Source organism: Bidens hawaiensis, unplaced genomic scaffold, assembly GCF_021521415.1.
Source record: "Bidens hawaiensis isolate Kalapana, Puna unplaced genomic scaffold, B.hawaiensis_p1.1 tig00020517_1, whole genome shotgun sequence".
NCBI lineage: Eukaryota > Viridiplantae > Streptophyta > Magnoliopsida > Asterales > Asteraceae > Bidens > Bidens hawaiensis.
The window spans coordinates 144,728-216,816 of record NW_027493135.1 but is presented as its reverse complement, the minus strand read 5'-3'; the positions used below and the strand labels follow the sequence as shown (position 1 = coordinate 216,816).

The following is a 72,089-nucleotide window of genomic DNA, read 5'->3' as shown; positions in this document are numbered from 1 at the left end:
GCCATGGTTCATCTCTTTGACCCGCATACGAACACATATGCGCTACATATTGGAATCTGCTTTGGTGTGGGAAAGAATGAGTCTTCTTTTGCCTTATCCTGAGTTTGAGCCTTACTATAGCAAGGCGATGAATGTGAGTATATTATATCTTTATTTGCTATAGTTTTTGTGACTCCTTTTAACTTTTGTATTCAATATTCAGCTGAGGGACTATTTTATACACCCTTGTTGACACTATACCAGGTAGCATGAAGCGCCACCCGCGTGATTCCAAGGTACTTCCAATCCTTGATCAGATAAGGGATAACTTCTTTTTCCCGCAAGCTCTTCGCATGGAACCCGTGGTGGCTAAGACTGTGTTTCCTACAGGTGAGTTTATATGGAATCCTCGTCCTTAACTGCCATTACCTCTGACAAGACGATGTAGGCGCCTATCAATACTTCTGAGTTCGCTGGTGTTCTGCACGAAATTGCATATTTAAGCCGTAAGAGGAAACACCGTTCTGGATCCAGTAGTGATGCGGGTGGTGTTTAGGCCAACGTTGGTGATTCTAAATGTAACATTCGTTAATTTTTCAAATCCGAAAACCCGAACCATTTTAAAATTTTTGGTTTTGTTTAAAAGGTGTATGTGTGTGTGTGTGTATATATATATATCTAGTTTCGTTTAATGTAATTTATATTCGTCGATTTTTATTAAATCGACCCGATTTATCGTTACGTATATTCTTATTCATTATTCATCGTTAATATTATATTCACCATAATTTACGTTTATCATTTGTTCGTTTTTCTTTTCATTCTATTCAATAAACATAACTCCGGGATTTAAAGTTTAAAGTTTTAAAGATTTAAACGAATTGCAACCATTTAGGTATAAATAATATCCAAGCTTTATAACTTATTATTACATCTCAAAGTTCGGAATCCAAATTCGTAATTACATTTTAACTTTCTAGTGATAAAATATTTGAAAACTTCTAGGTGCAAAGGGTAAAATTCTAATTTGATTCTGATTTAATAACTTTGATAAATGAGGGACTAAAATTGCAAATACCATTAAAATAATATGTTCACAAGCCCGTACCCCCTTCCCCCTTGTGATTTTCCGATGGCCTTTCCGGCGTCGGTGAGTCACCATCCCCTCCTTAAAACATGCCTTAATCAATTAAACACTTTTAACGGCCTTAGATCTTGACGAATAACGTTTAAACATCATTACTAATACGTTAAAACCTCAATACTCGGGTAATCAATTCCACAATTATCTTTGAAACGGCCGGAGTCTTTTAAAACGCAAAATCGACCATTTAATCGCAACACGCTCCAATTGAGCCTATAAATAACATCTAATACTTCATCTAAACTCCTACCAATCCTCAAATCAATCAAACATATGATCTTTTATCACGAAATAATCCGACGAAGTCCGATTTCCAGCCAACCCGAGTTCACTATCATCACGACACCTTACCAGGTAATTAATACGTGCTTTTGATTCATTTTAAGCTGAAAAGCAAAACCCTAACGTAAATTAACAAACAAGGAACCAACTAACAGATTAAGAATTCTAGGGTTTACTTTGGGAAGAAGATGAAGTCATATTATAATTAATATGTTTTCTCTTTCTGTTCCAAGACAAATAAACACTCCTAGTCAAGTGGTTAGCATATCTATGTGTGAACGGAAGGACCAGGGCCCGAAACTCGGGCTAGGCTTGTTCTTGTACTAATTTTTAAAATAGATTTTATTAAATATAATTAATCAAATAAATTATCTAAAATCATAATAAATCAATAAAATCATGTTTCTAACTAAACAAAATTTTTATAAATAAAGTATAAGTTTTATCTTATCAATTCCCATGTAAAACCAACTTTCATGAACATTAAACCATTAAAATAAATCCATTCTAACTTTGTGTCATCAAACCTTATTTCATTTGCTATAATTCGTTAAACTTTATTTAATTTTTAATTTGTTAAAACCATTAGGAATTAATTTAATTCGTAAACTTTAACCCGTGATTTGCAAATATCATATTTCTTTTATTAATGTTAATTTTTTAGGCACATGCTTTCATTTTCTTAAATAATTAATATGTTTCGTTAAATCATTAAAATTAGATTATATTACGATCCGTTAGCCTTAACTTGTCAACTTTAATTTGTTAATTCTAATCCCTGCTTCGTATTCTCCCATATTAATATTCAATTATTAATTTAATAATATTAAGATAATATAAATCGTTAAAACCCCGTTAAAGCTTAAAAATATTATTATAATCTAAAAATTCCATAAAATAATAAAAGCTACATTAAATAATGCTTAACTCCGTTAACCAAATTTTACAACCTTTGCAATCCCGTTAGTTAGATTTTTGTTTTGTTATCAATTGTAGTTCGTGAAGTTTGGTTGCTTTGATTTTGTTAGCGCACTTTCGCTTTTTATTTCAAGTTGATCTTCAATTTCAAGGTGAGTTTTTCATAACCCCTTTTTCATCTTTTAACGTTTTGGGGTGTAGCACGTTACAAACTTTTATTTGTTATTTCACATTTCATATTTTAAACTAAAATTCACACGCGTGTCTTGTATGTATTTGTTTCGTATCATATTGCTTGTAAATTATGTGATTATGTGCTAGTCATTTATTGTTTTTGTTGGTGGAAGAGACTTATACACATACTCAAACGCACAGTGGGAGGGTCCGACGAGACGTATCTGCGCCGTCTATTTTTTTAACTTGTGTTAATAAATGGCAGTATCATTATCATTATCTATACTCCAAGTAGCTCGGCGAACGGGGGTTCCTTAGTAGATTTGACTTATGTCAAGCGAACGGGAATATCATGTATTTACTTTTCCTTTACTTTATGATTGAGACATTACATATTGACTTGTGAATTTTACACTTTTCGTATTATATATATATATATATATATATATATATATATATGCAAAACTTTATGAATTCTTACCAACATTATTGTTGACAAAATATATTATTTTAAACGTGCTACAGGTTGAAGTTTAATTTAAGGATTGAAGACTAGATAGTTGGACCATTAAGTTATTAGGAACATGTCATAATGAAATTCAAAGTTACTGTATTGTTATTTGATTAATGCCAGATTGTGTATTTGTGATTTAATGAAATGAGACAAATATAAAATTGTCGCTTTTATAGCGTTACGAGCTTATGGGTGATCTGTACGTTACACCCGGGCGTATTTCGCTTAAAGTCGGGGTGTTACACTAACACTGGCGGAGAAGGAATTAGCTTGAAACCATAGACCTTGATGACGAGGTGCGAGTAGGACCCGAAACTGGACCGCAAGCGGATCAGCCAATCGTCACCGATATATTTAAGGGGAAGCTAAAGAAGGTCCATCTCGGTGATCGGATTCATAAAGTGCAATTAGCTTCAGCAAGTATAATTATGATTCATGGTGCATAAACAGTCTCCTTTCCTAGAACTTGTGTATCATGTTTTATGTTTACCATAGGTCCTACTAAGAAAGCTAAAGAAGGCGTGTCCAAGATCGTCATTCGAGAGCCTTCTCCTCCGCCTAAGGTGCTTCCACAAGCTAATCCTTTGCATGGAAAGGGAAAATCTACTGTACAAGAACATTCGGGGGCGGAGGAAGAGCAAGTTTCTCAATTTGGCCTGCAAGTCCAAGTTAATCAATCACCTTGTTCCTCCCCATCACTTCAAGAGGGTGAAGGAGGATCTTTGAGGGCGACGGGTACTGATTTCTATGGCCGCCCAAACCCTCAAGAAGATTTGTTGATTCACCGTCCTCGCTGGAATTTTGTTCAAGGTTCACGCTTTATAAGTGTGGACGCTTGTCATGAGTTTTTAACATCCGACATTTTACCCGTTGAGCGGGCATTTCAACGCGGTCGTTCTCATTTTGACATGGCTGATGGTTTCACCCATAATCTAGCCAACGACGTCTCTTCCAACCAAGAGATTTATCTAGAATGGATGTCAATGGGGGAGGAATGGGGATCAGTGGAGAATGGTATGAAAACCCTTCAAGAAGAAACTGACAAACATCAACAAGAAGCCAACAATGCCAATGGAAGCTTGCCAAAGCTGAGTAGGCTCTTGATGCTGCTCAAGAGAGACAAGTAGCAGTTTCCAAGGCTTGGAAGGTAGCTTCCGGACAACAAAATACCACTCTTGAAGCTGCCTGAGAGCTGACCCGCTAGAAAGAAGCTAACTTGGCCAAAGCCATGGAGGCCAACACTGCTTTGGAACAGCAGGTTGCGGCGCAAGGGGGAATTGATTGCCGGCCATGAATCGGAGGTGGAGAGTCTGAAGGCTGAAGCTTCAGAAAAGAAACAACTCATTGCTGAACTCACCGCTGACAATGTTAGATTGGTTGTCGAACATGGTACATTAAAAAGAAAGCTAAACGGGCTACTTGTGAGAGACCTTGGCTTATGTCTCAAGGCATCCATATGGTAAACTGCCTTTCCCTCGCATATTTTGTGATGAAAGTATCCACTTGAAATTCACAGTTGTTCATTATTCATTTTTCTTTTAGATTATTGAACATATCAGAGATGGTCCGAGTTGGGGATTGCATTGCGGAACCTCATCATGCTTCATCCCAAGTTAGACGTAGGGCAGGTTTTGATGAAGCTGTGAGATTTATGGAGGAAAAGTGCTTGCTGGAAGACTTTGAGCTTCATGATCTAGATATGGAGGCAGAGTACCGGGTCAAGTGGCAGGCGCTTGATGAGGTAGGTTTTGAAGTGAGAGAGGTCGTCCGTCAGTTTTCTCCGCAAGTGATGTGCTAAAAGTAGTTATATAATTTATTAACTAAAACTAATCTAGACACTAAGTAATAATTCTAGACTCTTAAACTTAAGTAAAACTACTAACCAGAAAATGTACCGATCGACTCTAGTAAAGCCAAGTAAGTCCAGATATCGAACACACGTGACTCTTTAAATTACGCTAACTAGATAATTAGACTCGACTAACTGACACGACTATTTATTTATATTATTTTACGGGGGTTTTATTAAAAAAATAAAATTAAACTATTAATAACTAATTAAGAAAAGACAAGTAATTTAAACGAAAGACAATTAAGTTGATTTTAATCAGATGATGATGAAAAACTACCTAGGCTAGAATCTCCAAAGTTGTAGTTGTAATTAACCGGGAAATATTTGTTACAGAATTGGGATCGTATAATAGACGCTTAAAAGAAAACCCGAACATGACCCCTAACTCTTTTCAAGAAGACACCTATGGGTTTCAAATAAGTTTTAACGCAAACCAGTTTTAAATATTAAATTTCCTTACGGTCACCTAATTAATTATGAACAAGTTCCTTATGTGAAATCCTACCTTACAGCACATAAATCAAAGGCAATTTAATATATTCAATTGACTCGATAGACAAAGTTGACCAATCAAACCTTGACGGACTCCTTAGGAAGAACTAAATCTTGCAATCTTAATCAACAAAGATCTATCAATAATCTATCACTTTACAGCTATTTAGATTAGCAGCACACTTAGGTTTTTATTATTATTCTTATGATCTTACTACAATTCAATCATAAACTAGTAAAAAATACACAGTAGATGACCTAATAGCAACCTATTATATGACAGACAATCACCAAGGCAGCTATGGAATAATAAAACCCATCAAACAATCGTAAGTACACACATGCATCAATTAAATATAATCAAACTTTTTACTAATTCATAAAACCATAACGCAAACAAATCCCAATCAAAATCAAACGTTTCAACGAAGGTCCATTATAAGACTAGGCAGTCTATAACGTTTAGCCTAACATCATAAAATCAAACAAAATAAACTCAAGAGAAATCATGGCGAAAAATAATGGAAACGAAAGATAATAGGAGATAAAACCAGTAGTCTTCGTCCTTGATCGAATAGCACTTCATCACCTGATTCCTTGCCTTCAGACCCGCCAAAAGTTGCAATCCTAAGCTCCGGGAAACTCCAAATTCGGCTGTGGTTCGTTAGGTATATTCAGGGTTAAGGTTAAGGGTTTTTCTATAGTGTTATAGGCCTCAAAAACATGAAAGTTCGTGGAAAGTTATCCACGCGCCGCGCGACCAGCCCTAGCCTCCATGGTCGTGCGGCGCGACGTGCTTCGTGAGGGGTGGGGGGAGGTTAGGCCGGTCCGGTCTGGTTCATTCCTGGTTCGTTTCTGGTGCATTTCTGATCCTTTAGGTTCTTCATTTTAGCTCATTTTAACTCGTTTTTCGGCCTTCTCAACCATGATCAACTTTCGGAATCTAAATTACACAAATATGTTAGTAGTATACAAATTCTAAATAAAACCGAACAAAAACTAATAAAATATTATACAAACTATACATGGGAAATATATATTTTTATCGTTATATCAGCAAGCGGATGGTGTGCAACGCCTCCAAGAAAATTTTCATTTTAACAATAAAGAAAATGTTGAAGACTTCGATCACCCTGATGACACTGGTGAAAATCAAGATCCTCCTGCTCTATAAACTAGATTAGTGTTTATGACTTGTATTTTTGTTTTTTTTATTTGTAATGGGTATTGCTACCTCTTTTTGTGTGTGTGTGTGTGCGCGCGCGCGTGTAGATGAACTAGTTCCACCATTTTTTTTGTGTTGTGTGATGAACAATATAAATGTATACAACGGAACGTAAACTATGTAACACTCCAGCTTTAAGCGGAATATGCTCTTGTGCAACGTACAAATCACTCATAAGTTCGTAGCACTATTAAAGCGATAATAATTATATTTATTTCATTTCATAACATAATGAGTACGCAGTTTTTCATAAATCAAATAACAAAAGTTCTTTTATTTAAATAACCTAAGGTATACTAATAATTTTCATCCTTAGCACACCGTCGATTCAACCTGTAACACGTTGAAAATAATATATTTGTCAGCAATTAAGTTGCTGGGTCTTCATAAGTTTTTGCGTATACATACATACATACATACATACATACATACGCAAGCTTAAAGTAAACGAAATCAACTAGTGTTATCCTCTTGTTCATTTAGCAGTAGCCATAGCAATAGTGGAAATGAGAACCGCCTTACGAAACAACCGAAGTTGTAACGTTAGACGACGCAGGTACGTCCCGTCGGACCCTCCCATTATGTGTATGCGCATGCGTAACTTCCACCATAAAAACAGTAAACACGTTGAAAGTAAGTTCACGTATAATTATAAACAATATGCAAGAATAGTATTGACATGTACGATAAATGTGAATCTGTTTGTAAACAAGCACATAACTAACGAAACAAAAACTTGTGATATGCTACACCCCATAAATATTAAAAGCGTTAAAATGGGGTTATGAAAAACTCACTTGAAATGAGGATTACGGTAACAAGAAGACGGTAACGATTTGGGTAAACTAGTTGGTTTTGAATTCCCAACAATTTGTCCTAATTATTAAAGTATAAACAAGATAAATATCTAAAACAAAAAAAACGAACTAAACACGAAAACAAGGAAGTTGGTTTATAATAGATTTGGGATCGCTAAAATGTTCACATAACATTTAAAAAAATGGAAAAAAATAAATTAGTTTAAGAATTCTTAAAAGTCGTTATTATTATTATTATTAACCATTTTAGACGTTAATTTAAGATTTACATGCATATATATATATATATATATTATATATATATATAGATATATATATAGGGTGAGGATCTTAAGAGAACATTTTGAAATTAAGAACTTTGAGAACTATTTTGGGCAACAAAAAAAACCCATTAAAAATATTTTAAAAAAAATTATAAAACAAAAAAAAAAAACAAAAATTTTTAAAAAGTAAAAAAACCAAAATTTTTTTATTTTCATCTCGGTTTCTGTAACATCTTGGATATTTCGTATATGAATTTGTTTATGTTCAACCCGACTCGGGAATAAAATTCGGATCTTAAGAATTATTTAAATTTTGTATTTATTAGTATTTAACTTGGTTTAACATATTTTATATTCTCATAAATTTCAAACTTATCAAACAATGCTTAGAAACTCTTAAAATGGCTAAAAAAATGCAATCTTTGGAAGTACATGGACTAAATATGACATTTTGAAAAAAATCTTGTAAAAATATACCCATCGCCCATTTCGACAGATTTCCCTAAGTTGGACGCGTAGCGCGGGAAACATGCAGATCAACAAAAGTTTGTGTTTTTGTTCGTTTATTCGTTTTTGATGCTCCAAATATTTTCTTAACCAATTTAAAACGACATGTAATATCCAAGTAAATGTACCTAGACATATTTTAACTATCTAACTCATTTTCTTGTTCAATAAGATTAAATCTTTCTGGTCTATTGCTTGATTTACTTCCTAAACGAAACCGTTTACTTGTTATATTATTAACAAGCGATTTAACCTTTACTATTTGTAATAATCTATCATAAAACTCTAAAACCTTCTGCACAGCCACCATCACCCAAAATCCGAATTTCCTTTGATTACATGTGTTCTTCCCCAAGTTCATTATTCTTCGTTTTAACTTTGGTGCTTCAAGACCTTTGACCTTAATTATCTTCTTGTTTCATTCATGTTCCAGGGTAAGTTGTCTTCATGAAAAACGTTTATTTTTTTCTAACTAACAAAAACCCTCAATCAATTTTACTGATTGATGGGGGTTTTTCGGTCAATAGCTCTTCGGCCCGTTTTAGGCATAATAATCAAAATATTTGACTATCCTATTTCTCTATCTTCTTATCGGAATTAGTTTTCAGGCCAGAAATCTTTTATGTTTGTTTTGAAATTTTGAGTGTACTGGTCAGAACCCGACTCCTGACTCGAAACATTATTCAGCATATGAAGTATTGTCGGTGAAGGAGATGGAGATGGGGAATGTCACACCCCGGGTTAGGGCCTAGGCGTGTGACCAAATGTTGGTACCTGTTTTGTAAATATATCAGAGTTTAAGGTTGTAAAGCGGAAGACTTAATAAAATATTATTATATTCGAAAGACGGGATTTTAAAACACCCTTTAATTTGTACAAAAGTGTTTGGTTAATAAAACCATGATTTACATTATTTTAATAATAAAACGTTCATTGAGCCATCAGATTGTCTAACGGCTACCATCATCTCCAAACACCTACTCTCCATTACCTGTAAAACAATTATAAAAATACGTCAGCAACACATGCTGGTGAACACGCTGACACAAAATATTTTAATACTTAGTTATCCCCTCGGGTATCTTATGACCCAGCCCATCGTGGCTTAGGAAACAACCAAGTTAAATTTACTATTATAAACATCCATTTCTACTTGAAACCTCTCAGCGATACCGTAGTATCGAGGTCTTAGCAACTATCAATATACACGAGATAATCCCCTCTCAGACATTACTTAGGTTCGGCCCAACGTGGCGGAGGCATTAGCAAGTGTGGTGCGGTGTGTCCACCGTCTACCCACATATGTAAGGATCCATACAAACATATACAATAGCCTGAGGGCCAGCGATTACTTTTGTTTATAAAGTTTTAGGGATATATAATCCCATGCAAACATTCAAGACTTGTTTTATAAAAAGTTGGACGTATTCACCAAGGTAATGAGCTTGGACGAATAAATCCTTTCTCTAACAATTCATCCAGTTGTTTCTTTAATTCCTTCATTTTCGCTGGAGCCAAACGATAGGGGGATTTGGCTATTGGAGCTGTTCTAGGCATTAAGTCTATTTTGAATTCGACTTCTCGATTGGGTGGGATTCCTGGAAGTTCATCTGGAAAGATGTTGGAAAATTCAGATACTATAGGTACGTCTTTGATTTCCTTCGGTTTTGATTCTTCCGTCACATAAGCCATAAATGCTAAACATCCTTGATTTAAGCATTTGTTAGCTTTCATCATGGAGATTATGCTAACATGACCAGCGTCTTTGTCGCCCGCAATTTGAATTGTTCGCTTGTCAGGGGCTTGGAGTTCTATGGTTTTCTTATTGCAAATGATACGGGCATGGTTGTCGGATAACCAGTCCATACCTAGAACTATATCAAAGCCCGCTAAGGTCATGGGTAATAATTGTATTGGGATGACGTATCCTGCCAACAAGATCTTTCCATTTTCTAAGGTTTCAGAAATTTTAACTACCTCACCACTGGCCGTTTTGACGTTTATAGTTTTATTCAATTTTCTTAAAGGTTCGTATAATAGACTACAAAACTTATAATCTATAAAACTTTAATTTGCACCAGAATAAAATAAAACTCTCGCATAAACGTTATTAAATAAGAACGTACCGATGATGGTTTCCGGTATGTCTGCGGCCTTCTTGGTGTCGAGTACAAAGACTCGAGCGTTCCCCTTCTTTCCATCATTCTTAGTGCCGCTCCCTCCAGCACCTCCAATACCTCCACTACCAGCAATATTCTTTTTAGGACATTCAAAACTAAGATGTCCCATCTCTTTGCAGTTGAAGCATGTCATCTTATTCTTCCAACAATCAGCAGTGGCATGCCCTGGCTTTTTGCATGTATCACAGATGACAGATGTAGACACTGCAAACCGGCATCGACCCAGATGATGCCTCTTACAAATCTTGCACAACGGGTAGTTGGAATTAAAACCACACCTCCTCCTATCCACATCCTTTCCATTGAAACGATTATTTCCCTTTCCCTTCTTGTCAATCGTTGCATATTCCTTCTTGTACTCTTCCTTGTTACGGATTAGACCGTTCATCAAATTACTGGCCAGATCCATGGTGGATTCGGCCGTCAACGGCAAATGAGACCTTACCATGTCTCGTATCTCTCTTGGTAAACCCCATATGTAGCGGGTCACCTTGCTCGATTTGGGTGTTACCAACTGGGGCACAAGTCTACAATACTCTTGGAACTTGGTATTGTAGTTTCTCAGATTAGTCTCGACTACCTTGTGATTGAGAAACTTGGTTTGGATTAAGTCGGTCTCTTACATCGGACAAAACTTCTGCAAAACCAGTTCTTTAAACTCCTCCCATGACAACTGATACATGGTTCTCCTACCTCTCGTAATCAACAGAGTGTTCAACCACTCTAATGCTTCCCCTTTAAATATTTGCGCTGTATACTGAATCTTCTCTTCCTTGTTGCATTTGCTTATTATGACGATTGATTCATTTCTTCCAGCCATCTTATGGCTGCAACGGCTCCTTTGTCGCCATAAAACTACTTTGGCCCACAATTTTTGAAATCTTTGAACAAACAGCCCTCGATCCTTAACTTCTTTTTAAAGGTTTGGTGGAACTCTTCACCATTTGTTGATCCTTGATCACTCTCTTCTTTTTGAGGTGAAGGATTTGGATGGGTTTTGGATTTAACAGACTTACTGGGTTGTCGGTTTTCACTTTGATGGACAGATTTTTCTTTCATGGCGGGTAATAAGCTATTCATAGCATTGATCATATCTTGCATTTTGGTTATCAACTGCTCATGGTTTCCTTGAGCAGGCTTAGTTTTTGATTGGTTACTTTTAGCATTCGAAGCTTCCTTATTTTGGGAGGGATTACTTCGTTTTGACATTCTGAAATTATAAGAAAATTGACTCATTACTAATAGTTTTTATTTATAACACCATGAGAATATCTTACATCAACGCCAATTCTACTACCATTGACTTAAACAAACGATACTAACACAAGTACCATGGACTTATTCTAAAAACAACTGGTACTACTACAACGGAATGGGAAACAAACAGTGTAATTACAACGGAACGGGAAACAGATGGTGCAACTTCAATGGAGTGGGATTCTCAATCCTTCATTTTTTTTATCATCTTCTTCAACTTACTACACTTTTGTAGTAACTTCTTTTCCACCTTCTTCTTCTTGCTACTCTCCGTTGCCAACTTCTTTCACAACTCATCGGTTCATGAAGTGCCCGATCAAGATGCTCTTCTTGGGACTGAGGGATGAAACTTTGATATCCGTATTGGGGCGGTGGATCACGGTATCCCATCATGACTATGTCATAGTGGTTTCTTGGATACGGCGGTGGTGGACTTGATTCAAATGGCATGCTATGAAAAACTTCCGCAGCCTCTTCCTGTTGCCTGATCTCATTTGTTTGCTCTAAGATGGTTGGAACAACACCTATGTAGGGTGGAAAACCATATGTAAATGCTTGGACATATGGATCTTGCCGTTCATAATGAGGAGACAGGTGAAACAACGGTTGTTGACAGCCCATACTCGATAGACAATCACATCCTGGGTGGTTTTGCACCTCTTGGCTCTTTTCATCAATGCTCATTTTTCTTGGAGCTTCTTCTTCTGGGTCTTCTTCCGGATCTTCTTCTGGTTTTTCTTCTGGCTCTTCCTCTGATTCCTCTTCTGGCTCAACCTCTTCTTCGGGATCTTCTTCTAGTTCAACTTCCATATTACCTTCATTCATATCAACCTGAATGGTCACCTTTTCGATAGGTTGCATTACTCTCATCTTGGGTCTCCTTGATGGACTTGAAACAGAATCATGAGGATAATCTGTGGGGTTAAAGACTGTGGTTCTTGGGTCAGAGTAAATCTGCATCCAGCTTGGGGTATCTTCCTTGGGATTAGACTTAGCTGGCTCGTCAATCTGCATTTTATCCGAAGGATGATTCTCCGGGGTTGGCGGGTCACTTGGTATGTTGATAGGCATTTGCTCTGTGCCTGGGAAGTGAATGGGTTGGCTTCCATATGGTAGCACTGGTACGATTGGTCTGTCTTGGTTGAAGAAGTCAGTGTAGTAGTCATCACTTTCACCATCGGGAGGAATGATGGGTTCCGGACAGCCTGCCTGTCTCATTTCTTCATAGAAGGACTATATCATCTTTTTGAATATCGACATCTATAAGGATTAGAATAATAAGGGATAGAGAAGAATACCAACCTATCTTATCTCTATTTATAAACTATTGAAACTTATCTCTGATTGAAGCTTAGGTATACTTACATACCTAATTCGCTAAGATCGATAGCTCTAATACCAACACTTGTCACACCCCAGCTTAGGGCCTAGGCGTGTGACTCAATGTTGGTACCTGTTTTGTAAATATATCAGAGTTTAAGATTGTAAAGCGGAAGACTTAATAAAATATTATTATGTTCGAAAGACGGAATTTTAAAACACCCGTTAATTTGTACAAAAGTGTTAGGTTAACAAAACCATGATTTACATTATTTTAATAATAAAACGTTCATTGAGCCATCAGATCGTCTAACAGCTATCCATCATCTCCAAACACCTACTCTCCATTACCTGTAAAACAGTTATAAAAATACGTCAGCAACACATGCTGGTGAACACACTGACACAAATTATTTTAATACATAGTTATCCCCTCGGGTATCTTATGACCCGGCCCATCGTGGCTTAGGAAATAACCAAGTTAAATTTACTATTATAAACATCTAGTTCTACTTGAAACCTCTCAGCGATACCGTAGTATCGAGGTCTTAGCAACTATCAATATACACGAGATAATCCCTTCTTAAACATTACTTAGGTCCGGCCCAACGTGGCAGAGGCATTAGCAAGTGTGGTGCGGTATGCCCACCGTATACCCACATTTGTAAGAATCCAAACAAACATATACAATAGCCTGAGGGCCAACGATTACTTTTGTTTATAAAGTTTTAGGGATATATAATCCTATGCAAACATTCAAGACATGTTTTATAAAAAGTTGGACGTATTCACCCTCTCTTCTTGTTTGGTGTTTATCACTGATTTGTCTTGTTACCTTGGACCTATAGTACGAGAATAACGTTTTATAAGTACTAGATCAACGATCTAGCTTCAGACCTTTAGTCCGATTGCATAACCTTTACCTTTACATTTATCTCTTTTATAAAATATAAGGACCTCTAGTGCTTTCTTTTGTTAATCATTTATAAACCACGTTACTTTTTCATGAAGATACGTACATTTCAAATTTCTTTTATCATAAGAAATATATATATATATATAATAGGGAAACAATATTTTATTAATAATATTGACTTATAAAAATCTATTTTCTTACTTTATTGTATAATCAAATTATGGGCTATATCCTCGACTAGGGTCTAAGCCATTTATAATATAATAATCGGGGCAGAATCCCTGCCTTGTATGGCTTATGAAATGCTTATGCTCTACTTGGATCGCACTTCTAATTGGTGGAAAGTTGAGAGAGTAACGATGTAGAATTCTAGCACGCACTTTGAGGCCAAAAACATCGGAATTTCGACATATCAGGGTTATGGCACGCTTATCGAGGTTATGTGTGTGTTTTGGAGTATGCGAGGGATGAGTGAAATCCCCATGGCCGATCTATTTATAGAAAAAATTCTGCAACTTCGCATATCGCGAGGATGCACTAGCTATGCTGAGTCTCCGCGTAGGCTTGCCACGTGTCGCCGCGTGGTGACACGTGTCTAGTGACGTGACCTGCATCTTCGCGTATCGCGAAGATGCAACTTGGATTCTTCGCATATCGCGAAGATGCAAAACTTCAAATATGTTCATTTTTAGTCCCTGATCTTTTGGTAACTTGCCATATCTTGATCTCGTCTCATTATCCAAAAATACAAAGGCGTCTTTTAAGCGGCTCTCGGCGATGCGAGCGTGCGCCATCAAAGCACCACATTGCGCTCATCGTCCTTCACCCGAGCTCGTGCCCGTGCGCGTCGGGTGCTTTGCACCCTCCGCTAGGAATAGGGAGAGTGGTTAGCCACTTAAGAACATTATCATGGAAAGTTCTCTCCCTATAAAGTGCTTTATTTTCTTTACCACTTTCCATGTGGGATGGAGTCTTCTTACTTCATTCCCTAGCATGAGTTACTTCCATTTCTTTGTCTTATTTTACCCATTATTATACCATGAATATTTTTAATCCATATGTTTTATTAGTTTGTCAAAATTAGTCCAATTTTTTTTTTGATGTTACAGGTAAAGTGATTCTTCGTACGTCAACGCCCTTGTTGTGTACGTCCATTATTCAGCATAAGCTCGTATTCCTCAGCAATACGTTCTTGTTCTCGTCTAACTACTCCTCGGGGGTTTGTGTCTTCCTTCCAGATCTAGACTAATGACGGCGAACCAACATTTATTCTCCTCCATAGCGGGGAGATTCTCTAGATCTAGCTTCCATATCTGAAAATCGTTGACGCCAATGAGTTTCTACCACCACACGTCCATCATCATCAGGAGTTGGACCTCCGAAAATGGCCATTCGTTTAGCCATCGCTGGCATATCAGCCCGATTCTACTGGATTTGACTCATTTCAACCAAAAAAACCAACATAAAAACAATTCTAGTCAAAAAACGGATGGCGTCAATGGAGAAGCACATATCTAAACCTTACTAGGGTTAGATCTACACTTCAACCAGATAGAGATTTAATAACATAATTAGGTCAAATGGATTGCAAACAGGCCCGGATCCTACAAAACAAATCACCGTGAGCTCGTTACGAGAAAGACACGATTCTTCTCGCAACCACCATCCGACGTGAGAATCAGTAACTGTTTCAAGAGAGAGAAAGTATTGAATAATAAAGTGATTGATGTATTATGGTATTGAGAATGAATACCTCATGATGATTAAGAAGGTATTTATAGCCATGGGTAGATGAGAATGATTGGCCAAGTTGTCAATGTCCGAAATATGTTTCCTTTTACCTGGAAGGGCACATGGCTGATTTTGATATGGAGTAACAACTGGCCATGTGCTTAGGGCGTTAGGGAATATCTAGCTGTCTCTAATTCATTGGTTAAGCCATCACGTGCTCTCTACGAGGGAGGCAAATGTCGCTATCAAGGAATATTCAAGCAAGCTTCTGGAAGAATGTTGTTGCCAACTGTCCTTTCTTTACAAATGTGAAGTCATTCCTTCTCTTTCCCGCGGGTGCCTCCCGCATGCTTCTAGAAGAATGCGCTTTCCTTTATTTGTTCTTCTGACTGCGGATATCTTCCGCTGGTTTCTAGACAAATTGACTAGGATTATGCTTTTTGGCAGATGGCTTCCACAGTTACTATTCTTGGCATAAATTGTCACACCCTCAAAATCCACTAACGGAGTTTTACCGTCAGAGGGTGTGAACTGGCAGGATCGGAATCATTAGTTATAACCAAACCAAAGAAAAAAAAAACGTTTAAATGAAAGTAAATGCGGAAGCGTAAAACCTTAATTCAAAAGTTGCGTCACGCAGGACGACTTAAAAACCAAAAGTAACTGTTAAAGTTTAAATTTGCGGAATAAAAAAATGTTTTCAATAATGCATGCTCCTAAACCGCGCGCCCGCCTCGGCTACCTGAGAATAACATACTAAAAGTGTCAACACAAGGTTGGTGAGTTCACAAGTAAGATAAGATAAATTGTTTAGCGTTTTGCGTAACCTCGTTACGACGTTTAAATGTTGCGTAACCTCGTTACGGCGTTTGAGTGTGTAACTACGTTACAACGTTTAAGTATTGCGTAACCTCGTTACGACGTTTGAGCGTGTAACCATGTTACAACGTTTAAGTGTTGCATTACCAGATAGTGTTATGTTAAATTATATATCGATAGGTAGCTAATCTATACAACAAGTATTGCTAAGTGGTTCGCGACCGAAGCTGACTGTTTATCAAGTGCCCGTCACCAGGTCATCCAGACCATGGTATGTGTTAGCCCAAATTTACACCCACTCAACCTCCAGTTGAGCTATAACGTCGGGTGGGGTTTGTCAAACCCAGTAGTACTACCCAAAAGTGACTCGCTATTCCAAATATTAACCGGTCCGATGTGTGGGACTTCAAGTTGTTACAAATGCCGCTTAGCCTTTACAAGTGATATATAATTTATAACAAAATCTTTCATATGCGTTTATCTCAGAAAATATGTTTATCGGAGTATGTTATCTCCCCCAAGTGAAAACGTTTGAAAGCAGTTTAAGAGTGGGGTAAAGTGAACTCACTGTTTGCGAAGAATATCCGATCTAGATCACCGAGTGATGCGCGTCGTAGAAAACTCTCTAGCGTTCTAAAACAACAAGGAGATTTTCTAAGTATCGGAACGTTTAACGAGTCTCTAGACTCGGTACATAATACCTATGCACGTAACATGTTTCGTGTTTCGTTTGTGTATTGTGTGTGACTCTACAAGTACAATCGTGATACGACATATGAGTGAGCAATTACTTCCGTGTCATGTGTTAATAACCTACTTACTAGCAATAATTCCCGTAAGGGCAATTTGGTCAACAAACAAAGACCAACTAACCAATATTTCCCGCAAGGGTAATTTGGTCAATTCATGGCAATCAACTAGCAACTATTTCCCCGCAAGGGTATTTTGGTCAAAATTACAACAATTATATAGAAACTACCATATTTCATGCATTCCTATACAACTCAGCAGCTAGTTTCGTCATGACAGAATTTCTACTTGAAAGATTGTACTAGTTCACCGATTATAACGTCTCAATTAATTCACCAAAAATTACCACAGAAACATACATGTCTTAGGTTTCCAGAACATATTTTATCTTATTTTTATTCCATATAGATTGCTCACAATGATCAAAACATTACAGCTAACTTATATCAGCCAGATTCATGCACATCAGAATGTTATTTGCAATTCCCGTTAAACGAAAAATCCAATAAATGCAAGACCACTTGGGTTTGGTTCCTAACTCAGTGAGTCAACTTCCAGAAGTGGAACCAACCCAATTGGTCTCGTAGTTCATGAGATATAACATTTACAACATAGCCTAACAGCAGGTCTAACAGCTCAGCTTTGCATCACGTTTTTGTAAAATCATAAAAGTATACTTCCACTTATCCAAAAATTACGAATTTATACTTCATAGAAACTAGACTCAACCTAGTTTACTGCAGTACTCACAATCTTAATCAATTTTCACGTTTACACTTCGTTACAGTCAGTTAAACATCGTATATACATTCTGTCCAGAATCTGTTCACGTCAAAACTCAACATAATCACAACCTATGAGCTATCATGCATCCATACAACCCTCTAGATACTATAATTACTATCCATGCATATCAATCCCACATACATACAAGCTTAGGGTTTTACTTACACTCCCAATCAAGGACACAACAATTAACATGCAATACTATCAAACTAGTTATCAATCTATCATCCAATTAACAAGAATCATCACAATCATATACATGCAAGAAATCGGCCAACCTAGGGTTTTCATACAACCCATCAAACATAAAAATTACACAACAAGGAGGTAAGAGGTGATCAAGTATACCTTCCTAGCACCTAGTTCTTGGATCAAGGGCTTGAATTGATGGTGGTTGTGAGCTTGAAGGTGGACGGCAGCCGTGGGATAGAAGGGGAGCTAGGGCCGATCGGGTTTTGATAATAATAATAATTAGGGTTTAGAGTTTAAGTTATATTTATAAGCAAACAAGTTACATTCTAGTCCCTAAACTTCCAATTGTTGTTTTTCTCTAGAATATTCCATCATACTTGAACAATTAAGATAACATGACCATACTATTATCACATAGCACATAATCCTAACACATAATAATCATATAATTAATGTCTTGACGTTTGTCGTTTATTTGTCAATCGTTTGCGTTAACTCGTTTGCGTTTCGGTGCAAATCCCGAAAGACTACACATGTAGTAAGTGTTAAGCGTCATTTAAACCCTAGTTTAAATGTAATGAAGTGTGCGTTAAAGATTCAACGATCTTAAAGTTTGAATTGACGGAGTTGAGTTAACGAGGTTAACCTGAAATTGACGATTGTCACATCATTCCCATGTTAAAGAATTTTCGTCCCGAAAATTGAGTCAAGTCGTGATGAGAGCCTGAAAAAGTAAGAAAAATTTTCAGTTTGTCATATCATCCCCTAGTAGAAAGAAATTTCGTCCCGAAATTTAGTTCATACCTCCGGTGATGTTTGACGGTTTGCCGGGTTTCGCGGTTTCCGGTGTTTGGTTAGCCCTTCAAAAAGTTGAGGATACTTTTTCATCATTTGATCCTCGCGTTCCCACGTGAACTCCGGTCCACGTCTCGAGTTCCAACGAACCTTAACGATTGGAATTTTGCTGTGTTTGAGCGTTTTGGTTTCCCAATCCAAAACCTCGACTGGTTCCTCAATGAACCGTAACTGTTCATCAACTTGTAGTTCCTCCAAAGGGACTACTTGGGTTTCATCAGATAGGCATTTCTTCAAATTTGATACGTGGAATACATCGTGTACGCCACTTAGTTCTGTTGGTAGGTCCAGTCGGTACGCTACCGGACCAATGCGCTCAGTTATCCGATACGGACCAACATATCGTGGGTTGAGTTTGTTTCGCTTACCAAAGCGAACCACACCTTTCCAAGGTGAGACTTTGAGTAACACTCGATCGTTTGCTTGAAATTCGAGAGGTTTTCGGCGCCTGTCGGCGTAACTCTTTTGGCGATCTCGTGCTGCTGCCATGCGATTTCGGATTTGGACAATCTTTTCCGAAGTTTCGAGTACCAGTTCCGGACCAGTGATTTGGCTATCACCCACCTCTGCCCAGCAGAGTGGTGATCGACACTTCCGTCCATACAGCGCTTCAAACGGCGCTGCCTTAATGCTTGCGTGGTAGCTGTTATTATACGAAAACTCTACCAAGGGTAAATGGGGTTCCCAACTTTTTCCGAAATCTAAGACGCATGCACGCAACATATCCTCCAGGGTCTGGATAGTCCGTTCACTCTGCCCATCTGTCTGAGGATGGTATGCGGTACTCATATCGAGACGTGTGCCCAGTGCGCTTTGCAGCGACTTCCAAAAGTGTGAGGTAAAACGAGAATCTCGGTCGGAAATGATGGAGATAGGCACTCCGTGTCTCGACACTACTTCCTTCATGTAGACACGAGTCAGTCTTTCCATTTTGTCTGTTTCCTTAATCGCTAGAAAATGTGCCGATTTAGTCAACCGGTCAACGATCACCCAGATGGTATCGCATCCCGTCGGTGTTTTAGGCAAACCCGTAATAAAGTCCATTGAGATTTGTTCCCATTTCCACATTGGGAGTTCCGGCTGTTGCAGTAGACCAGATGGTTTCTGGTATTCTATCTTGACTCTGGCACAAGTCAAACATTTGCTCACGTAGGTTGCAATGTCGGCTTTCATGTTCGGCCACCAGTAAAGTTCCTTTAAATCATGATACATTTTATCTGAGCCGGGGTGGATAGAATATCGGGACTTGTGAGCTTCGTCCATCACTAGAGTTCTCAACTCTCCGTATCGTGGAACCCAAATCCGGTTCTCAAAATATCGGACCCCGTCCGACCTGGTTTCAAGTTGCTTGCTCATGCCCCGCATGAGTTCCGATGGGAGATTATCATCTTTCAAAGCTTCCAGTTGCGCATCGCGAATCTGATCGGGTAAGCTGGCATGAATCGTGAGTTGCAATGCTCTCACCCGTCTGGGTTTATCTGTTTCTTTTCTGCTAAGGGCGTCGGCCACCACATTGGCCTTGCCAGGGTGGTACTTGATGGCACAATCATAGTCTTTAAGCAGCTCGACCCAACGACGCTGTCGCATGTTCAGCTCTTTCTGATCGTAGATATGTTGGAGACTCTTGTGGTCGGTGTAAATGGTAAACTTGGTACCGTACAAGTAATGCCTCCATATCTTAAGAGCAAACACTACAGCTCCGAGTTCCAAATCATGGGTCGTGTAGTTCTTCTCGTGAACCCGTAGTTGTCTAGAGGCGTAGGCTATAACTTTCTCAAGTTGCATCAGCACACAACCGAGACCTTGTATAGATGCGTCACAGTGTACCTCAAAATTTTCCGTTCCCTCGGGGAGGGCTAAAATAGGGGCGCTACAAAGCTTGGTTTTCAACAGTTGAAAAGCGGATTCTTGCGCGTCACCCCAGTTGTACTTAGTGCCCTTGCGAGTCAAAGCGGTTAGGGGTTGAGCAATCTTTGAAAATCCCTCGATGAAACGCCGGTAGTAGCCGGCCAGTCCTAGGAATTGTCGCACCTCAGTCGGAGTCTTAGGTGCTTCCCAGTTTTTGATGGCCTCTACCTTACCGGGATCGACATGGATACCATTCTCGTTTATCACATGTCCTAAAAAGTGAACCTCTCGAAGCCAAAATTCACATTTCGAGAGTTTAGCATACAGTTGTTCCTTCTTCAGCAGTTCCAGAATTATCCTTAAGTGTTCGTCGTGGTCAGTCTCGTTCTTGGAGTAGACGAGAATATCATCGATGAAAACAATCACGAACTTGTCGAGGTACGCCTTGCATACTCGATTCATGAGATCCATAAATACGGCTGGTGCGTTGGTTAGGCCAAAAGGCATAACCGAAAACTCGTAGTGACCATACCGTGTTCTGAAAGCCGTCTTTGAAATATCTTCTTCGCGCACTCTCAGCTGGTGATAACCGGATCGTAAATCGATCTTCGAGTAGTAACTCGATCCCTGAAGCTGGTCGAACAAATCATCAATTCGGGGTAAAGGATAACGGTTCTTGACCGTCACCTTGTTCAATTCCCGGTAGTCGATGCACATCCGGAAAGTCCCGTCTTTCTTTCGGACAAACAAGACAGGGGCTCCCCATGGCGATGAGCTAGGTCGGATAAAACCCTTATCCAACAAATCTTGCAACTGAGTGGACAACTCCTGAAGTTCCGCCGGTGCGAGCCGATACGGGGCTCGTGCTATGGGTGCTGCACCGGGTGTCAACTCGATTTGAAATTCGACTTGACGAATAGGAGGGAGTCCGGGCAAATCCTCCGGGAAGACTTCTGGAAAATCTCGCACAACCGGAATGTCTTCAATTCTTTTCTCCTCCACAGGTTTCTCAACAATCTGCGCCAGAATTGCCGGATGACCCTTTCTTAAATACTTCTGTGCCTTCATAATGGTAATGATGCTGGTGGTCATGCCGCTTCTCTCGCCTCGGACCGAAATGATCTCGCCTGAAGGGGTGGTAATATGGACGATCTTATCATGACATATAATCTCCGCTCGGTTCTCAGATAACCAGTCCATGCCGACAACGACATCGAAACTACTAAGCGTAAAAGGAATAAGGTCGATGTCAAAGACATGACCTGACAATTTCAACTTACATCCCGCAAGTATATGAGTTGTTATTACAGTTTTACCGTTGGCTAATTCAACAGGAAACTTAGCGTCTAACGGGGTTGGAGTAAGGTTTAAAAGTTGGCTAAAGGCCTTTGACACAAAACTCCTATCAGCTCCAGTGTCAAACAAAACAGAAGCAAAACAATCGTTTACAGGGAGCTTACCAGACACCACATGCGGATCTCTGCGGGCTTGACCTGATCCAATCACAAACGCTCTTCCTTTGCCATTTCCTCCACCGTTACTGCCACTCCCATTACCCCCGTTATTGTCGTTCTGTTTCAGCTTGGGGCAGTCCTTCCGGAAATGACCTTCCTGTCCACATTCATAACATCCCTTAGTCATCATCGGTGGCTTAGGAGCACCCTTCGCCACAAGGTCAACTCTACAATCCTTCGCTTGGTGACCTATCTTTCCGCATCTTTGACACTTGACACGGTCACACTGCCCAACATGGTGAAAGTTGCACCTATTGCACTTTGGATGTTTCCCAGCATACCCGCTCGAAACCTGCCCGTTACCGTTGTTGTTGTTGTTGTTGTGATTCTGAGTGTTGAAACTCCGAGTAAATTCGGGCTTCCGGTAGTGTTGCGGTGGGAGGTTTGAGGATGAAGATCTGGTGTTGTCAAACTTTCTTTTCCCGCTGTTCGGGTTGCTGTTGTTGCTGTTGCTGGCATGGTCATTATTCGGGTTGTCACGGGCTTTTACAGTCGAACCCCTTGGTGGTAACGCACCCTGGGTCACAGCCTGATCCGTTAGTTTGTGAGCCAAACGGATCGCTTGTTGGATCGTGGCTGGTCTGGAAGACGTCACCATACCCTGAATCTGTGGTGCCAACCCATCAATGTACATCTCTATTCTTTTGCTCGGCGGATCCACCATCCGCGGACACATCACTGTCAACTCGTGCGAACGAGTGGTGTAGGCTTCAATCTCTGAACCCACCATTTTCAATGACCAAAACTCCGACTCTAACTTCGAAATTTCTTCCCTCGGACAGTATTCCTCTCGCATCATGTTTTTGAACTCCTCCCAGTTCATCGCGTTTGCCAGTTCCAAGCCAAGGATCTGGACGTTCGAATTCCACCAAGTGAGGGCGGAATCCTCGAGTGTCCCAGCAGCAAACTTGACCCTATTGGCATGGGGACAGTTACACATCTCAAAGGCCGACTCGGCCTTCTCAGCCCAACGCAGGAAGCCTATAGCTCCCTCAGTGCCCTTAAACGTACTGGGCTTGCAGTCTAAGTAGTTCTTGAAGGTACACGTTCCATTTGGACCTCCTGTTTGATTCTGATTGTGTGCAGCTAAAGCGGCAGCAACATGGTCATTCAGCAAGGTTTGGAGTTCAGCTGCAGTCATGCTGATGTTACCTCGTCCTCGTCCAGCGTTTCTTCCGGCCATTTCCTAGAATCACAGTATAAAATGTTAAACATGAATTTTTCTTTCATATACAACACACCATACACGTAATAAAAGGTAGGTAAGAAAAAAAAAAAATCACATCACAACCACATATTATTCTAAATAAAAATTTTTGATTAAAACCATTGTATTCGCTACAAAGTATTTCCAATCAATCCTTAAAATCGTAGAAAAATAATAGTTTGGATGGAGACAACCCCTCCATCTAAGTGTCATCATCACTAGATGTCGTCATCTGAGGACACCTCTGAATGTGCCTCCTCCTCAGCCGGTTCCTCCTCCGGTTCTTCTTCGGGTTCCTCCTCGGGATCTTCCTCGGGATCTTCCTCAGGCTCCTCTTCGGGATCTTCTTCAGGTTCTACTTCGGGTTCTACTTCAGGCTCTGCCTCGGGCTCGGCCTCAGGTTCTGCTGCGTTCTGATCGAGTTGCGTTTGTAGGATATCGCAACGTTCTAACGCTATTTCCGTTCGGGTCCTTGCTTCTTGGAGTTGATCTTGCAAGTCTATCATCTCGGCTTGCATCTTCATCATAACCTTGGTTCGTTGTTCACTAGTCTCTTGCATTTCTTTCATTGCCGTTGTCATGCGGGCAATCTCCTCTTGAGTCTCGGTTCCATCTTTAAACAGTCTAGCAACATTTTCTCTAGTGTAGCGCATGTAACCCACATCACGCTCCAAACAAGAAACGACAGCTGCGAGGACTCGTTCCACAGGTTCGGTTATGGGTGGTAAAGTGTTAGGGTAACCAGGGTGGTTCGGGTGAGGCAATGGGGGAACTTGTTCACGGTAGACCATACGTCTGATCATGTTGGGATACCATTCCCAGCTAACGTCGTTATCATACAGGCCTCCGGATGGGCGGTACCTCTTTGGTGCGGGAGCTTCGAGTTCCGGGACTACACGGGGTGGCGAGGCAGTAGGTAACTGCGGTTCCTTCCCGTGAGCATGCGTCATCGAATCGGATGATGATGAGGGTGGCGTCGACATTCCTACAGGTAAGCCGTGTATATGCGCGCGTATGAGTGAAGGAGGTAAAGAAATAAGATTTAAAGACTACACAAGCCTATGTAGGGCGTAACTCTATAACTAATGGGTCGTCGCGGTTATAGTCTAGTATGCATGCAGCTTCTAGTTCGCTATAACCAATGGCTCTGATACCAATCTGTCACACCCTCAAAATCCACTAACGGAGTTTTACCGTCAGAGGGTGTGAACTGGCAGGATCGGAATCATTAGTTATAACCAAACCAAAGAAAAAAAAAACGTTTAAATGAAAGTAAATGCGGAAGCGTAAAACCTTAATTCAAAAGTTGCGTCACGCAGGACGACTTAAAAACCAAAAGTAACTGTTAAAGTTTAAATTTGCGGAATAAAAAAATGTTTTCAATAATGCATGCTCCTAAACCGCGCGCCCGCCTCGGCTACCTGAGAATAACATACTAAAAGTGTCAACACAAGGTTGGTGAGTTCACAAGTAAGATAAGATAAATTGTTTAGCGTTTTGCGTAACCTCGTTACGACGTTTAAATGTTGCGTAACCTCGTTACGGCGTTTGAGTGTGTAACTACGTTACAACGTTTAAGTATTGCGTAACCTCGTTACGACGTTTGAGCGTGTAACCATGTTACAACGTTTAAGTGTTGCATTACCAGATAGTGTTATGTTAAATTATATATCGATAGGTAGCTAATCTATACAACAAGTATTGCTAAGTGGTTCGCGACCGAAGCTGACTGTTTATCAAGTGCCCGTCACCAGGTCATCCAGACCATGGTATGTGTTAGCCCAAATTTACACCCACTCAACCTCCAGTTGAGCTATAACGTCGGGTGGGGTTTGTCAAACCCAGTAGTACTACCCAAAAGTGACTCGCTATTCCAAATATTAACCGGTCCGATGTGTGGGACTTCAAGTTGTTACAAATGCCGCTTAGCCTTTACAAGTGATATATAATTTATAACAAAATCTTTCATATGCGTTTATCTCAGAAAATATGTTTATCGGAGTATGTTATCTCCCCCAAGTGAAAACGTTTGAAAGCAGTTTAAGAGTGGGGTAAAGTGAACTCACTGTTTGCGAAGAATATCCGATCTAGATCACCGAGTGATGCGCGTCGTAGAAAACTCTCTAGCGTTCTAAAACAACAAGGAGATTTTCTAAGTATCGGAACGTTTAACGAGTCTCTAGACTCGGTACATAATACCTATGCACGTAACATGTTTCGTGTTTCGTTTGTGTATTGTGTGTGACTCTACAAGTACAATCGTGATACGACATATGAGTGAGCAATTACTTCCGTGTCATGTGTTAATAACCTACTTACTAGCAATAATTCCCGTAAGGGCAATTTGGTCAACAAACAAAGACCAACTAACCAATATTTCCCGCAAGGGTAATTTGGTCAATTCATGGCAATCAACTAGCAACTATTTCCCCGCAAGGGTATTTTGGTCAAAATTACAACAATTATATAGAAACTACCATATTTCATGCATTCCTATACAACTCAGCAGCTAGTTTCGTCATGACAGAATTTCTACTTGAAAGATTGTACTAGTTCACCGATTATAACGTCTCAATTAATTCACCAAAAATTACCACAGAAACATACATGTCTTAGGTTTCCAGAACATATTTTATCTTATTTTTATTCCATATAGATTGCTCACAATGATCAAAACATTACAGCTAACTTATATCAGCCAGATTCATGCACATCAGAATGTTATTTGCAATTCCCGTTAAACGAAAAATCCAATAAATGCAAGACCACTTGGGTTTGGTTCCTAACTCAGTGAGTCAACTTCCAGAAGTGGAACCAACCCAATTGGTCTCGTAGTTCATGAGATATAACATTTACAACATAGCCTAACAGCAGGTCTAACAGCTCAGCTTTGCATCACGTTTTTGTAAAATCATAAAAGTATACTTCCACTTATCCAAAAATTACGAATTTATACTTCATAGAAACTAGACTCAACCTAGTTTACTGCAGTACTCACAATCTTAATCAATTTTCACGTTTACACTTCGTTACAGTCAGTTAAACATCGTATATACATTCTGTCCAGAATCTGTTCACGTCAAAACTCAACATAATCACAACCTATGAGCTATCATGCATCCATACAACCCTCTAGATACTATAATTACTATCCATGCATATCAATCCCACATACATACAAGCTTAGGGTTTTACTTACACTCCCAATCAAGGACACAACAATTAACATGCAATACTATCAAACTAGTTATCAATCTATCATCCAATTAACAAGAATCATCACAATCATATACATGCAAGAAATCGGCCAACCTAGGGTTTTCATACAACCCATCAAACATAAAAATTACACAACAAGGAGGTAAGAGGTGATCAAGTATACCTTCCTAGCACCTAGTTCTTGGATCAAGGGCTTGAATTGATGGTGGTTGTGAGCTTGAAGGTGGACGGCAGCCGTGGGATAGAAGGGGAGCTAGGGCCGATCGGGTTTTGATAATAATAATAATTAGGGTTTAGAGTTTAAGTTATATTTATAAGCAAACAAGTTACATTCTAGTCCCTAAACTTCCAATTGTTGTTTTTCTCTAGAATATTCCATCATACTTGAACAATTAAGATAACATGACCATACTATTATCACATAGCACATAATCCTAACACATAATAATCATATAATTAATGTCTTGACGTTTGTCGTTTATTTGTCAATCGTTTGCGTTAACTCGTTTGCGTTTCGGTGCAAATCCCGAAAGACTACACATGTAGTAAGTGTTAAGCGTCATTTAAACCCTAGTTTAAATGTAATGAAGTGTGCGTTAAAGATTCAACGATCTTAAAGTTTGAATTGACGGAGTTGAGTTAACGAGGTTAACCTGAAATTGACGATTGTCACATAAATGACCCGCAAGAATGTTTAATGGAATAAGGGCCTCTAGAATCATTTCTAAGTTTTACGACCCTACCTCTATACGTTCCATCTAGTTTTGAAGTATTCATTTTCTTAAGTAACAGGTTTCTATATTTCTTTCCTAATAATATATTAGTTTATCTCAAATAATAGGTTTGTCCGTTTATATATTAATTTCATGAAAAAGTTTTTACTAATCGAAAGGTTTTTCTCTAATAGAATTGATCAAAATGATACCTATTTTAACCATATATATTTTTTATAAAATCTTAACTATATAGCCCTAATACACGTGGCACTGGCATAACCAGGCTCCCAGATCGTATCCGCTAGCTATTGTTCATTTAGGCCCTTGGATCTATTTTAACGCCCAGTGTGTTAAAGATGATTTGACGAATGTTAACGAATGAGACACCGCTCATATAGGTTGACATGATAAGTTAAGTTTTAACGAGCTTTAAAATCCTTTACACACATACACAATAACTTAAAAATTGTTTTAAATTAAATTGAGTGTTAGACGAAGTTAAACCATTTTCCTTAGATAAGATTGAGTAAAAAAGGTTAAAGTGGATGATGTGAGGCATTGTGGTTACATGTTGTTAAAATTTAGATTGGGATAATTATTAATTAGGGTACGTAGCTAGGGTAATGACAAGCCTAATCTAGTAATTTACTAGAAGGTTAATTAATTTGGACGTTAAAACAACATATTAATTACGTACAGAGTTTTATCTCATGCAAAATTTCCCCCTGGAAACCATTATCTCTTTCTTAATTTTTCACACTATTTCCATATGCATACTTGTTGGCCACTTCACCAGGAAAGGATGAGTAATCTTGGGGACAAAAAGAAGGAATAATTAAGATTTAGGATTATTATAATAATATCACCTTTACATAATAATGTTAGCATTTTTGAAAATAGCATTTCTAATCCTTGTTATTTTTTATTTTCAACTTGTTAAATGCGTCGCCAATAATTTTATCCGTCAGTGTGTGTTGTCAATGTGACAACCGATGTGAAGATAATAGGGAAGAAATAATTGGGGACATAACTCCTACATATAGAGGCCGCTATGATGGAAGAGGAGATCAGAAGGATGGCGACTCTATTGCTACTTCGTTTGTAAGCATCATATCCTATTGGAGATGGCTTAAGTAGTGTTTCAAGAAACTGACTGTACCTGTCGAACTTAAAACCGCTTACACATACGTTCTAATTGATTACTGTTTTTTTAACAACTAAACTTATATTAAAAAATCGGTCTAGTAAGGAACTACACAAAACAAAACATAATTACAAACTGATCCATGAAAACACCCTCATACACAAAACAAGAGCAAGAAAGATATGAAAAAAAAATACATGAAATAAAACTAAAATTACATACCATAAGAAGAAATTCGAGAACAAACTCCCAAGGACAGAACTGAAAACCCGCTACATTATACCACATATGCAAGATGATCTGGTTGTCGTCCTTCATCTTGGGAATTCCACAAACTTTGTTAATGTCGGAATTGATTCTACCGGTTCTACCTTGAACTCGCCCCTATAAAACATCAGATAAGAGAATACTATATTTTTCTTTCTTCACCATTTTCCATATCTTTAAATCTACATAAAAGTACTAAATTTTATTCATTTACACTTTAGATACAGAAAAAAATACCTTGAATTTTACCTCTAGGATCTATGATCATTTATTATCTACATCCGAAAAAATAACTTTCTATTGATGGACCAACAAAACCGAGCCATGACGAATTTGGTTGAAGAACATGATTACCACTTTTAATGAAAACATTGTTTTACGCTCAGGGGCGGATCTACATAGTTAGGTACGATATCATAGGAACTCATGAAGTTTCTAAATTTATATAGAATACTTATATAAGTTATGAGAGTGAATCTACATATATTTTAAAAGGGAACCCATAGACATTTTGAAGCCTTGCTCTGGTGGTAAACACTCCTTCTTTGAATCTTTTGAATTGTGTAAACATGGGTTCGAAACTCCCTGCCAACGCTAGTTCTATTTATTTTTTAGAATTAGGCCTTTTACTTCTTTACCCCACCCACGTCGCAACCTATAACAGACTCCATAACAAAACAGCAACAGCCTCACCACACTAATTTTAGTAGTTTTTGTTTATTTATTGAAATTAGAATTAGAAATATTGATTCTGGGAAATTTGTTAGTTGAATTAGACAATTAGTAATATTTTAATTTTGATTTGTAGGCATTATGAATATTAAGAGATATTTCCAAAGTGAACCGTCAAACGTTCAATCATCATCTTCAAGTAGTAAACCAATTTCATCTTATTATCCAAGTCAAAAGATGAAATTAGACGAACACATTTGCTTAGAGGTCCATGTCAACGAACAGAGCATGGGTTTCCACAAACTGATTTTTATGATAAGTTAAGACGTTCTAATAAGGATTGCTACACACAAGGACATGGAAATTGGTTAGAATATGGTGTCAAAAGGGATAACGTGTATTGCTTATATTGTTACTTATTTAAGGAAGTTGGACACAGTGGCTCTTTTGTGAGTGATGGGGTAGGGTGTTGGCATAGAATCTCAAGATTTACTATTGATGTCGGAAACTACAATAGTATGCACGACAAAGCATGCAAAAAAGGAGAAGACTTACTCAATCAAGCTCATTCTGTACATCTGGCACTTGATAAAACAAAAAAAAAAAGAATATATAATCTGATTAAGTGCTTCGTTTATAGCTGTGAAAGGATTGTTGAATGACGCGTTATCTCTTTGTGGTCATGATGAGTCTGAAACATTTCTTTATAGAGGACATTTCATAGAGGTTTTAAAATTATTTGGAGTCATAAATAAAGAAATTGGTAAATTTATATTAAGTAATGATTCGGGGAATAACTAAATGACGACTCCATCTATCCAAAAAGAGATTTGTAATTCTTTTGCAGCACAAGTATTAAAAAAGATATTTGATAAACTCGTATTGAACACCTATAGGTAGTTTTTATAGTTTAAAAAAACAATCTTATCTTTATCATGTATGTTTTATGTTTTCGTTTTTATGACGATCTTTGTTTTTGATTAAATTTATCGTCTTTATGTAACGTAATGAACTTTACCCGACCCGAATCGTTGAATCAACCCAAACCTTCGAACCGACCCGAAAATTTTTATGGCCAATCGTAAAAACTGATAGCATTTAAAACAGTGAACCCACTGAATAAAATTTCTGAATCCGTTACTGGTTTGGCTGTTCTTTAAGAAGAGATTCTCAATTTATTTATCTTAAATTAATCGATTTTGTTTATATTATAGGTCATATTCCTTAACACCTTTTTAAGCAATTTCTTTTTCTTATCTTTAATCCTTATTGTGTTCATTTTTGCATTTAGAAAGCATGTATAGTAGCACAAAGTACACACGCTACTACTCAATTTGATCGACAAAATGTAAGGTTTCTAATTTTTAATGTTGCTATGGCCCAATTTTAGTCGGTAAAGTGTACAATTTTCTAATTTTTAATAGTGCTAGGGCCCTCAAATATTTTGCACCCTACCATTTAATTACACCGTTGTTGTTAAGGAATTTGTAGCATACATTGTTTCTAGAGAAGACTAGGACACTGAGTACCCGCAATAGGCACACAACCGAGTGGCTAAAATGTCATGACGCATCGATGGATGGGCATGTGCTTACAGAACAAAAACCGCATTGTGCAACTATATTTGTGAGCGTTTTTGTGAACGAAGGTTGTCAGGTATGGAAGATAATTTTTAACACAATACTTAATTTTACTTATTTTTTTTAAAAAAAATTCTTCTTCTCTTTCCTTTTTTAATAGAATCTAAGGGATGTTTATTTTTAAAAATTTGAAAAAGACTTAATATAGTTATATAAGAGTTTTAATTTAAACTTCTTTGCAATACTAAGATATATTTTATGTTTTAATTATCATGTGGTATATTTCATGTTTTAATTATCATGTGATATATACATGATATGAAAAACCTAAATAATTTTATAATAGATAAATAGGTAATAAAAATTAATGTAAAATACTATAAGTTTGAAAATGTAGATTGTGATATTGTAAAATATCTTTATAGGGAAGAACATAGATGTTGTTGATATGTTGATATGTGTATGGTATTAAATTCGCCTCGAAACAAATATACAAAAAGAATATATGGCCAAATTCAAATTCGAATAATATAAATCAAATTGTGGGTAATTAGGTTCAAATCCTACGAAGTGTGAGCGTGATGATTTTAAGAATAGAGTAATTATAGAGTAGAGAATATATGTTCAGCAGTTAAAATAATATCACATTACAAGATAAATATATATCTTTAGGCTTTTAAAAGATTAGAAATAGATTAAACCATCGACAAAATAAGCCTATCTAGTTAAAAGTTTGTAAATAAAACTAATTTAACGGAACTCGAACTTCATATGATAATGAAAATACAGTTACGAATTCGGTTTGTTTTTTGAATTTGGTTACTAAATTTTCAACCCTAACAATCTTATTAGAACCAAAACTTTATGAAAACCCTGCCCAATGAGAGTGACAATTTTTTCTTTTAAAAAAAATTAGCAACGCAATATACATATTATTTATAAACTAAGAACAGTAAAAGAAATTAAGTCTCCAACTGTTTAATCTAACTAAAGAAGCCCAATTATGCTAATAATCACCCAACACAATCAAGATAAACTTAATGGTCTACAAAGGAGATATCTGCCAAAGAACTTTAACCCAAATTTGTATGACAATTCTCTTTGCACCGATGGTCACACCTTATATCCCAAATATATTCCTCTATGGTTCTATGTATGAATAAGTATGTAGAGTGAAAACACATCTAACACGCTTTTTTCATTGCGTATTTACATTTAGAAAACGCAATGACTTTATACCCCAACCCAAAATGTACGTGTAATAAAACAACGCCATAAAATTTACGAGATTAATGCACTCATCTTAATCCATTAACCTTATAATCCAAGTATTGCTTGAGCCCGTAGTCTTGATCATGTCCTCGATTCCTACTGCCCGATTGCCACTCATGCGGTTTTGGTTATTAACGTTTAGAAATTATATATATGGCCTTCACTGTTCACTCACGAGTAAAACCTTTAGTCGTTTTCACTTATATGATTCTCGAAATCTATTAAGTTCTTTTGAATGAGCTATATTATACCCTTTTAAGTAAAAATGAAAAAAAGGAAGAAAATCCTAGCCCACTATAGTCGACATCGCCCTACCTCAGTCCCTACGCCAATTTGTAGTACCTACCATGACCGTTGGCCAAATCCAACCTTCATAGTTTTTGTAGCACCTCAATATTCCATCGTAAATCTTGAAAATCCAAATAACTTATTTCAAAAACATGTTCTGGACGACTTTATGAATCATGTTGTCTCACTTTCAGATTAAAGCATTTCAAGTATACGAAATTTATAATCGGATAAGACATAAAGTTTGTTATGTAAAAATGAGAATGTATATTTTGTGAAAAATGAAGTTGAGAATTCTTGCCTTAAGCAAACCAAAATATTTTCTATATATTAGCATATACTCGTGAAATAGACAACAATTATCAGTGTAATGTTTTCATCCATTATTACTGCTCATAGTTATAACTACTTCTAGTAACTACTTATATAGTAGGCAGATAGTAATGAACTTACCACTGATCTCACTTTCCACTAGATTCATCCTATCTTAGTTACCACTTATGATATGTAGTAACTATTACTGAAAATCAGTTTCTAATGTGGATCATTTTTATACAAAATTTAACAAATCATGCAAATATGAAGCGCATCCAGTGCAGCCTAACCATGGCCTTAGCTCATTGGATCCCCATCACGCGCTATTCTGAACCCCATCAAGGGGGTGTAGTAGGCTCCTTGTAACCCCTCGTGGTTTAGTTTCCTTATTCATATCATTTAACTTAAAAATACATTTGTTTCTGAAATATGAACATTCTCACATCTATTCCTCATATATATATATATATATATATTCTCTATTTAATTGAATAATACTTATTTATTCTACTTTTATTACATTTTATTTTTCTTTTATTCGCAACCACTTATAAAAATTTGTTAAGCAACTGTAAAAGATAAATAGTGGAACTCAAAATTTGGGAGTTTAACTTGAGTTACCATAAAATTTGTGGATGAGGTTTTAAAAAAAATATTTGTTTTTCTATTTCCCCAAAATTTTGGGTATAGGGATAAGTATTAGGTTCCTTAACTGAATGCTCTTAGTCTTAGACCATTCTCATCAGCAACTTAATGATGGGTTGGGTTGCCATATAACATTTAGTTGACTCTTCCAAATTAATTCACCAAAACAAACTAGTTTGCAAATCATTTTATGTCACATGTCATGCAATTACTAGTTCATGTTTTTTATCCTTTATCCTTTTTGGTTAACAATTAATATAATACACAAATTGGTTTTTTTTAATAACTTAAATTGCTAGCTTAAAAAAAAAATCTAAGAACATAGCAGTGTTTATTTTTTCCCCTAAGCACTTCGATATAAATTTTATTAAAAATGAGATTCTCAAGAAATATGTATTTTTTTTCTAATTAGTTTTCCAATATAATATTATTGTTTCGTACAATCATTATTTAAATTTTTATTTTTTATATATTTTAAATAATCATAAATTATCTTTATATAACAAAAATGTTGGTTGAGGTTGGGTTGTAAATGAGAGTGAAATTTTAGATTAGGTTGAGTTGTGTTTTTTGATGAAAGAGAACTTACTTCTTTTATTAAAAGATTGAGTTGGGTTAGGTTATCAATAGCAATTGGTCTTAGAGCCCTTTAGAGGTTTTATGACGCAAGAAATCAGAATTATTTTGAAGAATGTTTACTCCATAACTCGTATAAGTTATACCAACATTTATTCAAATTTCTCATTTCAAAATTTATTCAAATTTCAAATTTGCTATTAAGTAAATCCAGTTGTACTAAAATGATAATGATAACACTAAAATTACCAACATAATCCACAGTAAAACAATGTTTTAAAATTTTCCATTGTTGTAGCATAATGTTGAAACTATTCAAACCCATATGGCCCCGGCCACCAAGTATATCTTTGATCTTGATTTTAACTTATTTGGCTTATATTATTTCTTTATGATGCTTAACTTCATAGATAATCTTGATATTGCTTTTAGTAAGAAACCTTAGTAAGATATTAAAAGTTTAGTGAATAGTGAACTAAAGGAGTAATGATAATTGGTATCTTATGAAAATAGTATTTGCTGACTTTTAATATAGACATGCAAGCATAGAGTTTTGCCATAATTGTTGTTCACATGGATTATGGAAGGGAAACATCACCACTGTGGAAGAGAGCACCTCATCGGTTATGAGATTCGTTTATCCTCCAAATCAGTTGTTGGCGAGGGGTATGATAATGGCGTCAGTGGCAAAGTTATCATGGTGGTGGTGGTAGCGTGGGTTGTGCGGAGGTAGGTCACTGGTGAAGAAAGGAGCTGCTTGTGATATTGTGTTTGTGTGTGTCTTTCCAGGAATTCAGTTAGTTAAAAGCATAAACATGTTATAGATCGACAAGCACTTAATATAAACTTATAGACAAAACCTCCACTTAAACAAATTTAACTTTTTTGTTTCTTAACCCTTTTGTTTCGTATTAGTTTTTTCTTTTTACAGATTAAAATGATTATAATAAATTACACGAAAATTTTGCATGGTTTACTCGTATTGTTGTTTTGGTTTCAAATATTCAGAAATTTAAGGTTTAGACCAATGGTTTGCACAAATGTAAGATAGATGGTCATTGGAATGGATTTTAGTTAACCTATTTTCATTCAGTGTTTGTAAAATGACCAAAATATTCTTGAATAATCTAATAAAAGTTTTTTAAACTCCCTGGATCCCAGCCCATTTAAAAAAAACAAATTAATAACGTTGTTCCTTGTTATTTATAGGCGTTTGTCGACCGGGGTTTTTTCACCAGTTTCTTCTCTTATAGAGAGAGATGACAGGGAGTGCGAGAGACGTAGGGGTGGGGGGCTAAGCAAGATAGAAGGAGAGATGGAGGGTGGAGGGATGGAAGAGGAGGGGGGGGGGAGGGAGAATGAAGTAGGGAGATCGATCGAGAGATAGAAAGGAAGAGTGAGGGGATGATAAAGGGTGGGAGAGGAATTGAGGGAATGAAAGAGCGAGGAACGCGGTTGTGTAGAAATAAAGAAATAAATAGGGAGAGATCATTGGGAGAGGAGGCGTGAAGAGGGAGAGAGAGAGAGAGAAGGAATGGGAGAGTTGCAATTTTCGAAGATGTGGTTAAATGCCATTGAGGGGACGAGGGTAGCTGGAGTCTGAGTGTTTGTGGGTCCCACATGATTAAGTGGATCCTATCTATGATCGAGTATAAATCATGTATATATATATATGTGTGTGTGTGTGTGTGTGTGTGTGTGTGTTGTATGTAATTGAATGATAAAGATGCTAAATTGGAACTTGTACGAGCACGAGATGAAGTCTTGTTAAGATCAGAGCGCGAAACGTAGCAAAATAGTAAAACAGAAATAATATTGTTACTTTGTAGTCCTTTGCGACGCTCGACTATTTTTTTCGCGAAAACAATGGCCCTAACTAGAGCCAAAAAAATATAGGGTTTCATATATTTTTCATTTTACGAACCCAGAGACATTATCACTTGACTCCAGCTGTTTTTGTGAGACCTTAGACGAATTCTAGAGGTTCCCATCACTAATCATGGCCTTTTACTCAAGAACCGAAGATTTAACGAAGGCTATGCGCGGCCAATCCCTTTGAGTCATACCTGAGTGTAAGATTATGTGATTTAGGTTTATGTTCTGCACATTTAGTCGGTTTGATTTAATCAATTGTATCTGATTTTACAGTTTGAATGAGATGTGAGTGTTGTTTTGGATTCATATTTGTTAATTCCTTGCATCATTGACTTTGTGAAATTAGAATTGCTATTAGGATTGATACATGCTAGAGTTGTTAACTGCTCTTGGTTTATGAAGTGTACTATCATCTTCAATCCATAGAGTTAAGGTTTTCTTGCACCAATTTTATATGATAGAGGATTGTTGATGTCTATGATTATGAGCATATGCTAGTGAATTTGAAAAATCAAGTGTGTTTAACTGAAATCGAGTCATTTGTGTAGACTAATTTAGTTTTATATAAATTCGAATCCGGGTGTGATTTGTTGTCCATTAACTGTTACAACTTGATTAATTGCTCGCTTCTTTCATAACTTGATCAAATTCATAATGTTTTAAGCTGGTTGCATGATACACTCACCGCTCACTCTTTATAGTTCGACACAATACTTAACATAACTTGTTTAAGGTGAATAGGACACTTAACTGATATTATTTTCGGTCGGCCCTTTGACACCAATCACCCACCTTCTTAAGATAAATTATTTTAAAGTTTTTTTTTGTTGTTATTTTAAACTAAGAATATATTGATCATTTTTTGATAATCAGATAGAAAAGTTAACTTACATAAATCACGAGTGTTATCTTTATACAATTAGTTCTAATGTTTAAGGAATATTGGTTTTAAATAATCCCAACTATGCCCTATTTGTAAATATCAATCCCAATTTTACACTTGCCTGCTGACATTCCCAACTATTGGTGTATTTGTTTTTAACGGGCCGCGACTAACGGATGACTAACTCCGTTAGTCTAATGCTTGCGTGGCACGCTTAGTTGTCAAAAAAATCTACGTGGCAACATTGCGTGGCATCTGATGCTGAGTAGGCTGCCTTGTTGGACAATCATAAGCACAAACTTATCATCTTCATCAAATCCACTCTTTGCAACCCACCACCCCTACAACCATAGCCGAAGCACACGCCGCAACCATCGTCGGAACACACGACCAGCACCATGTCCATCCCCTGAAACCACCACCAGAACCCATGACTACCACCATGTCCATTCCCTACAACCACCACCGGAACTGTAACATTTCTGGTTTTTATCATATTCGGTTATTTCGTTTTTACCATTGTATGAACGTTATTCGGATCTAAATCTTTAATAAAACTTTGCATTTATGAGTCATTTAGTTTCCTAATGTGCACTTTAAGTCCTTCCTATTTCATATATTGTTTATTCATTAGTTATAACAAAGCAAGTTCGTAAAATAATCAATTAACAAAACAACAAGGACTAATATTGAAACATGTGAAAAACCACCCTCCGGTGGCCGGAGCGGCGCGCGACGATGGGTTCCAAGGCCGCCGCGCGACGTGGTGGAGTAGCTTCACAAGATCAGAACTTCATTTCGTTTTCCTAACTCGTTTATGGTATAAAATCGTTTATATTAGGCATATTTGAGTGAATTAAGGACCAAGAAATCATAATATAACTAAAATACTAGTCTCTAATTGTTTCTTACTGACAAGATCAAATATTTATGTTTATTTCATTGATTTTGTCATTAAAAGCATAATTACTTGCTTAAACGAATGACATGTCCATATTTGGTTCGTTTTTGCTATTCCTATATGTAGAAAGTGATAAATCAACCGTATATTTTGGTTGAGGTTTGCATTCACTTAAATAATATCAAAATACAAAAATTACTCCATGATTATAGGAGTAAGATAAGGAAATACATAAATACAATTGATTACAAAAATCATGAATTGATTATTTGGTAATACCCCCTTCAATCGAAACGGTGGCGGTCCAAGACGTAGCATAGCTCGAAAGGTTTCAAACGAAACTCGTGGAAGACTTTTTGTGAAGATATCCGCCACTTGAAGATTGGTGGGAACAAATCGAGTGTATAATCTGCCAGAGGTAACGAGTTCCCGAATAAAGTGATAACCCAAATCAATATGTTTAGCACGCTTATGAGAGATTGGATTCTGAGTCATAAAGAGAGCACTCTTGTTGTCACAAGAAGAGTCGGTCGATCATGCGGCAAAGCATTTAATTCCCGTAATAAATGAGTTATCCAAACAATCTCAGCAGCCGTGTTTGCCATTGCTCTATATTCCGATTCACAACTAGATCGAGAAACAATTGGTTGCTTCTTGGCACTCCATGATACTAGATTACCACCAAGAAAATAGAGTAACCGTATGTTGACCCGATGTGTTTCAATGCACCGAGCCTAATCAGCATCAGAGTATCCAACAAGAGACGGTTTTTGTGGCCGAGTGAAGTGAAGACCAAAATAAAGTGTGCCTTTAACATAACGAAGGATCCTTTTAACTGACTGAAAATGATCAATGGTTGGAGCGTGCAAAAATTGACAAACCTGGTTAGCTGCATAAGACAAATCTAGACGGGTGATGGTCAAATATTGAAGAGCACCAACAATAGACGGATATTGGGTAGGACCATAATGAGGTTCCCCAGTAGTTGTGAAGGTTTCATGCGGTGCGAGCAGAGTGCTTATCGGTTTGGAATCATAAAAGCATGCACGCTTCAGAATATCCGTGGCATACTTTGACTGAGTGAGAAAGAGACCAGTGTCCGTATGAACAACTTCAAGACCTAAAAAATAATTTAGGTCTCCCAAATCTTTGATGGCAAACTCAGTATTAAGATGTGAAATGAACTTACTAATTACTGACTCATCATTTCCCGTGAGGATAAGATCATCCACGTAGACAAGTAAATACATAATGCAACCACCTTGACGAAACATGAATAAAGAAGTGCCAGCACGACTGCATGTGAAACCATATGATAAAAGAAACATGCTTAAACGTTGAAAACCATGCTCGTGGAGCCTGTTTTAGGCCGTATAAGGCTTTTTGTAATTTACACACATGATTAGGAAGAGCCGGATCAACAAAGCCCGGTGGTTGTTCCATAAAAACGATTTCGTTCAAGGTGCCATTTAAAAAGGCATTCTTGCCATCGAGTTGGTGCAGTTTCCAATTGTTCAATACATCAAGAGATAAGACTATTCGAACGGTGGAGGCTTTGACGACAGGACTGAAGGTGTGAGAGTAATCAAGGCCTGGAATTTGTGTAAAGCCTTGAGCAACTAAGCATGCTTTGTAACATTCTATAGACCCATCCGAGTGATACTTAATCCGATACACCCATTTAGACCCAACAACATTAGTAGATGTTGAACGTGGAACCAACGTCTAAGTATTATTGTGATGTAAAGCATGGAGCTCCTCATGCATAGCGGCGACCCATTTTGGATCCTTTGCCGCTGTTTTGAAACCTCGTGTTTCAGTAGTCGCAGATAAAGCTACATGAAATGCATGAGTGGTAAGAGAGGCGAAGTCGGCAATGTGTTTTGTTTTAAAAATTCCTGCTTTGGACCTCGTGGTCATATAGTGAGAAGTGGTGGCTTGAGAGGACGTGTTTAGTGGATTAGTGGTGTTTTGAGATGGTTCAGCACCGGGTTCAATATGGGGTTAGGTCATGGTGGTTGAAATTGGTAGTTGATAGCTACTGTTTGAGTTAGAATTGAGTGGGATTGTAGAGTGGATAGGAGGTGCATCAGGTTGGTTAATGGATTGGGTGGGTCCGTAAGTGGGTTGAGTGATTGGTTGGGCAGGAGGTGTGGTTGGTGAAAGATTTAGCTGACATAAATTGCATGGAGGTGGGCTAGTAGTGTGGGTCGTTGAGTTGACCGGAGTTGTGAGGCTAGTAGATGTTTGATTTGGTAATGGGTTGCTTTTAAATTCCTCTAAAAAATTGGTAATATCCAGGTTTGTTAAACTTGAATCACCATGGTGACCAGCAAAGGGAAAAACCGATTCATTAAATCGTGCATGCCTAGTGACATAAATGCGAGAGGTTGTTGGATCAAGACATCGATACCCTTTATATTGAGAGCTATATCCAATAAAAACGCACGGGATACTTCGAGGTGCCAGTTTATGCTTAGAGTAATCCCTTAAGTAAGGAAAAACTTGGCAACCATAGGCTCGAAAGTTTCCATATTGAGGATCTTGTTCAAAAAGTAACTGAAATGGTGACTTGTTTTGCAATAATGGGGTGGGTAGTCTGTTTTGATAAAGGTTGCCGAAGTGAAAGCATCCACCTAATAAGAATCCGGAATATGAGCATTGAATAACATAGCGAGACCATTCTCGACAATATGTCTATGTTTGCATTCAGAACGACCATTCTGCTGAGGCGTGTATGGGCATGAATAACGATGAAAAGTGCCATTTTCTTCAAAAATTTTGCGAACTATATGATTCACAAATTCCGTGTCACCTTCACTTTGAAACAGTTTAATCTTTCGTTCATATTGTGTTTGCACAAGATTAATAAAGGTTGGCAAAACTGCATAGAGATCTGTTTTGGTCTTAAGAGGATAAAACCACGTGAATCGAGAATAATCATCAATGAATATAACATAATACCAATAACCATCTTTAGAACCAATAGGTGTCGGGCCTCATAAATCACAATGTATAAGGTCTAAAGGATGCAAAGAGCGTTTAAAATTAACATTAAAATATAGTATTTGTCCTTTTGCAAGCTGACAAGAAGTGCAAATATTAGGTTTGGGCAAAACCGAAGTAACAGATAAAGCCCCAAATTTATTTAAAAAGGAAATAATATCAAATGCCACATGGCCTAAACGAGCATGCCATAACTCATAAGAAGCCCGGGTTGAAACACTAGCAACCAAAGCTTGTGGAGCGTCTTTAAGCACGTAAAGACCATTTTCACAATTCCCTTTAGCTAGCACCCTTTTTGTTTTCCGATCTTGAATGTAAAAGAACAGTTGAGATAAAAGAACATCAACCGGATAATCTAAGGTTAGTTTACTGACAGATAATAATCTCTTTGTCAGATTTGGAATGACAAGTACATATTGTAAAGAAATATGTTTAGAAAGAGTAGATGTACCAGAGTGCGTAATAGGTAGCGTTTTACCGTTTCCAAAAATAACTTGATTATTACATTGATAGGAGCATAGTGATTTAGAGACTCAAGATCAGGGGTCATATGAGCTGTCGCCCCGGAATCAACGTTCCAGTCCGGGGTATAGTTTATAAAATGACATTGAGCATGGAAAGCTTTGGCTAAGGATTCATCTGATGGAGAATTTTAGCGAACATACTTTGGCAAATCAGAACAAGATGTCGCCGTATGACCAAAATATTTGCAAATTTGACAGCGAGGAGGCTTCCATTCTTGATTTCGACCTCGCCCGCTATTATAGTCCCCACGAAAATTATTACCACGGTAATTAGCAGATGACTTACCGCTATTAAAACGAGTTTGCAGAGCATGAAAGGCAGCCTGCTGGTGAGAAGTACCATGGAGAGTTTGAAGAAATAACTCGTGACTTTCTGCTTGGGTTACAAGATCACGGAAGGCTGGTGCGAGTCTTACAGCCCGAATAGAAGTAAAAAAATTTTCAAAAGATGGTCCGAGACCGCAAGTGAACCAATGCAGCTTATCCATATCAAGAACCGGGTGACCAATAGCGGCAAGTTGGTCACAAATCCCATTGAAACGACGACCGAAATCTGCTATAGAAGAAGTACCTTTAGTGACTTGTCGAAGCGTGTCACGAAGAGAATAAACGCGTTCAACAGAAGAGTTGCTGTAGGCCGATTCGAGAGCGAGCCAAATCTGACGGGCACGCTTGAGGCCTAAGACTTCAGCGGCTGCCTCTTCAGTTAGAGAGGCGTGTAATAAAACAACCGCACGCTGGTCGTTGTCAAGCCAAATTGGTAATTGAGCATTGGCGATGGTTTTACCGTTATCGGTGATTGTTTCCGGTGGCTCAGTGGATGAGCCATCAATATGACCCAACAATTTCTTAAGAGTGAAGATTGGAAGCATATGATTTTGCCATAACAAATAATTAGTGGAGGATATTTTGATTGTAGCAAGGTGTAATAGGGTATTCATGGAGAGAGGAGAATCAGATGAATCTACAGCTACAGCCATGGAGGCGTCCCAGGAAAAGAAAAGAAATTAGGGTTAGAGATTCAAGGGAGTGGTGGCTGATACCATGTAGAAAGTGATAAATCAACCGTATATTTTGGTTGAGATTTGCATTCACTTAAATAATATCAAATACAAAAATTACTCCATGATTATAGGAGTAAGATAAGGAAATACATAAATACAATTGATTACAAAAATCATGAATTGATTATTTGCTAATACTATATAAACAAGTCTCATTCATCTGCTACAAAACTTTACCATAAACCCTAAGAGACTTCTCCAGCCGTCCTACCTTCTGCTTATCATCCAACTTGTTGGTTTTTGCTTATTTGGTTGAAGACACAAGCTTAATCGTTTGACTTTGCATGCGTGTGGACCATTGGCTCATCATATCTCTCTATTCTTTCACTTTTCGGTGGACGACTCGCTTATTCGTTAGCTCTTTTAATCGCATTTATTAATCGCTATCATTAATCTAAGGTGAGTTTGATCATTCCCCTTTTAATCCATTGGTTTCAAACATTTAGCAGACATATGCGTACTAATTCTAATTTTATATCATATATATATACACACACACACAAACTCGCAAATAGGGATGAGCAAAAACCGGTATGGTACCGAACTGGTACCGGTATTTCCCGAATTTTACCTTAAATACCGATACCAAAAATTTACGATTTTCGGGATCGGGATTTTCGGTACCGGTACCGGTACGGTACCGAGCTCATCCCTACTCGCAAACATAATCATTGTGTGTATATCAGTTAAATGCTATTTGCTTACGTGTATATTCTATCATTGTCGGAGAGGTCCACCGTATTCCTTTGTATTGGGTGCTCATTAGTATGGTCGTACGACCGTCTTAGTAACTGGAGCCCGATTCGTTTGGCAAAGGTAAACCGACAATTTTAGTCATCGTAATCAATACCCGATTCGCTTGGCAACGATTCATTGGCACACTAGCAAGACTTTGATTGTGTATATGGTTTGTTAAGCTTTGATTAATTATTACCACATAGGTTGGTTTGCGTATTTAACATTTATCATTTATCATTTATCATTTATCTATCATATATATATTTGCTGTGTCAAAATCTGGTGATCTTCTCACTCAACCTGTGTTGTTGACAAACTCTTTTATTTTCCACGCATATGCAGGTTTCTTTGTATTGAAGTTGAAGTATGAACATTTAGAAAGACCTTAGGGTTTTAACGAAGAAAAACATGGATTTAAGCTTATTATATTTATTTACTTGAATTGCTTTGTTGTATTTGGATATTGTTTGTATTCTTTGAATAAAATAATTAATTAGATATTGTCATTTATATTCATGACAGTATCTTCGAGCTGTGGACAATCGGATCACACCCTGGCATTTCCACCTTAGGTTGGGGTGTGACAGATTGGTATCAGAGGCGAAGGTTATAAGATAGGTTGTTAGAAACGGTCCTAGACATATGCTAGGAACCCTATACGTGCTTATCTGAACTGCCTTATGTGTTATTTAATTGTTTACAGCTTGCTTAGATTAATTATGTTATTATGTTCATCTTATTTGTTTATTGCACACACACACAAATTCCGAGGCTATGCCTCACCTTTAAAATATTTTTCTAAATCTTTTATTTTAGTAAATTATCTTGTTATTTTGGGGAAATTCCTTAAGAATTCTCTAGTTTTGTTTTTACTCCTTCTCCTTAGGGCATGGAAGTAGGGCATATTCGGCTAGTAGGCGTAGGGGACAAGAGAATTGTGAGTTGGGCCTTGGCAAAACGGTTCCAAGAACCCAAGGTAAGACGCTATTCCTTACCCGGAGGATAACCTGACCACTTTACTCGAGTCTCTAGGCCAAAGCAGAACAACATGCCATACGACCGGACCTTAAGTGATCAAACCTAACTGGCTAACGGTTGCACTCCTTTTAAAAACGGAATTCACGGTGGTTCGTGGCTAAATTCGGGAAAAACTTCCAAATTGTGTTTTTAAATCATTTTAAATTCTTAGTTGGGTGAAAAATCCATGGAAATCCATGGGCACTCCAACTACCCATTTCTTAAAGGATTTTCAATTTGATTTATTTTGGTTGGAACGTATCATCCGGGGTGGTTCCTGAGATACACCAACTACTCATATTTGATTTGTTGATTTGATATTTAGTTGGGTCGGTTAAATGCCATGTAACCCTCATGGTCCGACCAACTCCAATGATTTGATAATTCGTTAACTAGTTGGGTCAGTTAAACGCCAGGTACACGCTCATGGGCTTACCAACTCAATTGTTTATTACTCGTTAATTTGAATTGGGCCAACAAATTGCCACGGAACACTCATGGGAGGCCAATTCACACACTTTATGCTGCTTATTTAGATGGGCAATTCAAATTGCCATGGAAAGCTCATGGGAGGCCCACACGTATGATATGTTTGGTTATTTTATTCTTGGAAAAATTTTATAAACATTGTTTATTTACTTAAATGCCTCAAAGTTATACACATTATTTTAAATCTCGTCTCGCCCTCGAGTCTTCACTAGCACAATTTCATATACATACATATACATACATATACGCATCTCTATATTTTCACATCAACTCATTCCCACAACTTACTCGTCATCTTACGCATTTTCATTATTGATCCTCGTAGAATGTCTTTTCAATCTCATCGTCGTAATCATCGTCGTTCATCAACCCCTCATGATCGCCGTTTGGCTGCTAAAATCATGAAGGAATTTACTGCTGCTTTACCCGAGGTCGTGTCCCAACTGTAAGGCATCAAGGATCCGCTACTTCGGCTACTCCAAACAACTACCACTACAAGAACTTCACAAGTGCTAAACCCCCTCCTTATCTTGGCGAGGAGAATGCTACTAAGCTCCTCCGTTGATTCGAACAAATGGAGAACAAGTTTATCCACTGCAAATGTCCGGATGATAAATGTAATAGGTTTGCATCTAGCGTCTTTAAGGAACGAGCTTTCATATGGTGTAACTCTTATAAGGACCTCCACGGTGTTGAGGAAGTTTTGGCTATGACTTGGGAGGAACTCAAGGATGCAATGAAGAGAGAGTTTTGTCCTGAGCATGAACTGCAAAGGCTCGAGACGGAGTTTTGGGAACTCAAACAAATCGGTGGTGACAATTCAACCTACTCGAATCGTTTTAAGGAACTTAGCCTGATAGTACCTCACCTTGTAACTCCTATGTCTCATGGTATTCGAAAATACATTCGTGGGTTGCTGACGATTTTCCGTGATGTTGTGGTTAGTCGAGACCCTCTCTCGATCGAGGAAGCTATTGCTCTTGCTGCTTCACTATCTGATGACCATGTTAGAGATGGAACCCTACCTTGCAAGGATGCTAAGCCTACTCTTGCAAACTCCTAAACCGATTCCTCCACTAATGCTAAGGCCGAAACCAAAACCATTCCGCACAATAGTAATCCTTCTCATCATAAACGTAAATCCAACCACCAAAATTATGCTGTTAACCAGGCCAACCAACAACCTCAACCAAACTAAACTACCCCGAACAAGAAACCTTATACCGGACCTTACCCATTATGCTCCACATGCAACTATCATCATCCGACCCAATCCATGTGCCGTCTACGCACCCAATGCAATCGTTATGGCCACCTTGCTAATGTTTGTCGTACACCGTCTGCTCCTAAACCCCTACTACCCGTGCTTGCTACAATTGTGGAGATCCTTGTCATCTTCGCAATGCGTGCCCTCGACTTATCCATGCACACCAAGCTCAAGCTATGCCTACACCTTACTACACCACAAATGCTCATCAAGTCCCAACCCATCACCCATATCCACTGCAAGCTCCTCTTGTTAACCAAGGTTCCCCATACATGACTCAACCTTGTCTAACCCCATACCCACAAGCTCAAGTTTACCCAACTCACTTCAATCAAGCCTCACTGATGCAAGCTGTTCAAGTTCACCCTATTCAAGCTATCCCAAATTTATCTATCGCTACTGGTCAAGTTCTCATGGATCCAAGTACCTCAAGTGCTCCAAGTCAAGGGAATCAAGTCAACCGTAACTGAAGATCTTTGAAGACTTTGAAGATTTTATTGCTTTATTTATTTCCATTTTAAGACTATCTTAGCTTTTTCGTTTTTGCATCGTATCGACTCTTTGGTTATTTGTGACGATTGGTGATTTTAAGTTGAACTAGGTTGCACGTTTCATCTTATGAATGATGTTTCCTTTTATAATTTGTTATGTTTTTGTGCTTATATCTTATTATCTTATTCATATCTATCACAATTCATTATAGCGTCTGTTTCAAGAAATCCATTTCCTTTCGATCTTCCAAATTCTACTTTTAATAATCAAAAGATATAATAGGAATTACACGATCGTAATAATCCAGCTCAAACATTTATTAAGTATCTCTTGGATTTATATTTAAAGTTATCAAAACGTTTGCTTCTTTCAAAATGATGGTTTTAAATGTTTTGTAACCCACATGATGAAACAAGTTATGTGGACCATCCAACGATAAGAGTAATTATGGCCCGGAACATAATTATCTAAGTCCTCGCATGGAAAATGTAACGCGTACAGTTGTGTGTCATGATTTAGAACCTAAGATAGCTTGGGTAACGATACGAATGACGAAATGATAACGACATGGTGGATACGTCGCTGGTACATCCTATATATAAGTGTCCTTATCGGATTATCCTTTGAAGAGTTTCTTCGGTTATTAGAAGTTCTATGTTATGATATTTTTCTTAAAAGTTTAAATTATTTACAAAATGATGATGTTTTGTTTTTCCTTAATTTCGGGACGAAATTCCCTAAAGTAGGGGAGACTGTAACATTTCGGGTTTTTATCATATTCGGTCATTTCGTTTTACCATTGTATGAACATTATTCGGATCTAAATCTTTAATAAAACTTTGTATTTATGAGTCATCTAGTTTCCTAATGTCCACTTTAAGTCCTTCCTATTTCATATATTGTTTATTCATTAGTTATAACAAAAAAAGTTTGTAAAATGATCAATTAACAAAACAACAAGGACTAATACTGAAACATGTGAAAAGCCATCCTCCGGTGCCCGGAGTGTCGCGCGACCGTGGGCTCCAAGGCTGCTGCGCGGCATGGTGGAATAGCTGCACAAGATCAGAACTTTATTTCGTTTTTCTAACTCGTTTATGGTATAAATTCGTTTATATTAGGCATATTTGAGTGAATTAAGGACCAAGAAATCATAATATAACTAAAATACTAGTCTCTAATCGTTTCCTACTGATCAAAATCAAATCTTTATGTTTATTTCATTGATTTTGTCATTAAAAACATATTTGCTTGCTTAAACGAATGACATGTCCATATTTGGTTTGTTTTTGCTAATCCTACATAAACAAGTCTCATTCATCTGCTACAAAACTTTACGATAAACCCTAAGAGTCTTCTCCAGCCATCCTACCTTCTGCTCATCATCCAACTTGTCGGTTTTTGCTTATTTGGTTGAAGACACAAGCTTGTTCGTTTGACTTTGCATGCGTGTGGACCATTGACTCGTTATATCTCTCTATTCTTTCACTTTTCGGTGGACGAATCGCTTATTCGTTAGCTCATTTAATCGCATTTATTAATCGCTGTCATTAAACTAAGGTTAGTTTGATCATTCCCTTTTTATCTTCACTGTTTTCAAACGTTTTGGGGACATATACGTACTTATTCATATTTTCTATCATATATATATATATACAAACTCGCAAACATAATCATTGTGTGTATATCAGTTAAATGCTATTTGCTAATTGCTATTTGCTTATGTGTATATTCTATCATTGTCGGAGAGGTCCACTGTATTCCCTTGTATTGGGTGCATATTAGTATGATCATACGATCGTCTTACTAACCGGAGCCCGATTCGCTTAGCGAATGTAAACCGATAATTTTAGTCATCGTAATCAATACCCGATTCGCTTGGCAACGATTCATTGGCACACTAGCATGACGTTGATTGTGTATATGGTTTGTTAAGCTTTGATTGATTATTACCATATAGGTTGGCTGCGTATTTAACATTTATCATTTATCATTTATCTATCATATATATATTTGTTGAGTTATAATATGGTGATCATCTCACTCAACCTGTGTTGTTGACAAACTCTTTTATTTTCTATGCATATGCAGGTTGCTTTGTATTGAAGTTGAGGTATGGACATTTAGAAAGACCTTAGGGTTTTAACGAAGTCAAACATGGAATTAAGCTTATTATATTTATTTACTTGAATTTCTTTGTTGTATTTGGAAACTGTTTGTATTCTTTGAATAAAATAATTAATTAGATATTGTCATTTATATTCATGATGGTATCTTCAAGCTGTGAGCAATCGGATTACGCCCCGGCATTTCCGCCTTATGTTGGGGTCTGACAGGAACCCACAACCCCACCATTATCTTATTCATCGGTCACCGGTGGTGGAAATCCATACAGAAATTGTCGGCGATCACTATGTTCTCCGGCCATCATCTGCAACTTTTGCTCGGCTTCTGTACTGCAAATTCCGCTCGATCACTGTACCGCCGCCACGTTGGCACCGCCACCGGCTAGTCTGCAACCGTCACCGGAAACACCACCCTCTCCTGCCCCTTCAACTGAATCTCATGAATTAAACTAAAACCGTCGCTGAAGGTCAAGAAGAAAACGACAATTGGATCCAAAATTTGTTTGACAAAAACCTGTTATGAATTAGGGTTAAAAGAGGGGAAATGAATGTCAATCTTGAAGGAGACATGATCTAGACCCTAAATTAGTGTGGAGATGTGTGATTTGGGGGTTGATTGATGATTGTTGTAGGTTGATAACGATCTGATGAAGATGATAAGTTTGTGTGTAGTGATTGTCCAACAAGGCAGCCTACTCAGCATCATCAGATGCCACGTAGATTTTTTTGACAACTTAGCGTGCCATGTAAGCATTAGACTAACGGAGTTAGTCATCCGTTAGTCGTGGCTCGTTAAAAACAAATAGACTAATAGTTGGGACGTTCAACAGGCAAGTGTAAAATTGGGACTGATATTTACCAATAGGGCATAGTTGGGATTATTTAAAACCAAAATTCCAATGTTAATTAAAAAAGTAATCACGGGTGGAGCTAGGTAATTGGTTTCGTGCTCTCCCTAACTCAATCTATTTTTGGTTTCACATATATGTATATTTTTTGTTTCACCATATTAATAAACGGACCCATTTTTCTTCGGCAAGTGAACACCTTATCATTTTAAAAAAGATACTTAGAATTTGTGTATTTAGAAGTTATGTGACACGACCCGAAAACTCGATGCCGATTGAAAATAAATCTAAGCATTGAAACATACTACACACATAGATAACTTTTTCTGACTCCGTCACCGGATCTAATGGTAATAAAGATTAATTACATATATTTTATTACATTATTACACCCGAAAGAATAATCATAGTATTAAACTTTAAAACACATGCATGTTGTCATTTTAAATAGTGCAATTCTTATTGTGCACTTTGGATAATGGAACACCTATTACCTATACATCTATCTTTTGTTTTAATTTGACAATTAACCTAATGTCAAATCAGGTTAACTTTTTATTAAACTTTGTTAGTTTTTTATTCTAACCCAATAATAGGGGTGCTTAGTATTTGAATCGGATTCGAATAACTCAAAATTCAATTCGACTCGCATTCGAATTTAAAGGTTCGAATTCGATTTTCAATCATTTGAATTCTATTTAGTTCAAACTTGATTTTCAACCAGCGGATAGTGCACAGTAACTCATCGACGCTAAAGAACGATAACTTTGCTTTCAGTAAGATCGGTTTTGCCATTCAGAAGGGGGATGACGGCACAACTTGTTGTCTGCTTACCTGCCTCTCTATTGTAATTATATTCTTTTTATTATAAATGTGAACAGTAGCACCTACAACAAAAAAAAATTAGTAATTGAATTTCGAATCGAATAATTATTTATGATTTTAAATTTGTTTTGATTTGAAATTCGAATTCAAATTATACATTTGATTTTTATTATATATATACATACTTATGAAAAGATAAACAACATAAATCTTTTGAGTTATAGAGATTAAAAATTGAAAGTTTATCATTTTATATATATAGATAAAAAGCAGTGGCTTGTGCCACAAAAGCTTTTTTAAGTCTATTACTTTGACCATTTATATAAATACTTTCAAAGTTTACACCATAAGCTAATTTGGTTCAACGACTATGACTACACTTTTAAAATACTTATTCTCTTCTTGCCATGCCTTATCCCCGGGTTCGAGCCTCCAAGTCAACAGGTTTTTTATTATTTTTTTGTTTGTCAGTTAGAATACATTGTGTGTGATATTAGTTTTTTTTAAGTATGTTTTATTTATTTATTGTTTTTGAATATGATGATATTATTTTTTAGATTTGGTTTTTGTACCTGTAATGAACCTAACAGATACTGAACGAATTCGCATCGATTCGTCATCGTAACGTCCGTATTTTTTTTTAAATGTTAACTTGACGGAACTACCTTTTGGGTTTAGTTTTTAACCGTAACAAAGGTAGCCGATACTAGCAAAATTCGTGTTGACTCGCCGCTACAACAATCGTGTTCTACCGACCGGATAAACGTTGTCTTAGAAATGTTAGTTTTTTTCGTATCATATGCTATACGGATGTTCTGGATGTTTACTAATTTGTGTTTTGGGTTTTAATGTTCGTAACAGTAGGAAGCTAACAGACACCAACCGAATTCGTGCCCACCGCTGCAACGCGGCGGGTTTGCTACCTAGTTTTGGTTAATAATTAATGTAATTGGACATTACCATTTTGAATATTTAGTATGTGATAACTTTAAATAATTTATTTATTTTATAGACTTGTATTTTTTGTTGTTAAAAAAACTCAAATTTATTATGGTTTTGAAATATATATATTTTTTAACTAAATTCGAATCGATTCGAATTCGAACTTCATTTTCGAATAGAATCAAATTTTGAATTTGCTATTCGGGATTCAAATCAAATCGAATCAAATTTATCAAATCTATTTTGAATTGAATTCGAATCCAACTTCAAAATTTCAAAACTCGAATAATTCGATTCGAATATTCGAAAGTCGATTCGTTGAACACCCCTAGAAACTATTACATAATTTAAGTTTATTGTTATTTGAAAATTGTAAGATCCCGAGCCCGGTGCCCTACTTGGGTGTTGGGTTTACTTATAAATACAGTTCAAATATCAGAGATAATTAAAACTTTTTTGCGGAATAATAAAAAGGTTAACCATCCATTACATAACTTAACATTCTTGTTTAAAACATTCAAATTGTCTTAATTTAAAACATAAAATAAAATATCGTGTCTTCCTTCTCCAGATGCCAGCCACTGAGTCCATACCATGTGCCATCCTCAAGCTAGCTTCTTTAACCTATTTACCTGCGTGCATGCTAAAAGTCAGCTACGCTAAGTGAGTTCTAGTTAATCATGCAACATACATTGCATTCACACGTCTCCGAAGATACTCATTACATAATCAACATGTTTGTCTTTCTTTCGTACATACATACATTCTTTAATTCTTTCACACCTTTTTATTTTATCTTTCATAATGCATACATAACTATCTTTAATTTTTAGGAGCCTTTCGTTCTATGACCTCACAGATATTTTAAGGGTCTGGTCCCTAACATCACAGATATTATAAGGGTCTGGTCCCTACAATCATAGATATTGTAAGGGTCTAGTCCCTAACATCATAAATAGTGTAAGGGTCTGGATCCTACCATCACAGATATTATAAGGGTCTAGTCCCTAACATCACAGATAGTGTAAGGGTTTGGTCCCTACCATCACAGATATTATAAGGGTTTGGTCCTTTCTTTCCATACAACTATTCAACCATACATTTATCTCATACTTTTAGTTATAAACTTTCACAAAAATTTATATACATACTCTTAACTCTTTCTATATCATGCAATATCATTTATAACACATGCATATGGCATACACTTATCACATACATGAGTATGCACACAGCCTCGAAAAACATAACAAGGAAAGGGGCTAGAAAATCACCTAAATTTGATTTCTCTTTGAGTTAATGGTGATACCTCTCTTCAGCTGAGCACAGCCAGTTGTTTAACAAGTAACAAGCATACAAATCATATTCTAGGTTATTGAAGTCCCTAACGAACGGGGTCCGGGGACAACACCCCTAGTAGCGGGATCTAGGGGTGGCAGCCCCTAGCAGGGTCCAAAGGGCAACGCCCCTGGCTGGGGTCATCTTGGAAATTTTATTTTCATTAATAAGCCTTTACTAAAAACTTCATCAGAATTGACCTTTTCATGATTTTAAGTCAACTTCAGACGAGTCGAATCGAGTCCATTTTAATCGAGTCAAGTTGAGTCCACTCTAATCGAGTCGAGTCTCATCGAGTCGATTCGTTTCCCATTCGACTCGATTCGTTTCCAGTTAATCGAAATTCCCATTCGACTTGATTCGTTTCCAGTCGAGTCGAATTCCCATTTGATTCGATTCGTTTCCCACTCGATTCGTTTCCAGTCGAGTTGAATTCCCATTTGATTTGATTCGTTTCCCACTCGATTCATTTCCAGTTGAGTAGAATTCTTATTCGATTCAGTTCTTTTCCAATCGAGTCGAATTACTATCGACTCAATCCCAAACTTGTTTTTTATGCCTTTCAGCAACTTTCGTTTTCTTTCGTCTCTTGAAGGCTTGTTTTACTATTACAACGAGTACAGGATCATAACGACTTCACCTTCTTGCTTTAACAAGGTCCGAATGTCACCCGTTCGTCATGTATCATACCCGTTAAGTCGTTTACTATAAATTTTATGTTTTTCTAACACTATATGGTCCGATTTGCCTAAGTATCAAATCTTAAGACAAACGATGTCTAAAACCTAACCTTTATATTGAAAACATACCTTACGGGTTCTGGGTTGGTTCGTATCTGGCCCAACATGTGGATCTACACGTGTTTCTTGTTGTTTGATGATTCTTGAACACGAAATCACCTTGGTTTCTCTTGGATCTCGGATCCGAATGAGAGAAGGGGGTGTTTGTGTGTGTGTGTGTGTGTGGAGGCTAGGTGATGGAAATGAGAAAGTTAGGGTTTTATGGAGGTTTAAGGAGTTTAAATACTCAAAGTCCATGGGCCTTAAGCCCGTAACCATCTCCAAGTCCATGTATTATTTCTAAGCCTACCATCCAATCCCATTATTATTTAACATACTTAAATAGCAACACACATTTCTGATGCATGTTAAAACTTTCTTTATTTATTATTTTCAAAAGACGAATGTTACAAAAATGTAGAGGGGAGGGGGGTTAATAGTGTATTGGTTTTTATTAATCCCAACAATCATTTTTTGGTCGATGCCGGTCCCAACTAATGAGTTGGCTGCTGACAGACCCATCTTTTAGCGTATTTGTTCCAACGGTCCGCGACTAAGTGATCCATAACGCCGTTACTTGCAGGTTGCTAGATAAATGCTTTTAGTCGGAAAAGTTATATTTTTTGCCCAAAAACTCAACCTGAACAACACCAACAATTGACTCACTACCAACAAACCACCATCACTTGAGCACCACCACCTGTTTCTGACGATCGTTCTAGGGTTCCAGCGACATAAATAACTGGGGGCTTTTACAATATAAAGGTTCCAAAAGGTCCAACCTCAGACTACTGATGTGTGGGTGAAATAACATGTGTTAATTAGGCTATATCGTGTGCTTTATGTATTTATATGTATCAAACACGATTGCTTTGAGTGGTTTTACATTTACAGGTGATTGAAGCTTAAAGGAGCTAGCTTTGAGCATTTAAGATGGAGTGGAAATGATGGTATTGCTATATGGCATTATAGAGAATTGAAATATGAAGTCGTGGCCAAAAACGAGGAAGAAAATGGAGTTGTAACGAAGTTTTTATGAAGGAAACAGTACGGCGGCACTAAAGCCACGGTAGCCTACGATAACCTCACCGTAGCCTATGGTGAGATGGCCACCGTAAGCCAAAGACTACTCACCATAGCCTACAGTGACCACCGTAGCCTACGGTGGGCCGACCATAGGCTACAGTCGGCGCTACGAGATAATTCGTTTTTTTTAGTTTTTGTTCCTTATTTAAGCCCGGTTAAATCCTAGAACGAGTATGCTTCATACCCCAACATATTTAGACGATTTTGGGAGCCTTTTCCGCCATTCTAACACCTACCAAATGCAAGAATCATCCATACTTTCATTCTCTTACACCATAATCGAGTTATTAAAGATGAAGATGCAAGACTAAGGATCTCGTAACCATCTCCGGGCGTAGGGTTGAGTTGTATGCTGGTTTATTTGGCACTTTAAACCTTAACTTTGGATTTTGACTTGGTTAATCATTCGGTTAGTCGAATCTTGGCTTTTATTTGTGTGCTGAAATGGTTTTTCGTAATTGAATGCTTCGAAGATTTATTAGTTATTTGATTTGTGGTCATCAACACTTAGGATTGAGTTCTTATTATCATTGAGACATTGACCTTTTTATCATTAACCATAATATTAAATTGATTCATCAACACCTAAAACTGATAATCAATTAGATCATTGTTTACCCGTGTCAATTATTTGGATTAAGTTCTGATAATCAGCTTAGTCAAGCATTTAGTCTTTTGGTTTATTTATTCAAACAAATATATATTCCAACAGGTTTAATTACTTATCCAACTTGCTTCAAAACCAGAAACCTGGAGATTGGTTATTCTTTATAATATTGAATTAAAATCAAAGAGTAATTGTGTGTTAATAATTAAATCATTCAAACCACTTAACATCGTCTGCCCGTTTAGTTATTAATTAGAAAGTCATTAGTCAAACTTACACTTTCCACTTATTCCCTGTGAAGATGACCTTACTTACCCGTACTAGTTATAGGTATTTAAGCTTAATAAATACTTGTTTTCTATTAGAGCATGACACCTAGAGCAGCTACAAAGATGTTTGAGATGAAAATGCTGAGTTTTCCAAAAAAAAATGTTTTTCCAGCGACCCGCAACTAACGGCGTTAAAATTCTGTTAGTCGCGAACCGTTAGGAACAAATATGATAAAAGGTGGGATCTTTATTAGCCAACTCGTTAGTTATGACCATCGACCAAAAGATAATAGTTGGGATTAATAATAATCAATGCACCTTTAAAAAAGGCATCATCCTCTTAACCTATACAACAACTTAATGCACCTTTAAAAAAGGCATCATCCTCTTAACCTATACAACAACTTGTTGTGATGTGTATGAGTCATCTAGGTTTATACAATTTCTATAAAATTTTTGTACACGACAATACAATATACATATAACTATAAATTTATTCATTTTACCAATGCAGTTCTCATTTCCTCTTATTCATTTTAACACACTTATTATCAATTTTAATTCAAAACTAGTTAGTGATGTCAAGTTTTGATGATAAATATTTGCAACTAGGTGGTGAATTTTCTAGCAAGATATAAATGTTTTCACCGATTAGGTGTAACATCTTGTTATTATGTTTATATTATCTAACACTATCGTTGTTAGAAAAAACGTATTTTGTTTAAGTTGTTTGTTTCTCTAAAGATCTAAAGGTCTCGATGAATTGGGTGCAAACTACAAGTGGCGAGATTTTTGTCGTTGTACTCACCCAGTGGTTGAAGTAAAACGCCGCATGTCATGTTATCAAAGTTTTTTTTTATTTAAATGTGGTCGTGGTGACAAATACAAGGGTACAACAATACATAGATATTCTTTTTTTAATAACAAATATTTTCCATTAAAAATATACCTAACCTTTCACTTGCAAGGATTTGAACCTATCACCACACTTACGAAGTGACAAAGAGCATTACACGAGACCGCTATGTCATGGGTAGCAATTAGATGTAATGTCAAGAAAAAAACTAACTATATTAATTATTAGCTAAATATTCAATTATCGGGCTTATGCATGCCAAGAAAGACTAGAATTGATATATTTCTTAATGGTAGAGTAAATATGGAGGAGCTTACATTGGTAGCCTTTAGGCCAAAATTGGTAATGGGAAGTTTCGAACGACAATCATGTATTTGCATATTAAATACCATCTACACAGATTCATATAATTGCGACTACCATTTCAAGGGGTGGCCTAGACAGGAGTAGTGCACCAAGATGGATTCGTTATATTTTACTTTATACTAACCCAAGTCCCGAGGAAGCTGACTTAGTGCTTGGCTGATAATTTTACCATCCTTAATTATCAGGAGGAAGATTAAGAAAAAGATCGTCTATAGAGATTTTCAACTCTGCCGTCGGGCATTATTTAGGACACCTTCAGACACAAGTTTATCGTGAGATGATGGTTTATCGGCAATGCTCTATGGAATTTACAAGCAGTCTTCGATTCCCTATGGAGCATGGAGTGATTTGGGAGTACATCATCTCAAGAACGGCTTGAGCCGCTAGAGCATTATCTCCTCAGTAGCATTATTAGCCTGCATTGCCTCAGCATCAGCAACAACATGCTGTTAGAGTTTCAAGAGTCCCCCACCGAGTTGGTGAGGCGCTTGAGCATCTTCCTCCTAAGCGTAGACCAGATGGACAACATGTAGACGTGATATTTTGGGTGGTAGGTTGAGCATACGTGTCTTGATAGTTTTGATGTTCCGACATCTTTAGCGCCCCGACAATATCTATATTAGGCACAACTAGCTCTGGATCATAAAAACTAGTGTTAGTGGCTTTTTTTAATGGGTCAAATGTAACATCCGTATTTTGAAAGTAATAAGTAAATGAGAATTTTATTATTTCATGTGTGTCGTTAACTTTGTTAAGTTATTAGGAGATTGGGTGGTAGGCCTAGGATTTCTGTATGGGCTTGAGATAGTGGCTACGGGCCCAAGGTCCATAGGATGGAGTATCTAAACCCCAAGTTTCCTCAAACACTCCTCATTCCCTCCATTTCCTTTCCTTCCTAAACACACACTCAAAACATACACAACCTCTCTTCATCTCCCATTCTTCTAAAAACCCAAGAGAAAGAAGAAGATTCGTGAACTATCATCTTCAAGTAACAAGAAACACTACCAGATCTACGGGTTGTTCATATCCAAACCCAAACCCGAGACCGTAAGGTGAGTTTTGGCTAAAAGGTTAAGTTTTAAGACTGGTTTCAACATGTAAACTGATATAACGATAGATCAAGCTGTAGGATGTAATAAAAACGTAAACTTGGTAGGCCGTAACCCACCGGGTGCGATATAGGACAAAAAGGTGATGTTCGGACCTTGTAAAACACGGGTAAAAAAAGTTGGTATCACCAAAAACCCATAAAAAGAGTGAAATTGGGTCATAAGGAAGGGTTACGGAGGAAAACGGCTGGAAAATGGTAAAAAACATGAAAAACATGAGATTCTGATCGCACGGCACAGAATCGCATCGCATAGCCATGCAATGTGATTTGTTTGCTCATGCGATGCGAGTTGTTTCCCCATGCGATGCAATTCGCTTGCTCATACGATGCGAATTGCTTTCTCATGCGATGCAATTCGTTTGCTCGTGTGATGCGAATTGTTTTCTCATGCGATGCGATTCATTTGTTCATGCGATGCGAATCGTTTCCCCCACGCGATGCGACTAAAATGTTCACATGCGATCCAAATTGTTGTAAAACGTAACCCGATTTATTTTTCACATGCGATTGGTTTTACAGCTCGACCCCTGCCAGGGGCTTTGCCCCTTGGACCCTGCTAGGGGCTGCCGCCCCTAGACCCTGCTAGTAAGGGGCGCTACCCCCGGACCCCCGTAGTTGGGGGCTTCACTAACCTAGAAGTATGACTGGTTTAGAAGTAGTTAATTAATACTTGTAATTATTATACAGTTAGCCGTGCACAGCTAAGGAAGGGCATTACACTTAACTCAAGAGAAACCGACTACAGGTGAGTTCTAGCCCCTTTACTCTATGACGTTTTTCGGGGCTGTGTACATACTCCGATGTGATAGTTAATACACTTACTTGAGTGGTAAGTGTATGATGCGTGTATGATTATGTATTGAATGTTATTATTATCATAAATGTTTATATGAATGAATATGTATATATATATATACATACATAACTAGAAGATTAGTAAAGTATACACGTATGATAGAATGTATGGATGATTGATGAGACATGTATGGTTGTATGGTTATTCGAGACAGAGGGACCAGACCCTAACAATATCTGAGATAGAAGGGACCAGACACTAATAGTATCTGAGACAAAAGGGACCAGACCCTATTACTATCTGAGACAGAAGGGACCAGACTCTAATAATATTTGAGACAGAAGGGAGCAGACCCTAATAATATATGTGATGGTAGAGTTAGAATAGCTTATGATATACCATAGGGAATTATGAAAGAGAGTACGTAAGTACGTATGCATGTATGTAATGTATGTATAAAAGAAGTGATAGTAAGTAAAGTAAAAATACGTATCTTCAGACACATATGACTAAAGAAATGAATGTAATGTATGATAATTGATTAACTAAACTCACTCAGTGTAGCTGACTTTTTGTAAGCACGCAGGTAAAGAGGTTAAAAGAGCTGGCTTGAGGAGGGCACATGGTAGGGACTGGAAGACTGACATCTTGGGAAGAAATATTATTAAGTATTATGCTATGTTTAAGACAAGTTGACTTATGTTAAGACAAGATTTGTGTTTTTCTAATTATTCCGCGAAAGTTTTAACTCACTCTGATATTTAGAACTGTGTTTATGAGTAAATCCAACGCCAAAGCAGGGCTTCCGGGACCGGGGCCTTACACCAAACTTATATTTATTTATGAGTGAAATGCGGTTTTCGTCCCTTAGGTTTATCCAAATCTACGGTTTTAGTCCACTAGTTTCAAATCTGCGATTTTCGTCCATGTTGTTTCATTTCACTTACAATTAAACCCGAACCCACTAACCTCGTTAAGTCTGCTCGTTAAACCATCAGCGTGCCTCTCACGTGAGGGGCAATTTTGTCCTTTTTACTCCCAAATACACGTCAGCTCCTCATGTGAGGGGGCTTTCGAATTTGGGTTTGGTTTATTTGGGGAGAAAAAGGACAAAACTGCCCCTCACGTGAAGGGCACGCCGATGGGTTTAACAACCAGGCTTAACGGGGTTATTGGGGTTGGGTTTAATTGCAAGTGAAATGAAACCACAGGGACGAAAATTACATATTTGAAACTACTGGACTAAAATCACATATTTGGACAAGCTACATGGGCAAAAACCTGGGAGGTTACTCTTTATTTATTTTGGTAGTTTTGTTTTAACTTATTTTTTTAGTGTTTGTTTTCTTACTTACATTGATTGTTTATCTTTATTAAAAGATATAATTATTATAAAATTATTATATATAATAATTTAGAAGTTTGGTACCGCAAAACCTTCGTTGGATCACTTTGCGGCACCGTATTTGTAACATTTTTTTTAGTATCAGCTAGTATGGACGTAATGAAAACTGATCGAATGTCAATTTTGGTTTTGTTTTTTTTATTATTTTGTTTTAATTACGGTACCATGACGACCGTGACGGAAACCGACCGAATTCGCGTAGACTTACTGCGTTTTGTTTTTAGGTCCCGTACTGTAACGAAAACGGTCCAATGTTGATTTTGTTTTTTTAGTTCCAGTACCGTAATGGCATGATGAAAACCGACCGAATTCGCATCGACTCCCCGTCTCAATGCCCGGGATTGATAACAGATAGGTTTTATCTATAATCGAGTTATACCGACTGACGCCACCCTATTGGTTCATCTCAATTTTTATATTTCTTTTGTTTTAGTTCCGGTACAATAATATATGCACGTAGCCAAAACCGAGCAAATTCACGTCGACTTACAACATCAACGTTTGGGTTTTACCATCACCTAGGTTTTGCCTGTCGGCCCGACACAACGCGCCTGGAAATCACTAATTTATAAACAATTAAAAAAGTCTTTCGATATAAATGAATAACTTGTACGGGCATATGATAATCTATCAAAAGTTACAATTTTAATTAAAAAGTTATATAATAATAAGTCCTATAGACATATCTATATTATATATAATACTTCATTAATGAGCAAATTAAGAAAACTAATCTTTAAGCATTTGCAACTTATAATGAATAATGTACACCTAATAAGGCATGTAAGAGATAGACAAACTTGTTCATTAGAAAATATATGTGTGGAAATAGTTATAACATTACCTCTCAACTTTGCTCAACTTCTGTAAAATTAAGAAATAGTTACAACTTTGGACCTTCTTCTTTACCCATGTATTCCTTTAATTTTAATTGTAAACCAACTTCCTACCAACGATTTTCCAACAGCCGTAACTTTTTCATATGTTAATATATATTTTCTTTTAAATTGCACCATAAAAATGAGTATTTTATTGTTTTTAATTTGTAATTTGGTATTGCTATGGCGCTTTTCGATTAAAAAAATTAACATGTTATGTATGGGTATTCGCAATTCAGTTTTAACAGTTTCTAAGTTAAACCATGAGCCAAACCGTAGGTTCAATTTTTTGTCATGGAAACCAAAACTAAATCGTTACTAATGGTTTGGTTCACGCATTAAGCTTCAATAATAAGTTTGTCGTCCGACCCGGTTTTATATGGCCAATTTTTTGTATAAACCGTAAATCAAAGCATTTGCTATGGTTTGAATATTCAGAAACCAGCTGACTAAAAGTGATGATTGGTTTAAACGTTTTCAATATTTCAAACGAACTTTGAGCATCCATAATTGTTACATGAATGCTAGAATTTTTGTCCTCCGCTGTATCACACGAGCACCCATCTAGTAGTACTCATACAGTAACTTATACGAGTGCCTATGACTATATACATATTGTATAGGTTAGAAATATTAATAATATATTCAGTAATATAGACCTATATCACTCGTTTTGACTTATATACAAGTCATATCTACCTATTTTAATAAAGTAATATAACTATGACACTTTTCATCTTTTGGTTAATTCTCATAATTCTTTCCCCTTCAAAATGAAGGTACCCTAATATATGTAATATCAATATTTATTAACTTTTCTTTTACATTCTATTTATATTATATCTATATATTTTTATAACTATAAATATTAACATATTATTTTACTATATATTTCAAAATACATGATAAATTCCAAAAATCAACAGCAAATCAAGTTTCTTAAAAATTGAAAAGAATATAATTTCAAATGTTATTATTTACATATTGTACTATGTATATTGTAAAATATTGTAAAAAAACGAAACTTGAATATGTTTTCATTTTACAAAGTAATTTTTAATCATTAAATTATAAATATATGCTTAAAATTAGATAAATTTTTTAAAATCAATTCATTTATCTATTATTATTATTGTTGTTGTTGTAAATTTTCAATTAAATTTATAAATTATAAATATATGCTTTAAATCTATCCATTTATTTTTTTCGGTTTAGTAAACTATATATATGTTAAAATGTAAGTATGGTATACACGAATCACTTTCAGACATAACAAAGTTTATCATACTTAATTTCTTAATTTTTTTTATCAAGGATTGTTTCAGGTTTGTGGAATTTATATTTGATTTTATGAGTCGAAAGTTGGTAAATAGATTGTTTGGTACAAGTTAACTATATTTAAGTCACTTTCGACATGCCACCCCCATGCCTATCAATCTTCTAACTTTTATCAAATTTGAAATATTTATGTCAGTGTTAATTTTTCCTTCAATGGTGATCCAAACGTTGTATGGGAAGCATGCCATGCAAAACTATGCTCAAATGAAACCAAATATTCACAAAATTGAATGGGTTAACATGTTATTTTTATGCTGTCATTATAAGAAAGTCGAGAAGACCTCTGGAACTTATCAAAATCTTTTTCATGATGTAGCTCTGAAAAACATAGTTCTTAAAGAACATCCGCCGTTCTAATTTAATGTGCTCATTTCTTTTTATGGGTGGTATATTGATAAATATATCAATAAAGGTAAAGCTCCTTTTGTATTTAGGCTGAGTGGTTAGAACTACTATCGTATGAGAAGTGTTATCTTCGAAATTGGTTCATAACCAAAATTGTTTCAATTATACATATATGACATTGAGAATGAAATTTTCAATAGAGAAGCATTCTCGGGTACGATTTTGCACGTGCATTTTTTTTTTTATTAAGTTCATTAACAAAAATCATTTTGTGATATAAATAAAATCAATTTATGTACACATAGTATAGATACAAGCATAGATTTAATACATTTTTTCATATACGTTATGTAGTTATTTATTTTACTTGTAATTTTTATAATTTGAATTATCCCGTGTGTGACATAGACTCTAAAACTAGTAGGCTTATATACGGCTCGTCTCGTATAGTCGACACTCATCCTAGTCGAATAGACTTGTACAGCTTGCTTATAAGTCCTTGAATAGCTAGATAATGGGTCATGTTGTCTGAACAGTAGAAGGCCGGCTTGTAAAATGGTTATACTGTGAAAGTTGCAAAGTACCATATTTCTTATGAAGACGTTCCACAAATAAACTATTAAATATTTTTATAAATTAAATTTCTCTAACTTATTATAACACTACAAACTTATATATGTTACAGGTTGTCTTGGTCAAAATTTCGTAAAAGACATTTGCATTGTTTATATTTTAATTTTATATTAATATATTCTATGAAAATTGCCTAACATATATACTTTCATTTTTGTACGTATCCCTCAACCAATAGTTTTTAATAATGTGCATCGTATTGGTTTTTGAGTCTTCAATTCTTCATCAATTTCTTCTATTTTTATCTTAATTAGTATTTTAGGTGTATTTCCGTATAGTAATGTGCATCGTATAGTTTGTTGTTTATCTTTACAAGGTTGTGTGTTGTGGTTTAACTTGCAGAGACTAGTTAAAATGCCAAATCAATGCTATGCATGTCATTGCCAAGTAGTGCACTTTAACTAGCCAACCTTTTAACAAGCGTGCTATGAATTAACTAGATTTAACTAGATATTTGAAAAAAGAAATACAAAAAAATGTTAGTTGTTAGTAGGGGAGGACCCAACTTTTGAGCTACTTGGACGTTAACCCGACCTATGGCGCTAGAGGTGAGGGGAGATGACGCCAGGGTTGTTGAGATTTAACAAGGTACGTGATGAGTGGTGAGGTACATGGCCATGGCCCATGGCACGATGACGCCTTCCACAACACCCAGCCTAATCAAGCATAATATTTTCATTTTACTTCATCTTGATGAAGATACACAGCTGGTAATTAATTAGTTGTGTTGCATATATGACTCATCAAACAAGTTAATATGTATGATCACATGACTTTTGAATTTATAAAGATATACCAGTGACATATAAGAATAACAATAATAAAAAGATGTGTAAATGTATATACGTATGCATGCAAGTATGTATGTGTATGTGTATGTGTATATGTATGTATGTATGTATGTTATATGCATGCATACACGGATGTATATATGGATTGTATTAGAGGGATGGGATGCATGATTGCAGTGTAGTGACTCTTTTGTTCCTTATTTTGAAATGGAATCTTACAGGGGAATTACAAGAAACAAAATTAAGTAAACAAATTAAGAAAAGAGGTTGGGTTGGGTGTGGGCTGAAATAGCAAAAAGATTTTTGTTTTTTTTCTCATAGAAATTAAATAATACCAAATGTATGCCATTAAGGGAACCATTTGTGGTTAAAATATTCATTACAACATGATCCACCCTCACCCTCACCCTCACCCTCACCCTCACCCTCACCCTCACCCTCACCCTCTTGTATTTATATACATGATGATAGTTTTTGCATCAAATATCATAATAAACACAATTACCTAATCATCAAACATTTCAAGAATCAATTTTTTTTGAAAATTAAACATTAAGGATGACAGGATCAGGTTCTCCTTGTGGTGCTTGCAAGTTCTTGAGAAGAAAATGTGTAAGGGGTTGTGTTTTTGCCCCTTATTTCTGCCATGAACAAGGCCCTGCCCATTTTGCAGCCATTCATAGGGTATTTGGTGCAAGCAATGTCTCTAAACTTCTTGCTCACCTACCCGTAAGCGGTCGCTATGAAGCAGCCATTACCATCGCTTATGAAGCTCAAGCAAGGCTTCAAGATCCCATTTATGGCTGCGTTTCGCATATTTTCGCACTTCAACAACAGGTACAATCTTCTTCTACATATATTAAAATGAAACCCTAATCTTGATTATATATCTAGCTAGCTATATCAATTCAATTCTAACTAACTGTTAATATTTTATAACAGGTGGTTAGTTTACAATCCCAGCTAGCTTGTTTAAAAGCTCAAGCAGCTCAAAGTGTACCCAATGGTTCCAGTTCAACTTAACCTCCACCCCCACAAGATATGCACACTTGGTTTCAACATTTAGAAAATTCATGCATAAATACGCCCCAATTTGGTCGAAAATCGAGTAGCAAAAATATGAAGAACATCATGAATTTCAACTCCATGGGCGAAAACTACGAGAATTCATTTCTCAAAGAAGAAGAAGGATTGTTTTCCAGCTTCCTAGAAGGATCAAGTTACTCCATTGATTCGTTGGACATAATAATATGTCACAACAATCAATGGGCTTCGGAGAATTCTGAAGATCTTCATTCGGTTGCTTTTGGCTATATTCACCATTAGTTTCCAAATAATAATCAAGATCAGCTTGGGATCAGCTAGATATATATAGTTTATGTTACTCTGTCAAATTAGGTATTTGCTTTACTATTTGCCCCACCTCCATCCAAGATATGCCATTTTGTGTCCTATTATAAAATAAGATTAATAATTAGTAAACCCTAGAATATGTTCATAAGTTTGGAAACCCTAAATTTTGTGTAACTTTGGATATGATCCCTTTAATATATTAGTCTATAAAGTTTGGATCACAAATTGTGAGCTATGTTTTCATGGCCTAGCTATTGATTTAGCTTATAGCTTATAATAATCACTTATTACCTTCTTTATGATCAACACCAGAATCTTTGTTTTTACAGAATAACTTTCAGATCTTCTGAAGTTCTCCTATGAAAGGTGGATCTTGCTAGCATAGGTATGAATTAGTACGTGCAGGCTGTGTTTAACTGCTCTGTCTTTTAAATAACAATATTTTAGTCTGCCATGTGTACATGTGTGTGTGTGTGTGTATAATACATGCTAATTAAGGTAAGCACTGAATAATTTTTTGAGTCAGTAGGTGGTTTAGGATTCAGCTAAGTAGTTCTAGGTAGTTTGCTACACACCCCTTGTAAGCAAACTCCATGTAGTTTGCTAAAGAATACTATAAGGGTGAAAGATACCATCTGGAGATTCTGGACCACCGGGAACACCACCCCGGAAGCCTTTGGTACCGACCCAAAAGCATCCCTCTCGGGATAGGCACCCTGATATCTGTGAAGATCAAATTAAGAAGAAATGAAGTGGGGTACGGGTGGACTTTCGGGATGGATGATGAATTTTGGGATGAGAGGATGGGACGCCACCCCGCCTCAATTAGGGCTGAAGCAAGATGATCGGGATGGTAAACACTACCATCACCCTAAGTATTATCATAGCCTCATAGGACTCCTTATACTTCTATTTCAAGGTGAAAAGTGTTTGAATGAGGAGACTTCTATTGTTTTTCTTATCCTTTTTTTTTTTTGGATGTTTTAGATCCTTGACTAGATTATGGTTACCAGCTTTGGTCTTCAGGTGGGTGTATGTTAATTTCAAATCTTGGTTAAAAGTGCCCATGCATGTTGGTCTAGTTAAATTTGTGAGTCTGAAGTACTAGTGCTAACATTCGCTTTTCATCACTTGCAGAAAAGGAGATAAAACACACTCCATAAAACATGGATCTTTCTTCTAGTAATATGAACTTTAATTGTTTTATGTTTGTAAATGTCAAGGATCTTGCCAGTTGTTAATTAGTTGAAGATGATCATGCAAGCCTGTCTCAAATATTGGCTGCTCCACGTACAATACACACAGTCACAAAAATCATACCATCACATGAGACTTATGTAGGTCGCACCAATTTCTTATTAGAATAAAATTTAATCGGTTCAAGTGTTAATTTGTGGACTCAAACCCTGTAAATTTAGCCTACAAATGTTGGATACCAGGCTGCCATGATATATATGCACATATATAGCTAGATATCTTGTTATCTTTCTTTTATAATTGGCAATTCATGAATATAAACCTTAAATATGTTCAAGGTAGATGAGTCTAATGCCAGTAAGCTAAATGCATGTTTGACATCACAAGGAGTCCTTGGCATCATCAACTACAAATTTAGATGAATAGTTGGTTTAGAATTTAACTAAGTATTTTGAGTCATTTTTTTTTTTTGAAAGTTGTTTGCTCCGTACCCCTACAAGTGAACTCGTGAAGTTCGTTTGACGGTGGCAAGTGGCTCCGTAAATTTGATGAAAAACTATAAGCGACGGATTAATTTTGATGAAAAATTTGTAGAGTTCGCTTGTCAACCTGGAACTTTCAATCACGCCTAAAATACTTAGATAAATCCTAATACGCAGTTTTCTTGTAGTATAAAACATATAGTCTAAATATGAATATAGTAATATAATTAGGGTGAAAGACATTAACAAGTATTCAATAATCAATCATGTAGTCTATATATCAATCTAACCATGTAATTAGGCCATGATCAATTGAACAAACCTATTGATTTGATGAGACTAAAACGATTCTTGATGGGACCTTTTCATTGGGTTGGACTTGCTCGATTTGGACAAACCTAAAATTTATTGAATGCTGACGGAATTAAGGGGGTGTTTGGTAGAGGGATTTGATTGGGGAGAAATGGAATTAGAAATATTTCTTTTGTTTGTTTTCCACTTTTCATTTCTATTTCTCTTTCTATTTCTCTAAAACTAGAGAATTCCATTTCTCTTTAAAACAAAGAGAAATCTATTTCTCAGCAGCCTCCTCATAGCATGTCACCACCTCGTCTCCGGCCACCACCTCGTCTCCAAGTCTGCAACCGCCACCTCGTCTCCAAGTCTGCAACCACCACCCCGTCTCCGCCGTTCGCAGTGGTGAACACAGAGATGGTAACCGGTTGTAGGTTGCAGGTGGTACGGGTGAACGGAGATTAGGGTTTCAAGTGGTGGTTCGTGGTAGGTTAGGGTTTTCAGATGGTCGGGTGATTGTGGTCGCAGGTGGGTGACAGTGGTGGTGGAAATCGGCGGTGGTCGCAGGTGGCTTCTGATTATCATCATCATCATCGCCACCACAACCACCACCACAAAATCTCCAAAGAGGCAGTGATGACAGATCTGAGCCTCCTTTTTCTATATCTTATATTCCAAAATTTTGAATCTTTTTAATTTCTTGTGTACTGTGGTTGAAGAAGGGGATTTGGTGGCGGCAGCCGGTGGTGGTGGGCTGTGGTTGAAGAAAGGGCTGTGGTGGTGGTGCTGGTGGTGTGGGGCTGTGGTGGTGGGGCTGGTGGTGGTGGTGGGGCTGTGGTGGTGGTGCTGTGGTGGTGGTGCTGGTGGTGGTAGGGCTGTGGTGGTGGGGCTGCGGTGGTGAGTGGTGTCAGGTTGGGTGGAGGTGGGGTTGGGTATGGAAGAGTTCTCTGTTTATTTTCTCGTGTACCAAACAAGAGAAATGATTCTCATTCTCCATACCAATTCTCTTTCTCTACAATTCCATTTCCATTTCTATTTTCTCTCCTTTTCCATTCTCTGTACCAAACTAATAGATTATATAAAATAATCAATAGAGAATAGACATTAGACTTGATTACTTGGAACAATTGACAACCTCGTGAAACCCTAATTGTCGATTGCAATTAGTTGTTCCGAGTTCGAAACTAGAACAGGGCCGTCCCTAAGAATTGTTAAAAGTTTTTGGGCCCAAGGCGAATAAAAATTTGGGACTTGAGTAAAATATAAATTTGATAACCGGGATAACCAGTATATATATATTTTTTTGAAAGACAAGATTTTATTAATAAATACCCATCTAGTAAGAAACTAGATAGGACGCGACAACATTACAAAGTGACCTAAAAAAACAACCCTGGAATACAAGTACATGACAATAAATTATAGTTTTTTTATTAAAAATGCGCTGGTGTGTTTCTTTTATTAAAATTATAGTTTATATATATATATATATATATATATATATATATATATATTAAGGATCCTAAGAGAACCATTGGCAAATTAAAAACTTTGAGAACCATTTTGGACCACTAAAAAAAACTCTAAAAAAATATTAAAAAATTATAAAACAAAAAAAACCTAAAATTTTAAAAAAGTAAAAAAACCAAAATTCTTATATTTCATTCTGATTCATTAAAAAAAACCGAAATTTTTTTTTTCTTTTTAATTCCTATTATACCTATTCTCATATGTATACTTTCATTTAATCTCTAGTTACGTAATGTACACATATGTACATTATCATTTACCTTAAATTATACATATGTGTATAGGAAAAAACATGTTTGTACATATTATACATATATGTATAATAAAAAAACCGATTTTTTTTTCTTTTTAATTCGTATTATACCTATACACATATGTATACTTTCATTTAATCTCTAGTTATATAATGTACACATATGTACATTATCATTTACCTTAAATTATACATATATGTATAGAAAAAAAACATGTGTGTACATATTATACATATATAATTTAGCTAAACCGAGAATTTTTTTTTTACGTTTTTTTTTAGAAACCGGGATGATAAATAAGAACTTTGGTTTTTTTACTTTTTGTTTTTTTTTTTTATGATTTTTTAATTTTTGGGTTTTTTTTGTCCAAAATGGTTTTCACAGTTCTTAATTCCCAAAAAGTTCTCACATTATCCTGATCCTATATATATATATATATATATATATATATATATATACAATTTTCAGGCATACCTGAATGATTGGGTCGGGGACCGTCGCCATCTCCACCCCTTATCAGAGACGCCCCTGACTCGAATAGTCAAATAAAGTCAACAAACCGTCACCCGATACATTCTAATTTCCTTTCCCCAGTAGTGTACTATTTGGCTATGTTCAAATAATTTTTTTTATATTGGGTTAAATGGCAAATGGGCTAACAATAGAAGTTGTAAATTATTGTTGGGTGGGTTTTAATTCTACATAGGTTTTTTAAACTTTATACGTATTTTTATCACCATCTCATATCTTACTTTTCACTAAGATTTTTAAGACCACCTTTAGTGATGACCTCATAAGAAGGTTGTGGTACTATTTAAGAGTTAAAAATTAAGATAAAATGTTTTTTGGTTCACAATTGGATCACAACCCACCAACTCAACACATGATCAATTTAATATTCTTTTTCTTTTCTATTTTTCAAACAATTCGTTTTATGTATAATTTGACTTTTGTTTAGTAATTTGTATTATTTAATCTTTTTAAAAATCTAAAAGCATAGTATTGTTTAGTTTATTTTTACGAGCATTTTAATATAAAGTTTATTAAAACCAGAATACTTTAAAAGTATGTATTTTTTAATATTAGTATGTATTTTTTTTGTTTTGTTAAAACTTGTAAAAGTCTAATGTTTTGGTTATTAGTTATAATAAATTTTATAAAATAAACTAAAAATTAAATAAGATATATGTAATAAAAAAAATTAGTTTGAGTTGTGATTTTGAATAAAGTGAAAAGTTGGGTTATGTGGATGAAACAGATAGAAATTAGTTTTTTTTATTAAAAGATGGGTTAGGTTGTGAATAAAATTAGTCTAAATGACATGTTTGTTTGTTAGGTGGTCACATACAAAGTTTTATACGATAAGCATAGAATGCTACAAGAAGATGAAATGCGTATATGCATCGGTTTACAGGAGATAGGAATTGGTGTTTATTTATATATGTAGAGACCACCCGCGCCATCTAAATGAAATAGATACACATTGTATTACATAATAAAACCCACTACAGGTATGCATGGACGCACACCTGTATTGTATAAATACTTTAGGGGTTATATCCAAACCAAGTAAATTTAGAAAACTTACTGTGTACATTGGTTAAATGCACCATTTGTCACATGGCAATTGCTCTTTCCTTGAAATGCTATTTTTTTTAAATAAAAAACTACTTATATTATAACACTTTTTGTTGTGTTAATTTTGACAGAATTACAAATTTTGTCCTTTAAAAATAGCCAAAAACCGGTTCGTGTCCTTTTCTAAGTTTCCTTGCAGGCGGTGTACTTTAAACTTTTTTTTCCTACAAGTTTTGTCCTTTACGCTAACTGGGTTAGAAAAAGTCAGTTAAATGCCCTCACGTGAGACGCATGTGAGGGCATTTTTGTCTTTTTGCCTACCCTTCTTCTTCTTCTTCTTCTGTATCTATTAACACATTGATATAAACTCTCTCTCTCTCCTCTCTCTCCCTCTCCCCCTGTTACACTCCGGCAGCCACCGCCATCTTCACTCTCTCTCACACTTCTTTCTCTCTCTCTGGCCACCACCAGGTCCACCGCCATCACAGCATCCGGCGACCACCCACACCACCGGACATTCAATCTCCATCTCTATTCTCTCTCTACTCTAGCTGCAACCTCCATAACCATGGCCGGATTGATGAAACTGGCCGCTGGAAAACACACACCTATATCACCTACCTTGTTCATCCACCCATCCCCACCATTGCTCCACATCATCTTCATCATCGTCATCCAATCTATCACCACCACAACATCGACCACCATCTAAAGGATTTCATCAACCAAAAAAAATCGATGAATCTGTGAGCTTTGGTCTAGGTCGCTACCGCCGCGGCTTGTTGCCGACTGCCACCACTACCCACCACCTACCGCCGCCACCATCACCTTCAATCTCACCCACAAAATCAAACCATCATCATCCCAATCCAAATTCATTTCAATTCAATCGAAAACCCTAAAAATGATCGGTTCCGATCACCACAAACAACAACCCTCAATCTACAACCGATCTTACACCATCAATTCAACCTCAGCCATCGATTACCCACTAAAACCCTCACCTAATTCCACCCTTAATCGCTCCGAATCCGTCAAGAAACCCTCCGATTCAATTTCAACCTGAAACCTGTTTTGACCTGGAAAAAAGAAAGAAAGAAGAAAACCCTAAAATCACAACCGTCTTGTAACCGCAACAATCGAAATCAGAACCACAATCGGACTACTGCCACCGTCACACCGCCGCCTAGGGTTTCCCAAAGATACCCGGCAACAGTAGATCAGATGGAAAATAGGCGATAATAGCCAGGCAAGATAACAGTGGTGGCTAGAGGTGCAAGATGACGGTACGGGGGACAAATACAGTTGTAACCCGGCATCAGTAGAATCGAAATCGATTAGGGTTTGTATGTTAAAACCATGCGATAGTAGAACCGGCGATGGTGGAGGCATCGATTAAGGTGATGGAGAAGAAGAGTGGGAGGTATGGTGATGAAATGTGTGTGTGTGTTAATAGATACAGAAGAAGAAGAAGAAGAAGAAGAAGAAGGGTAGGCAAAAAGACAAAAATGCCCTCACATGCGTCTCACGTGAGGGCATTTAACTGACTTTTTCTAACCCAGTTAG

General features: G+C 36.8%; 1 pseudogene across 1 annotated transcript; it reads left to right on the top strand.

Moving 5' to 3' along the window:
- The first annotated feature begins 64,346 nt into the window (after positions 1-64,346).
- On the top strand, positions 64,347-65,371 carry LOC143560948 (LOB domain-containing protein CRL1-like; annotated as a pseudogene). The gene is made up of 2 exons (XR_013140206.1): positions 64,347-64,672; positions 64,778-65,371. The product of XR_013140206.1 is annotated as an LOB domain-containing protein CRL1-like (transcript).
- Positions 65,372-72,089: the final 6,718 nt, after the last annotated feature.